The sequence below is a fragment of the Gossypium hirsutum genome, chromosome D05, assembly GCF_007990345.1.
Source record: "Gossypium hirsutum isolate 1008001.06 chromosome D05, Gossypium_hirsutum_v2.1, whole genome shotgun sequence".
NCBI lineage: Eukaryota > Viridiplantae > Streptophyta > Magnoliopsida > Malvales > Malvaceae > Gossypium > Gossypium hirsutum.
The window spans coordinates 34592470-34664558 of NC_053441.1; the positions used below are offsets into that span (position 1 = coordinate 34592470).

Below are 72089 nucleotides of genomic sequence, written 5' to 3' on the forward strand. Positions count from 1 at the left end.
CAAATGGGGTTGCAATTGATAGTGGTTATGCGAGCACAACAACCTGTTTTTCCTTGTCAGAGGAGGATGCTTTATAAAACCCAAACAGGTGTACAAGGAAGAAAAACGTATTGGCCTTTTAGTATAATCAAGTATTTTGTTTTATCCATGTCCACCAAAGGCGGTGATCCCGTTATTATAACTTGTGACATAATTGAGGTGTATTAGGTTTTACTAATAAGGTCACTGCCTTTGGTAGACATGGACAACACGAATTTAGCTTAGTTAAATATACTAGGGTTTGTCATCCCTAGTATTAGCATGAGGGGCTTTTGGGCCTCTCTCTTATCATATCTAATTATAAGTACTTCCTAAACTTTTAACCCAGTACTTTATAATTCAATCCAATTCAATACATGTTTTTCTATTTTCCAAAATAAACATCATAAATTAATTTTCTAATTAAATAATTTTCTCAATCCGATTCTAATTCCGTTAAAATTATTGAAACCTTATCGTAAAAGAATCTTTGAGAAATTTTAATATTTCTACATTCAACAAATTCACTATTTAATTCCATTTTCAAACTTCAATTATTTAATTAAATAATAATTAGAAAACCCATAAATTAATTTTTTCGGTCATTTCCATTTAGTGAAAACCACATTCATTTCTGAATGTTTCTAATTTCTCTAACTTTACCATTTCTATCTATTTATGTTCATTTGATTCAAAATGCAATTAATTTATGGTTTCAACGAACTAGCAGAGGGACCGATTGGATATGTATGATTAGGGCTCAAATGATTTATGATTAAGTTCCAGCTTTTCGCCTATTGAACTCTCCTTTATTATATATAATTACAAAAGCAATTAATGGTTATTGTATGAGCCCATTTTGCCCGGACCCAGTGCAAAACAAAAACAAAATAAAAATAATAAACCCAAAAGTAACAGCCCATTTACAAACCCAAACTCTGACCCAAAATTCAAACCCAAACAAATCAAAATCCTAAAGCCCAAATGGCCCAAAATCTAAAACATTTTTCAGCAAAATTCAGCAGCAAACCCTAGCTGGCCGCCGCATGCCTCGCGTGGCCTCCTCGTCTGCCACGCCCAGCTCTCCATGCCACCATGTCGGCCACCTGCTCCTCCACTACCAGCACCTCCATACCCTGCAAGATCAAGACAAAAAACAGGATAGAATAATAGAAAAAGGATGTAAAATGGGTTATAAAACCCGAAATGAAAAACGGAAACAGGGGTTTTTTTTTTTCTTTGGGGTTCTTCTTCTTTTTTTTTGTTTGTTTTTTTCGGCATTTGAATACAAAAAAACAGAAGTTAGAGTTTTAAAAAAAATACATAGATCTCAGTACTGAGATAGCAAGCATTCGGAAAAAAGGAAAGGCAAACGGAAAAGGTTACTTTTTTTTCGATTTCTATATACATATCTATACATTTTTAAAGTTAATATAAACCTAAAATCTATATATTCTAAGACCAAGAACAAATAACAAAAAAAATAAAAAAAATATTTTTTTTACCTTTTCCGGCCACCGCGTGCGGTGGCCGGCGCCGGCGCCGGCGAGCCTCCGGTGGCCGTCCGGTGACCGGCCCCTGGCCGGATTCCCCTCCCTTCTCTCTTCCCTCTCTCTTTTTTTTTTTTCTTTCCCTCTCCCCAAATGATTTTTTTGGTTAGTTTAGGCCTTATATAGCCCTCCAAAACGACGTCGTTTTGGGGGCTACACTTAAGCCCCAAAACGACGTCGTTTTGGCCATGCCCGACCCATCCGACCCGACCCGCTAGAGGATCCGCGTGTTTTCATTTGAATGGGATATTTATGCGCGCAGTCCTTCCGCTTTTCTGATGCTTCACAATTAAGTTTTTTATGGTTTTCAATTTGGCCCTATAATTTCTCGCGCTTTTCGATTTAGTCCCCGCCAATGTGCTGCGTTTTAAAGGAAAGGAATAATTGTTGTTTCGGTCCCCCAACGTTTCACGCGCGTACAATTAAGTCCCTTTTCTTTGTTTTCATTTCAAATTGGCCCCACAACTTTGTTTTTAATTCAATTTTAGTCCTTTTTGTTGTTGATTTTATATCTGTATTAAATATCCTTGTTATTTTTATATACCATTATTATTATTATGTATTAGTATATATTTTTATTATGTACATGTATACCTATATATATTCTCATATTTAATATTTTTATTTCACTTTATTTTAATATTTTATTAATGTTATGTTTGTTTCTTTTATATTCCAATGTTATCATTATTATTATTCTTATTATTTTTACTAGTTTATGCTTTGTTATATATTTATATATTTATAATACGTATATATACTTGATATATTTGTATATACCTCGGTAATATTATTACTAGTTTTCAATATACGCATATATTACCTAAATATTTTAGTATTATGTAAATATTTTAACATTATATTATATATGTATTTATATATTACGTATGTACATATACCTTTTAATATTATATTTTGTATTACGTAAATATTATTTTAAATACTGTATTGTATATATATATATGTCCTTAGTACCACGTTACATATATATTGTGTATATACTTGTTTTCTTACCCTTATTATATTCATTGTTAATACATTTATTTTTTTTATACATGTATACGTACCCTTTTTTTATAATATTATTTTTTACACATATATGTATATATTTATCTATGTTTTCATATTCTATAATTTATATGCATTTCTTATTTTATGGCTTAAAATTATATATGCATATACATTTTTACATAATTGTATTTATTGTCATCATTGTTATTTGGTGTTTGTTTATTTATTCGTGTACACTTGTGCTTTTTTTTAAATGTTAGTTCTATTTATTTATTTGTATGCTTTGTTTATGTAATCGCCTCGTCATTTCATTTTGCCTATTGCATTGTTGTTACTCACTTTACTTTGCTCACCTTGTCGTATTCGTTATTGTTTTGTCAAGCATTGACACTAAACACCAAAAGGAAAATTTTTCTAAATAAGGCAATATTTCGCGTTTGGAAACTCGAGAAAACGTGCCCTAACGTGCTGGGTTTCGATTTCTCGTTTGACTAAATAGCCAAATATCCTCTTAAAGCTTCAAAGTATGGTTTCATTAAACTATAAGGTGATCTTGGTTTCGATGGTTTAGAGTATCGTGTCCTAACGTGCTGGATGTGATATTCCTTCGGAACAAGAGAATCTTATGTTTCAATTCACGATATCAGATTTTCTTTTAAGGATCGTATTCTTTAAAAAACTCTTCAAATTTTCAATTTTCGACACTAAGACACTAATTAATCAACTAGGTACCAATTTTGGGCGTATCGAGGGTGCTAATCCTTCCTCGTGCGTAACCGGCTCCCGAACTCATTTTTCTGAATTTCGTAGACCAAAATCGTTGTTTTAATAAGATTAAATCATTTATTAAAAACAACCACTTTTTGAGGTGACCCGATCACACCTCGTCAAAAAAAGGATTGGTGGCGACTCCCGTTTTCATTCTTTTTTTAAATCCAAGTCGACCCCGTTTTCATCCAAAAAAATGGTGTCAACAGTTATGTTTGTCCAATGATCTTGTCAAAAGTGTGTCATTGTGTCACCCTCATAAGATATACTTTATCTCATTGGGTTAAATTTGTTCACCTAATATAATCCTATTTTATCTCATGTAACCATTACATCTTTCTTCAAGAAAAATTCTATTACTAACACATGGTAATAAAAATCATTCATCCTAGAGAAACAACTCGTGGTCACGTCGTTTCTTTTTCGTCAACCATAGAATGCTAGTGAGAGGATACTTTTTACCTTTTATTAGGCTATAAATTTCACTATTGTAAAAAAAAATTATGTCATACATAAGACATATACCCAACATATCAACTTTCGACTCTATTACTGATTGAACTCAGACTTTAAATACATCAAGGTATATGAGTTATATACACATGGTCAATTACTTACTCAAGATTGAGGTAAGTCACACTATGAACTTCACAAGTGAATAAATCCATAAACGAATCTAGGATAAATTCAACTTGGGTATTGTCCAATATATTGTTAGTTTAGATAATCAACATATGTTTCTATCTTTCTAGGAGTCATCTGCCCCAATACGCAAGATAAGATATTTCTCCAATTGGACTTAATAGAGAACATAATAGTCCCTTGAATTAATTTGCTCAATTTTGATTCTTTAGACTGTGAGCCATTTAGATTATCTATTAATATAAGTTGTCTTCTCGCATGATCCTACCACAGGATGCAATTTGATATTAGTTAAACGTTAGATAACCAATGAGCTAATATTTGCTCATACATTTTACTTTTCATGCAAAGATCATTGAGAGCAATTATATGAACTTTTCTATATCAAATCAAAATTTTTACAAAAAGAAAAAAATAAATTCAAAAGGCTAAAGGAGAATTTTACAATTTTGGGAGGACATAATATAATATTACCATTAGTTTTTGTAACCCTACAATTAAAATAACAAAAAATTAAAAATATTTATGCCTTATGAATGTATCTAATAAAATAAGAATATTGTATTTTCGGAAGAAAAGAAAAAGTTGAAGTCACAAAGTTCAAAAGAGTGGCACTTGTCCTATTTAAAGTGTAATAAAAAAAGAAAAAGAAAAAAAGTAGCATATGATAATACTTGAATTTTGTTTGCAAAATTAAAATTAAAATTAAAATTAAAATTAAAATTAACAGTGTACCAAAAATCAACTCTTTATTTATTACTAGATTTCATGTCAACCACTTTGTGCCTAAGAAAATAGTCTTTTCTTTTATTAATAATAATATAAAATATTTTTTTATTAAAATTAAAATTAAATTTTAAAATAATTTCTATATTATTAGTTAAGAGTGTGACTCAATAAAAAATATTAAAATAACTTTATATATTTTAAACAAGTTATATTATTACGAGAATATTTTTATCTTTTTCTTATTTAAAAAACCAATAAATAAGTTAAAAGATGTTGAGATTTTAACCCATATAACATTTTTTCTTTACCACTTCAATTAAAGTTTTATTTTAACAATTTTATAAATTTCAATGTTATTACTCAAATTGCTTCATCCATATTGTTTATACATTTATAAGTCTATACTATTATTTAAGTGTGTGATTGAGTTGGTGTCACTAGTCAATTTGATACCAACTAAGTCAAATAAATTACTAAAATGCCTGTGAATATTTTAAATAAGTTATATTATTACGAAGATTTGTATTTTTAAAACCAATAAAAATTATAAATGTTGAGATTTAAACCCATGCCCCAACTTTTTTATAATCTTTTTTCCACTTTAACCAAAGTTTTATTTTAATATTTTCATACATTTCCTTACACTCACAATTTCAACTATTTTTTAACTTTAATTTCGTACATATTACATTTATGTTATTATTATTAGTTTCAAACTTTACGTTGAATATTCTTAATATGATGTATTTACTTATTTAAATTTTCTTTTACTCTCAATGTAAATTATTTTTATTTTAATTCATACAAATTGCATATGTATTATTATTAGTTTCAAATCTTACGTTTCATTATTTGTTATATGTTATTTTTAAACGTACACTTATGTTTTAAATACATGTTTTTCGTACCCATACACGTGTGATTTAAGTAATTTGTTTTTGGATGAGTTAGTTGTTTAAGTATTTGGGTGGGTATTTTTTTTATAATTTAAATGACATTTATTAAAATACCATAACGAAGTTTAGGGTTTTTTAGTAATTTCATTATTTTATTTTTGATATAAATGATGCTTAAAACTACTCGTAGTCCATCATCAACCTTTAAAGAGGACGATAAATATCAATCAAGTTAATACTGAGTCAACTAACAATTTCGTTATTAAATTGGCTTTATTGAGTCAAGCAAAACCAAGACGACTGAGTTTTAGCTTGGTTGGTATCAACGTTGTTTGAATAGCAAATAAAAAGTTGCATTTGAATTTGGACAAATTCAAGTCCAATTTCTTAAGAGCTAAATTTTGATTTTCAAAATCCATTTTAAAATTTAGAATTTTCAAAATCCAAGATTGATTAAAAAAACGTGCGAACATTTTTTGTTTACTCTTCTTTCACACTTCCTTCAAAATTCAAACAATAAATAATTAATTTTATTTATAATAATTAACTTTTAGACTACCAGTTTTCAGTTCAACCAATCTGATTGGTTTGATTGTATAAATTATTTAAAATAAACATATTTAAAAACAGATAAAACTGATTCAATCGGTAGTTCGATCTACCCGATCGGTTCAACCAGTTTATGAGTCAATCAATCTGGCCCCTTATTTCGGACTAATACTTCGATCAATTTTTATCCGATTTATCTGACCGACTGATCCAATCCAATTCTGAAAACAATAACGAAGCTTCATGTATTTAATTTAAGTTTAGAATTCTTTTTAAATATTTTAACCCAAAAAACTTATAAAAATATAAAAATAGAAAAATACATTTTATTTGCCAATGCATAATTGAAAAAAAAAATCTCTTTGAAATAATATATAGAAACAATCAATCTTATTTTAAATTGTTCATAACAAAGTCGGAAAGCCATTTTTCATTCAAAATAAAAGTTTTCGGAATCGAATTGGTGGTCTTGCTGGTCCAATCAGTTCGATTGATACAATTGGTTCGATCGTTCTATCCAGTTCTATTAAATAAATTATTAAAATTCATAAAAATAAAATATTAAAAAATAAAAAAAGAACTAGTTCCATCACCCAGTTAACTGATTCGTACTGATTCCCAAGTCAACATGTCTAATGCCTTTTTCCAAACGATACCCTAGTCGGTTCTCGGTCTGATCGATTGGTCCAGTCTAGTTCGAATAATAATGTTCAAAATCCTACTAAATAATTAAAATTTTTAAAAATATATATATTTAAGGCTTAGAATGAGTTGAAATCCAAATCTAAATTTGAATGATTCAAATAATAAATTTGAATTAATTCAAAATCTTGAATTTAAATATTTTAATTGCGAATTTCGAAAATTTAAATTCAAATTTTAATTTCGAAAATGTTACCTAAAAAAAATTGAAAATTGTTAATTTTTAGGAAAAAACCTATAATATATCTGTGTAGGATTTCACCAAACTCATACTAAAAAAGAAGAATATGTTTCTAAATTAATTACAAAATTTGTGGATGACTGAATAAAACCATTTAAGAAAGAAAACAAATTCTAAAAACGTAAAATAAAGCAAAAACCTTAATTTTCATACCATAAATTGGAAAATGACAATCACAAAATCCTAGAAAAACGCTTTACTTGAAAATTTTACTATATAAAATTTCTGAATATAATTTTAGTTAGTGAATATTAGATGCGATAATTTGATTCTTAAATAAATAAATATAAAATTAAAATTGAATCGGTATAAATATGAGATGAATTAAAGCATAATGCAAATGCTTGTGAAAAAAAATTAAATATGATATAAGATTGAGTCTAAATTAAGTGAGTTTAAATGCGCTTGAAGACATAATATTTTTTAGGCTATAAAGGTGGTTATAGGTCAGACTGGGTCAAGTTTAAATATGATATTAAAACATTTTATACTTGTCCAAACCCGATCCACTCCGAAATAGAAGTCTGGGATTTTACCAAAACTCAATCTATTCTAGGTTCATCCATATAATTTTTAAATTTTTTTGAAAAATAATTATATTAATAAATCTAATATTTTATATATATTTTCATTTATTAAAACTTTTTAATAAACAAATTAACATTACATTATAGTATAGTATTATATATTATTATAGATTTAATTTTTATGTGTTATAATATAATATAAAATATATATATATTACAAAATTAGAAATGAATCAAGTCAGACCTTGAATGTTCTAGCTCGCAGCCTAGCTTATATCTTAAACAAATTTAATTTTTTTACCCAAATCTATTTTTTGAATTTAATATTTTTGTCTAAATTCTCTTAACTTTTAGACAAGCCTTTCGGTTTAAGTGGGTAGCCTAACCCTGAACAATCTGAACTAAGAGTTATGAGTAATTTAGATATGAGAAAAATATTATAATTATAATTATTTGAATGTATATTATTTGTTATTGTAATTATCTAATATTACAATGTCCCATATCATTTCTTAATTTTTATAAATTTAATATACTTTTGATAAATTTTACTAACTATTTCAACTAAACTAATCATATTTATTTTTGTATATTTGTGAGTTAAGAAAATGATAATATTATTTTAATCTGTGTAAATTATTTAGAAAAAGAAATGGTAACGCAAACAATCTTTTTCCTTGGAAAAAAGAAGCGTGTTGCTTACAGTGAATTTGGGGGTCAAATCCCTATCTTAACATGAGATGGAGGGGGGACACTTTTTCTTTTTTCAAATTAATTATATATAGGTTGTGACTTGTGAGAAGTGTGTGAAATGAGTGAAACGGCTGCTCAGGGCTCTCCACAACTCCTCTTTATTTATTTCACTAATTGTTAGAATAGTGCTAATCAACAGAATGCAGGCATCCATGTCGGTTACCTCGACGAACTCCACATTACCAATGCCAGTGCAAAGCAGCCTTGGATTCTCTCACCGCTTCCTTCCTTCATCTCATCGGTTTTCTCAACTTCCGATCACCCGCTTTTCTCCCGCTCCTACTTCACTCAAATGCAGGGGCTCTCTTTCAAGCTTTCCACTTGGTAAACTTTTTTTTTTTAAGTGAAAGAATCAACTCTTTTTTTTCCTTTTGCTGTTTGGCGTTTGAGAAAATGCGGGAAATTTGAAGAAAATTTTCAGTCTTCTTCTTTTTAATTATAGAATGAAAGAAATGATTGAAGTGAAATGATGAATGTGAACTGCTTTAATAGAGAAAACTTAATGCGAAAACGAATCTGGTTTGTATTTATTTTCTTAATCATTTATTAATAGAAATGCTAAATAGTAATCTTTTTCTTTTTTTTTCTTGGGCTTTAGTTTGAACTGTTCTGAAATGTGAACAAATTCCCCATCCATTTGTTTACTGAGAAAATGCGGGAAAGAAGGATTTAAATTCTCTAAATAATTAAAAAAAATGAAAATAAGGAACGATTTAAGGAGTAGAGTTAAGCAAGAACAGTAGATTTCTTTTGGGGTTTACTTTCCATATGTATAATTATATTTTAGATTCTAATCAAAGTGAGTGCAAATTGACTCCATTTATTTTTGTTTATTTTTTTCAGTTAATGATGAAAAGAAGTTTGTGGAGGCGGCCAAAAAAGCAAATTTAGTCCCCCTTTATCGTTGCATTTTCTCTGATCAACTGACTCCAGTGCTTGCATACCGGTGTTTGGTTAAAGAAGATGATAGAGAGGCTCCAAGTTTTCTCTTTGAGTCAGTGGAGCCTGGTTCTCGGGTTTCTAGTGTTGTACGAACTTTAACATATGCTTATTTGTTTGGTTCGTTTTCCTCCTATATGCAGGGTTATATTTACTTTTATAAGTTGGATTTTGATTGTATAGGGTCGATATAGCGTGGTTGGAGCTCAACCGACAATGGAAATTGTGGCAAAAGAAAACAAAGTTATGATTATGGATCATGAGGCAGGGAATTTGACTGAGGAGGTCGTTGAGGATCCGATGTGTATTCCCAAGAGAATCTCAGAGACTTGGAAACCCCGACTTGTTGAAGATCTTCCTGATGCGTTTTGTGGTGAGAATGATTCCTCTTGTGCATGTCTAATTGCCACAAATATATAGTTGATATGTTTTATAACTTTGGCTTTGGCTTTGGCTTTGGCATTTCTCTTCTTGATTGGTTGTTTTTATCTGCAATGTTCAGATTAAGGAAAGTTGATTAATAATTAGTTGACTGTTGTTGGCTTGTTCATAATTTAACGGCTCCTTTATTGTTGAATGACACTTGAAAATCGAGGGATCGATATAGCAATGCAGTAAATTCTGGTTTTGGAGTTATTTGTGCTACCTCTCATATTTGGAATGCTGATTTGTTCAAAACACGTGCTCGTATTTAGTTGGAAACAAAGTGACTAAAAGTCAATATTACATAGTACCGACAAAACATGATCATAGAGTTAATATTCATAGTGCGGAAAAAACATGATCATTTGTCGTAAAGCAATTAAGACAATTGAAAGATTTTCGACACGTAGAGCTGTCTTGAATTTGTGTAATTATTGTGACGGTTACAATATGACCGGTTAGGTATGTGGGCTTTTAGGACTACAGCTTGACATATAGCACGACAGAATTCCGTAGTTCTCATGATTTGCTAGCAGGTTTTATGGCTGTAATACGTTTTATGCCACATGTAGAATGCTGTGTGTTTGTCAGACTTAGTGAGTTATGTGTGAATTAAGAAAGTTCAGGGGTTTGAGTGGTTCAAAAGTGCATGATGGGGTTAGCATAAAGTATCTGTTATATTATGGGGGATCTAAAAACTGATTAGTGATTGAAGAAATTGTAAAATTTTAGCACTACAAGTATGTGATGTGTGCATCGTGTATTCACACGAAAGATGGTTAGATTTGTTGATTAAATAGGGTGCAAACCCACTCTTAAGTTCTGTATTTGGCTATAAATGATAGAGAACTTGAATGAAGGTACCCTATTTGGCAAATATATAGATTTATACATGCAGTAGTAATCAAGTATTTTGAAATTAAGCTACTTTATTGTATTCAACCAGCAACATTTTGGGTGCCTTAATTCTTAACCTGTTAGGTGCAGGATTTTATTAAGATTTTCCCATTGTAAGTAGTTGGTTTTCATGACGGTGTAGGAAAACTCTGATGTCATTTTATTGTGGATCCATACGGTTTCTTTATAAGTCTTTATGCTCACATTTTCTAGTAATTCCTGTAATGCGTAGGTGGATGGGTTGGTTATTTCTCCTATGATACAGTTCGTTATGTGGAGAAGAAAAAGCTTCCGTTCACTAAGGCACCACGTGATGACAGAAACCTGCCAGATATACATCTAGGACTCTACAACGACGTGATTGTATTTGATCATGTGGAAAAGGTATTCCATTTTCTCCATCAACAATGCACTTTTTCTTTCTAGCAGTACTAAAGTTCAGGATTTTAGTTCTGATTATCAATCAAGTCTGCTAGAAATGACAGTGAGATGGAGTAATATTAACAGTTGCTTTTATTTGCAGAAAGCATATATAATTCACTGGGTGAGGCTAGATAAACACTCGTCTGTTGAGAAAGCTTATAATGAAGGAGTTGAACACCTAGAGAAATTGGTAGCTAGAGTACAAGATGTTGAGCTGTGAGCACATTTATACTGTTCTACTGGTTTGATTAAGTTTAGATGCCTTTTAATTTCTCTGACATATAATTTTTTTTCTGATTTCATTCTTAGACCAAAGCTATCTCCAGGCTCTGTAGCATTACAAACCCATCACTTTGGCCCTTCTTTAAAGAACTCAAATATGGAAAAGGAAGAGTTCAAGAAAGCTGTACTGAAAGCGAAAGAGCATATTCTGGCAGGGGATATTTTCCAGATTGTATTAAGCCAACGTTTTGAACGGAGAACATTTGCTGACCCCTTTGAAATATATAGAGCTTTGCGAGTTGTGAATCCAAGTCCATATATGGCCTACTTGCAAGTAAGTTTGTTCTTTAATTACCTTTTAGTTGTGAACTGTTTCATTTTTATTTCACATGCCCCTTTCAGGCTAGAGGAAGTATTCTAGTTGCTTCAAGTCCCGAAATTCTTACCAGGGTAAAGAAGGTAATCTTTTACACTTTTTTTCTTACTGTTTTCTTTTTCCTGATTTTAAATTGTCTTTGGGATCTGAGGCTCTCAATTTCGTTTTTGTGATTGGCATGAGCAGAATAAGATTGTGAATAGGCCATTGGCTGGAACAACAAGGAGAGGAAAGACTCAGGCTGAAGATGAGCTGGCAGAAAAGCTATTGCTAAGTAATGAAAAGGAATGTGCAGAACACATCATGCTTGTTGATTTGGGTCGCAATGATGTTGGAAAGGTTTTTCCTTCAGCAATTGCAACTGTCTTTTTCTGCTCTATCTTTGTATTTGGTAGTGCATGACAGACTTTTAAACTTCACCGTCTGTCTTTTTTTTAGCGCAGAAAGGTGTGTAGCCAATCGTTTTTACTGCATGTTATTGATGTAGGTCTCCAAATATGGTTCTGTAAAGGTGGAGAAGCTGATGAATATTGAACGATATTCCCATGTGATGCACATAAGCTCCACGGTATGAAACAATGCTTTTATCATCTAAACATTTGTTGACTTATTTATGTGAAAGGGAACATATATGGTTCCTATTGATTCCAACTTTATTATTTACTTTGTTGCCTCTATGCATAACCAGTTGAAACAATACTAAACTCTTTAGATCCTTTATGGTATCTCCAAATTGCCCTTCGGCTCGAACTTGTTAATATTATGTTAATCGAGTGCAATACTTTGTTTATAAATTGCTGTAAATTATGCAGGTTACTGGTGAGTTGCAGGATCATCTCACTAGTTGGGATGTCCTCCGTGCTGCACTTCCCGTTGGAACTGTTAGTGGAGCACCAAAGGTACCATACCTGTTGCCCTTTTACCCTTTTACATGTTTTGCACAAATCCTGTTTTCTCAAATGATGATTGAATGCTTTCAAGTCTTTCCTTTGATTCTGGCATTACGGTCCAGCCCGGACAGCTTACGAGTCAAAGCAGCATTGCATATCACTGACAGTCTACTTAATCTAGGAAGTAATTCCCCTCTCCCCTCTAGGTTTTGATGAAGTTGAGATATTGGTATAGGTGAAGGCGATGGAGCTAATCGATGAGTTAGAGGTGTCAAGACGAGGTCCTTATAGCGGAGGATTTGGGGGCATTTCCTTCACTGGGGATATGGATATTGCGTTGGCTCTCAGGACCATGGTATTCCCTACAGGTAGCCGCTATGACACAATGTACTCATACAAAGGTTCCAGCAGACGCCAAGAATGGGTAGCTTATCTTCAAGCCGGCGCTGGTGTAGTTGCAGACAGTGATCCTGATGCCGAGCACCTCGAATGTCAAAACAAAGCTGCTGGCCTTGCTCGTTCCATTGACCTAGCGGAGGCTGCATTCGTTCATAAATGACATGCAAACTTTTATTCACCACAGCAGTTGTTAGCTAAACATGATCAGCTCAAGTTTTCTTTCGGTTATTTGGAACAACAGTATGAAAATATACTTCAGCCTCATCTGGGAAGCTAGGGAAAAAGAAGAAATACCAAAGGTAGATAATCTAAATTTTATGTCGGTTATGTAAGAAAATTATCTTCCATAAGAATTACGGATAAATTTCCGAAATTTGTCTAAACTAAAATTATCAAAATCAATCATCCTGTCTAAACTAAAATCAAACAAGCAAATATTTTGAATTTTAATATATATACATATAAAAGAATAAGCAAACAATTACCAATCTGATCATTGCCAAAAAAAGTAAAATATACAAACAACAGAATTATGATAGATCTGAGTGACTGTGGATGATCAACGCATGTTATCATAATAAACTATCTCGGAATCCGTAACGGACCTGGAGTGCTGAACTATGGAGCGTCCGATGGAGTTGATCCAATCCTCCTTTTCTTTCTCCGCATCGGCAATTAAGTACATGGTCTCCTCCCTCGTCGAAAGCTCAAAAGCGTACTGCTTGTTCAAGATATCTTCGGCTCCCTTCACGGTTAAACAGGTAGCAACTGGGATCACACCACGCGGGCGAGAGGCGCGTGTGATTGATGATTCCTTGAACCAGAACAGCCTCCCTTGTTTCAACACGAACCAGCGGCGACGCCAGGTTTTTATGTACTCACCTTGTTTAGCTAACCAGCCGGTTCGTTCGGGATTCGACCAGAATTGAACACCGTCGTAGTCGTTCGGTTTCTCCGTCAGCGCCGTCGCTGCTCGCCATAGGCTTGCCATAGCTGTGATTCGAGACGTCGAAGGAATGGAAGAGTGTTGAGAGAGAGAGAGAGCAAGAAGAGTGTATCAATCTCATTTGATTTATTTATTGAGGAGTAGTTCATTTATTCCTTCTCTCTGGATTTGGTTTAACTAAAATTTTGCTATTACAAATTCTACTTAGTGGTTGTATTTTAGTTATATTTTTTAAATCCATTAGTTTCTAATAGAAATTTTTTAATTAATAATCAAAGCATTTTAAATCATAATTAACGACAATTAATATGTTTAGAATTTTGGACAATTTATACAAAAAAGCCCTTTTTTTTAATTACTGAAATGGGCCCGGTATTTAATTATTTACCGGAATGGGCTATTTTCCGGCAAATCGCGTCCACGTCAGCGCGATGTCAAGGGACGCGCCAGCAAGTCGCGGCCACGTCAGCGCGCTTTGCTGACATTGCAACAAATCGAGCCCTCCAGGACACGATTTGCTGCCACGCCAGCAAAGCGCGCTGACGTGGCCGCGACTTGCCCCGCGCGTGAACAGTGCAACGGTCAAAAATTTGACCGTTGTCCCCCCCAACGGTAAAAAAAAAACACTATAAATACCCCCACCTTTTTTTTTTCACAAACTAATCCTCTCTCAAATTTCCTCTCAATTTGCTCTCAAATTCCTTCCAAATTTCTCTCAAATCCATATTTAATCTCAATTTGCTCTCAAGTTCTTCTTAAATTTCTCTTAACTCCTTTTTTTAAATAATTTTAATTTTTTTTAAAATTTTTTTGAACCGTAAAAATTTCTAAATTTCTCTTAAATTTTTTTAAATAATTTTAAAAATTTTGTTTTAAATGACCAGAGAATTGACTCGTCTTGATAAGCATCACATACCGGTGGAACAAATGAAAATGGTAAGTGTTAAATTTAATTTCTAAATATTATTTAAGAATTTTTTATTTATGCATTTTTAGATAATTATTAATTTATTATTTGTTATAAAAGTCTGTAGATCGGGTCTTAGAATGCAATATCCGGAATATACATGGTCCTTCATCACCGTTGGTAGAGAACTACCTGCGGGAAGCGGATTTTTGGCACGTGGCGACGATAGGCCGAGGATGCAAGGTGGACTCGAAACTAATCAGTGCGTTGATCGAGAGGTGGAGACCCGAGAAGCACACATTCCATCTTCCATGTGGAGAGTGCACTATCACTCTAGAAGATGTCAGTCTGCAATTGGGATTGCCGGTGGATGGGTACCCAGTCACCGGGTCTGCCCAATCTAGCGATTGGGGGGGTGTGCTACGAGCTTTTGGGCGCTATTCCGGAGAAAATGGAGGGAGGTAAGATCGAGATGGGCTAGTTACGTGACACATTCCTTGATCCGGATGAAGATTCAACCGAAATTGAAAGAATCCGATATGCTCGGGCATACATTCTTCAATTAATTGGAGGTTATCTGATGCCCGACACGTCACGGAGCCACGTACATCTAAGATGGCTGCTGAACTCATTGATTTTAGAGGAGCTGGTGAATTGAGTTGAGGGTCTGCCGTCTTGGCAACGTTATATCGAGAGATGTGCGGGGCAACGCGACTGAGAGAACAAATCAGAGGTTGCTTGTCACTACTGCAGTCATGGGCACGGTTTCGCTTTCCATTTTTACGTCCTAGAGTGGACCACCCATATACATTCCCACTCATAACGAGGTAAATTTTATATTAGATTTTACAATTATTATGTAAATTTTTAAAAATAAAAGTATGCTAAAAATTTATTTAATTAGGTGGAACCATCCGGCAAGTCATGCTCGATTACCTACCTCTCTTGAAGATATACGGCTTCTATTGGACCAACGGTCGGAAGCACAAGTAAGTATTAAATAAAATAGATAATTTCCGTACATTAGCTAGTCGATTGGTATTTAGTATTTAGTATTATGTATATAACTAATATTTCTATCATGTTCATATAGTTTCAATGGACACCATACGAGGATCCGGCAATTCGGGCAGTAATTCCGGAAGAGTTTTTACAAAATCCACAAACTTGACACGTGAAAGTCGTGTTGATCAACTACGCAACCTTGGAGCCGCACCAGTCAGATAGAGTGCTGCGACAGTTTGGATGTAGACAACCGATTCCCGTAGATCCTGAGGTGTTTGATTTTTAACACAAAGTCGACATTCGGCAATTGAATACGGATTGGACGAGATACTGGTCTGAGTACATGGAAATGTGGGAAGACCGGTATGAATATATACCTACTCGGGAACCAATCATCGTTCCGAAGTTAGCGTGCGTTCAAGAATAGCGTGCGTTCTAGAATACATGCCATGGTTTAGGATCCATGGCAAGCCGTATTTACTGACGCCAGAGGAGAGGCAGCGACAAATACGTGTCAAAAGGGAAAGGCGCGGGCCTCTAAATCCAAGACGACAAGAAGACGAAGGCAGCCCCTCAACGAGACCCAGACATTCACCCGGCTCATCATCAGCGGCCATGCAATCACCATGCCCAACGAGAGCACCGAAACAGTCACCCGACGCAGCAGTTCAACCGATGATACCCACGCAACCGCCTTTTCAGATGATGCTAGGTGCGTTTCCTAGCCCTTATATGTATCTTAACCCTTATATGTATCCTTTTCCGAGTCCTATGGCAGGTTGGAGCCAAATGCCCGGTTCAGCTCCATTTCCTGTTACACCGAGTGGATCGCCGATGTATAGGCCAGCGGCACACAAGGGATCGCATGAGGGGCTGTCAGGGAGCTCTCCTTTTTACCAATCCCCACCAACGTATGAGTTTCAAACACCGTCGCTGTTCGTGATGCAAACACCTCCACATACACTATTCTTTGAAGGTGGATCATCATCCCAAGTCCAACAACCAGATGCCGTACCGGAAGAACCAGAATCCCTGCCGGAGGAACAACAACCGTCGCCGAAAGCTAGAGAAAGGAGGAATCCAGCGCGTAACCGTCGACGGCCACCATGTGGCACTGAATCCCCCGGACATAGACATTGATTGCCGTATTTAAATTTATTTGTACAAATATTTTGAATATTTTGATATTATTTTATGTAATAAAATAGAAATTTTTTTGAGTTATTTTGATATTATTTGATGTAATAAAATAGAAGTTTATTTGATGTAATAAAATAGAAATTTTTTTGAGTTATTTTGATATTATTTGATGTAATAAAATAGAAATTTTTTTGAGTTATTTTGATATTATTTGATGTAATAAAATAGAAGTTTATTTGATGTAATAAAATATAAATTTTTTGAGTTATTTTGATATTATTCGATGTAATAAAATAGAAGTTTATCTGATATAATAAAATATAAATTTTTTTGAGTTATTTTGATATTATTTGATGTAATAAAATAGAAGTTTATTTGATGTAATAAAATAATTTTTTTGAGTTATTTTGATATTATTTGATGTATTAAAATAGAAGTTTATTTGATGTAATAAAATATAAATTTTTTGAGTTATTTTGATATTATTTGATGTAATAAAATAGAAGTTTATTTGATGTAATAAAATATAAATTTTTTGAGTTATTTTGATATTATTTGATGTAATAACATGTGATTAATTAGTTTGTACAAATATTTTGAATATTTTGATATTATGTGAGGATTCTACTAACCATTAACACAATTATCAGTTAATATTTTTACATTCACATAATGTTAGATTTGAAAAACTGTTTTGATTGTTACTAAAAATTAATACAATTATCAATAAATAATTGAAAAATATAATTTATTTACAATTACATTCAACTATTCCGATTAGGGCATGATCGGCTTGTATGGTCTGGATTCCTACACCATCCGCACAACTTCTGTTGACTGGCTGTTTCTCGAATATTCATATTACTACGTATTCTAGTCGAGCAAGGTCGACCCTTTGGTTTACGACGCAATTCTCTATCCGGTAACAGCTTAAAAGGAGCAAGAGATACGGGCGGCCACTTACGTTCATCTGGGACCGGTGGGAAAACGTGTCTCCAGACGCTGTACATGTTTTCTAATTTGTACACTTCGTCCACATAGCTCATCGGATCCAGACGGAGATTTTGACAAGCTACAATAACATGAGCGCATGGATAACGAAGTGCATTAAACATCCCAAAGTCCCAAGTCCTATTTCGCAAGTGTACACGATATTGCCCGCCAACAACACCTTAGTGCAGTCTGTCAAACTCTGTCACGCAAAACCATAAATTGTCTCGATCGTGACACACTGTGTGCATGGTGTTTGCCCTCGCCTTGGCCTTGTTAATTTCTTGAACTACCTTACTGCACCATACATGACCTCCCTGCATCTGGCCTACATAACTTGCTGCTCGCTTTGGAAATAGCGCCGCCAAACGAAAATATGTCTCTCGCACAACCGATGTTATCGGTAGATGGTGCGTTCCTTTAAGAACAAAATTTATGCATTCAGCCAGGTTCGACGTCATATGGCCATATCGTAGGCCGCCGTCGTATGCTTGTCCCACTGTTCGAAACGTATGTTACAAAGGTAGTCCGCCCTTTCTCCGTCGGTGTTATTGCAAATGCAATTGGAAGAATTCTCCCACCGCCATCCTGTGCCACTGCAAGCAATAGCCGATGAGTATACCTACCGAACATAAAGGTACCATCAATTTGTACCAATGGCTTGCAGTATAGAAATGCGTCTCGGTATTGCTTAAAGGTCTAAAACAGGCGTTTGAACACTTGGCATCCACGTAGCAATCGGCCGTTGTAGTACGCATGTTCTATTTCAAGGTCTGTGATGGCACCTGGGACGTATCTATATAGCACCTGACACCACTACCGTATTTCATTATATGAGGCGTCCCACCCACTATGCATCTTCTCCAACGCCTTTTGCTTAGCTATCCAAGCCTTGCGGTAAGAGGGCGTGTACCCTATTTGGCTACGAATATTGGTAATTAACACCGGCATTGATGTCCTAGGATCTACTTTAACCGTGGGCAGTATCAAGCTAGCTAACATAGCTGAATCCATATTGGGATGATCTTGTGAAACACCTATAAACCGAGTACATTAAATAATGCAACATTGCATAATAAAAGTATTATTCAGAAACTGTCAATACTGTACCTACAACACATGTATGTGGACCTTTGTACTTTTTAATCTCCCACAACCCTGTCATTTTCCTTAACGAGGCGTAGATTTTCCATAAAAATGTGCCATCTTGGACCGCACACTTCGTCTCAAACTTATCAAATTTGGATTTAACGACGTGGTAGTTAACACCGTTTTTGATGCTATGTTGTTTCAAAGCACCAATAAAACTATCCTTGTTGGTAAACTGATTACCAACTTCAAATTCACCGAAATCTACCCCTGAACTTGTACGATCACACAACCGGTGTGGTAGATCTGGAAACTCTAACGCATCATCTGCAGACAGATCAACATTATGCATGTGGGCTGGAGGTGAGTATGCTCTGAATCGTGGATTTTCTTCTTTATTTGAACTCCTTTCAGCATCTTCAGGTTCTATTGGAATAGGCTCCGGTTCAGAAAATAAGCCAACTTCTGCACCATCCGGCCTGGGCTCTCGAGGTGGATCCACATCGGAGTCATTTTCTAACCCATAATCATCTCTAGCGTACGAGGTTCCCTCACCGGTTGACGTCGTAGGGAGTACATCATCCCTTATTCTGGGCATTTGATAACATCCCCAATTAGATGTAGATTGCCACCCACTAGAACTTGATGCCGTTCCCCAGTACGTATTTCTAGCATCAAACATCGAGTCACCGATGTACATGTCCCATCCACCGACAGAGTGTCTTGCAGGGGATGTGTATTCGACACCACTACCAAACATGGGCTGCTCCATATTTTGTAACCCACTAACCGAGTGTCAGCCAGGGGTCGTGTATACATCTCGAACACCGGTCGCAAGTACATCATTTGGCGATGTAAATTATACATATAACTCAATATAAGGTGCTTCACTAGCAAGATGAGTCTGCACCATTGCCTCCAAGCTACGAGCACCTTTTATGTCGAACGAGTCATATGTCACCGGATCAACAGAAGAACAAAATCAATACGTGATTGACAGAACTTTCATTGGCGTCGTTCCGAAAATTTTACGCCTAATTCTTTTACAAAGTTCTGTCAAATCTATGTTCTGGTTAAAAACCAGTAGCACCGTATTCTCCGACAAAAAAACAACACCATTCTCGGTGTGGCAAACCTCACCATCGTAGTAAATAACAGCACTAATACGTTCACTCATATTTGAAACTCTAACCTTCTTAGCTTCTCTAAATTGTTTCTGCTGTGACTTATGCATTTTGAGAACATTTTTTGCCTCATTTATAGCCTCAGCCCAAACATGCTACTGTAGCAAAAGCGTGTCCATGTGAGCGCGATTTCACAAATTCTTCTCATAAAGCATCCTGGTAGAAGCGATTTTATACTATTTGCTTAGAAACGTCAACTCGAAATTATTTCTTCCAGGACCAACTGTAGCAAAAGCGCGTCCACGAGGGCGCGATTTCAGAAATTCTTCTCAAATAGCATCCTGCTTGAAGCGTTTTTTATACTATTTGCTCAGAAATGTCAACTCGAAATAATTTTTTCAGGACCTACTGTAGCAAAAGTGCGTCCACGTGGGCGCGATTTAACAAATTCTTCTCATAAAGCATCCTGGTAAAAGCGATTTTATATTATTTGCTCAGAAATGTCAACTCGAAATTATTTCTTCCAGGCCCTAAAAACCCTAAAAAGCCTGAACCCTAAACCCTAAAAGCCAAAAAAACCTAACGTGGGAAAAACGGCAAAATCGCGTCCCCCGAAACGCGCTACGTGGCATGAAGTCGCGGCCACGACAGCGCGCTGACGTGGACGCGATTTGCCAGAAAATGGCCCATTCCGGTAAATAATTAAATACCGGGCCCATTTCGGTAATTTAAAAAAAAGGGTTTTTTTGTGTAAATTGCCCTAAAATTTTATTCAAATAATAACTTTAAAATATTAGCACAAATTTCTTTAAATAAATTATAATTATAATTATCACAACTTCTTCCCTATATTTTAACTAACACTTCTATTAAATTATAATAATTATTTCAAAATTTTATTTTATTTTTACTTTTTTAACTAATAATTTTAAATTAAATAATATAATTATTTTTAAATGTGAATTTAATAGTACGATGAAAAATAAAGAGTATCCTCATCAGTTCAAAATTTTTTTCAAACTTGTGCTTTTATATATACTAGTTTCTGATATTCAGTGCAACTATTTTTAATATCTAATGAAATATTTTTATTTCATATAATTGGAGATGGATTACTTCAACCCTTATTATGAATTTGAATAAAGGTAAAAGAACAACTTTATCTTAAAATTTTATGTAATTTCTTAAAGATTGAATTCTAATAAATAAAAATTATTTAGAGAATTAAGATTAAAGTGTGATTTACAATAATAATACATAAAATTAACTATGCTTTTAATTTATTAAAATGATTAAATTAACCATTAATTTTTAAATTTAATGTCAATTTAGTTTTAATATTAAAAATTATTTTTAACATTTTATATTTTAAATATATTTTATTTTAAAACCAAATAATAATATTATCAGTTAAAAAGTGAATCTTGTTCAAATTTAACTTGTCTAATTGGAATAAGATTATTTAATATATTTTTAATTTTCTAATAATTTATTTTTGTAAGTAAAATAAGAATCGACATTAAATCATCCAGTATTATAAAAAAATATGAAACAAATTAAAGAAAAAAACTTAAATTTATTAAAAATAATTAAAATAAATGTAAAAAATCCAACTTTCTAAAAAAATTAAAAAATTTATTTTAATACTCCATTATTTAATTTTTTTTGAAGCCTATAAAAGTGACGGTGCAAAGTATAACTTTATCATTAGAATCTTACATTGTTGGTCTTTTTTATATTGCAACTGTTCCATCTTCAATATTTAAATTTCCTTTTATATATGTGGAGTTGCATGAATCATGCTGATATTTTTTAAGCGATAAATTTTAATTTTAATTTATATATAATTATAATATTAATTAAATGATAATTATTTAAAAAATATATAGTAATTAATTGATATACTCAATTGTGCAGTTCATATAAATAATAAAAAAAATATTATTGATATGATATTATTGAATGTTATTTATAAGGGTAAATCTTAATTTTAATTTATATATGAATGTAGCACTATTAAATGATAATTAATTTAAAATAATATATAACAATTAATTGGTATACAAATAAAAATATCTATATTAATGTTAAATAAGTAATATAATGAACAATAAATGATATTCTCGTTGGTTCAAAAGTTTTTTCAAACTCGCGTTTTTATATATATTATAGATCAATTTTAGTCCTTATATTAGTCTTGTATCATGCGTAAAGTTATAAATTTAGTCTATGCTCTCCAAATGGATCATTCTTAATCATTATATGTGAAAATAGTAAGTTGGTATGGCATTACACATGCGTTAATATGTTTGCCACTTTAGATTTTGAAAATAACAAAATTTAACTTAATAAATTTAATAACTACCATTTGGTCAAGACTAAAATTTTAAAACTATAAAAGTATAAAAATTAAAAATGGGCAAATTAAAGTACAAGAAGTAAATCCACAATTCATACATAGGACAAGGACTAATAGCAGAATTTAACCTTTGGTTTATTAGTTTCTATTTTCTTTAAGAGTAACTTATGTATTATTAAATTATGTATTGATCACCGAATTTTAATTTGTTATAAAACAGTTACTAATGTTATCGATTTATAACAGTTTGGTCACTGAATCATTAACTACCAGTAATATATAATTGTAAGCTGCCATAATACGTTAAAATATTATTTTAGACGATAAATTTAGGTTAAATTATATAATTAATTCCTATACTTTTCTTTTTGGACAATAAATCCCTATACTTTTTGTTTTTTTGAGCGATTTAAATTTTTTATTTTCTTTTTTACTTTAATATAATTTTCTTCTTCCTTTCTTTTTATCTCTTCTCCCTTTCTTTGAAGTTAGATAAAAAACTAAGGTGATTAATAATTGCAATGGTCTAAAACACAAATTAGCAAGCTAAACAAGTCAAAACAAATTTGAAAGATCCTTCAATGGTGGAATTTATGAATGATTCAAACATGGGTAAAGAGGAAAATCCCATTAAAAAAACGCCATTTAAAAGTTGCATCAAACTAAAGGAAATAAGTTAAAATGTTTTTTTAATATAAAAAAGAGAGTAAAAACTTGAAATCTGTAGGTGAACAAACTTGCAAGGTGCATCAATGGCGAAATTTATGAAATACTCAAACATGGGTAAAGAGGAAAATCCTAGAAAGAAAATTAAAAAAAAGTCCATTAAAGCTTACATCAAACTAAAGCTAATAAGTTAAAAAAAAGAAGAAAGAAAAAAAAAAAAGAATGAAATCTTGAAACCTGTAAGTGAAGATTGTAGGCAAAGGGCATTCTTTGATTAAAACTTTGAGGTCTTCAAAAGGGTTAAAATTCTTTAGACCATCCAATCTAATTTCTACAATATCAGTTGTAAAAGGCTTTAGCTTTAGCCGTGTCAGCTACCATCTTATCAGAGGAATCCACAGTTATTGGAGCACAAACCAGCGTGGGATTCTTCCTCATTTCAACTATAAAATAAAGAAAGAACATATTAAAAGAAAATAAAAGAAAAAGAATTAAATTGCTAAAAAAGAAAAATATAGGGATTGATTGTTCAATTTGACCTAAAGTTTCCGTTTAAAATGATAATTTAACGTGTATGTTGAATAATGTGATGTCATTCAATAAATGTGCTTAGAATGGATGGATTTAGGAAATTTAGATGCGTGAATGTATTTATCTAAGAAACATGAAATAGTAGATCAAGAGTCAAATTAAGATGCATGTATAGAAATTAATAGTCACTTGCAACAATTATATAAAGGGTTTAAGTGAACTAGAAGAATGTAGGAGAGTGTAAGAGAATATGATGCAAGTAAAAAAAAAAAGAATTCATTCTACATTGAGTGTCTCTTCCCTTGACCATCTCTAGATTCTCTCTAATAAAGTAGTATCAAAGTTATAGATCTTTACAAAGTGAGAGAGTGTTGAAAATAAAATTGGCTGTGGCTTTCATAAGCACACTCTATAACAATGTTCAAGTTCCTGTCTTCGAAAGTAAAAATTATGATTTTTGGGAAATTAAAATTGAGACACTATTCACTTCATTGAATGTCTTGGAGTTAGTCAAGGAAGGCTAAGAAAATTCAGAAGATGCTACATAAGAACAACTTGAAGAATTAAAGAATAAGAAGATCATGGATGCTAGAGTTCTTGGGATGATCCAAAGAGGAGTCTCGAATGTCATATTTCCTAGAATCATAAGAGCAAAGAAATCAAATGAAGCATGAGACATTCCGCAACAAGAATTCGAAGGAGACACAAGGTGAGAATTGTTAAACTTAGAGAATTTGAGAATGAAAAAAAAAAAACTGAAAGAGCTTAATAGCATAAATGAGTATCATAATAAATTATCTAAGTTGGTGAATCAAATGAAGGCACATGGAGACACAATAAATGATTGTGGACTAGTTGATAAAATTCTAATCGGTCTAATGGAAAATTTTGATCCCATGGTGGCTGTTATTGAAGAAACTATGGATTTGTCAACCATGATTGTTCAAGGGTTGGTGGGTTCACTAAGATCCTATGAGCAAAAATTATTACGTTGCTCAGAAAAATTTGTTAAGAGCGCGTTTCAATCTAATCTTACCATTGTTTCCATGAATGGTGAGAAATCTTCAATACAAAATAAAGGTGAGCCTTTTAGAGGCGACAGATTTAAAAGAGGCTGAAGTAGAAGAAACGACAATGGTGGATGAGGTAATGCCAATGAATTTAATAAGTGGTGTGGAATTTGTAAAAAGAATAGTTATGAAGAGGATTGTTGGAACAAAAGTAAGCTATAATAGTACAATTGCAAGAAGTTTGGAAGATAAAGAATGATGAGAACCTATTCTTTTCTTGCCATAAGGCTTTTAAGAAACAAAAGAATGTGTGGTATTTGGATAGTGGTTGAAGTAATCACATGATGAGAGATAAAGAAAAATTTCTTGATATAGACTCCACATTTCGCTCAAAGGTGAAAATGGAAAATGGTAAATATGTCGAAGTTCAAGACAAAGGCAATATTAGAGTTGAAACAAAGTAAGGAAGCAAAAGATCATCCATGATACTCTTTATGTGCCAACATTAGATGAAAATTTGTTGAGTATTGGACATGTTTTGGGGCATGATTATTCTCTATCCTTTGAGAATTAAGAGTTCAAAATCCTTAATTTGAAATGAAAAATTATTACTACAATCAAAATAACCAACAATAGAAGCTTTCTACAATTTTTTCAATACAAGAAGAGTCTTAGATTGATGGTTAGAGGAGAAAATGGCTTTTGTTTGTGGCACAGGAGACTTAGGCACTTAAACTACAAAGATCTCAAGTTGCTTGCTCAAAGAAATATGGTATATAGGTTGCCAATAATTGAAGAAAAATCTAGTGTGTGCGAAGGTTGTATGCTTGGCAAACAACACTGCCAACCATTTCCAAAGGAACGGCCATGGAGGGCTAAGTTCACACCGATGTGTGTGATTCTATGAAAACTTTGTCTCATGCTCAAAATAGGTACTTTATTTTATTCATTGATGATTTAACTCGTATGACATGAGTGTATTCAGTGTGATCCTATGAAAACTTCGTCTCATGCTCAAAATAGGTACTTTATTTTATTCATTGATGATTTAACTTGTATGACATGAGTGTATTTTATGAGATAAAAATATGAGTAGTATCAATATTTACGAGGGTTAAAGTTCTCGTTGAGAAGTGATATAGGAAAGGAATACACCTCTAATGAGTTCTATAAGTTCTATGAAAATGAAGGCATGGAACGCCAGTTGATTGTTGGGCATTCACCACAACAAAACGACGTGTTTAAAAGGAAGAATCAAACAGTGATGGAGATGATCAAATCCATATTGTTCAAGAAAGGGATATTTAAATAATTTTGGTCTAAAGCTATTAATACAACTATGTATTTTCTAGATAGATGTCCAACTAAAGTCGGATGAAATAGGACTCCATTTTAAGCATGGAGTGAAAGAAAACCGTCCGTAACCTGCCTGTAACCTACCTTAAAGTTTTTTGGTATGTTTGTTATGCTCAAATCCCCTAAGAAAAGGACTAAGTTCGAATAAACAAGTGAGAAGTGTGTGCCATTGGCTATAATTCTATGTCAAAGGGTTATAAACTTTACAGCTTGAAAACCAAGAAGGTGATACATGGTGTTTAATGAAAATATTACATGGAATTGGCAATAATAAAAGGTTGAGAAAACCGTTCTCGTGATGATTATGCATCTAGTAATGTTGATGAGCAACTGACTCATTCTACACCAAATTCTTCATCCTCGTCAAGTTCTCTAAGTTCTAGTTTTCATCACCAACTCCACTCCAAGAAAAATGAGGAGTTTAATTTATGTTTATGCTAGATGCAATTATTTTGTAGTTAAACCAAAAAGCTTTAAAGAAGTAATCAAAGAGGATTTTGGAAGACAACTATGTAAGAAGAAATTGATGCAATTGAAAAGAACAAGACATGATAGTTGGTTAAAAAGCCAAATAACAAATAAGCTATTGACATAAAATGGGTATACAAGATGAAGCACAATCCAAATGGTTTGGTCCAAAGAAACAAATCCATTCGTGGTGAAAGGTTATGCAAAGTAGCTTGATATTAGCTATCATGAGATCTTTGCTCCAGTTGCTCATCTGATCACAGTCAAAGAACATCATATTAAGGGAGAATATGTTGAATAATGTGACGTCATTCAGTAAATGTACTTAGAATGAATGAATTAGGAAATCTAGATGCATGAATGTGCTTTCCTAGTGCATATAGTAGATCAAGAGTCCAATTAAGATGCATGTATAGAGATTAATAGTCACTTGCAACAACTATATAAAGGGTTGTAAGTGATGAAGTCATTATAGAAAAATGAAGTAAAAGAATGTAGAAGAGTGTAAGAGAATAAGATGTAAATAAACAAAAAAAAAAAAGAATTCATTCCATATTGAATGTCTATTCCCTTTATCATCTTTAGATTCTCTCCAACAGTACCACATTAGCTTGTCATTATACTATTAATAGTTAGTGACCAAAATGTTATAAATTGATAATGTTAGTGACCATTTTGTGACAAATTAAAATTCGGTGATCAAAACGTAATATACAATATACATAAGTGACTATTTTTGTAATTTACCCTTTCTTTAAAATATAATATCAGCCTTCTCATAACATACACCCTCTATAACAATATTTCATTATAACAATCGAGTTTGTTATAAAATCGATATTTTTATGATATATTTCATAAGATTTTCATGTGTAATAGTAACAATTATATTGTAAATAAACTATCCACAAACTCTTGTAATAAATTTCAGTAATTAGTTTTATTCCTAAGTGAAATAAAAATAATAAATTTTAATTAATATAATATTTTAATAAAATGTTTAAATTTTATATAAAAATGTATTAGTAATATTTAATTAAATAAAAATAAATTTTAATAAATGAAATTATATTTGTAAATTTTATTAAAGATACCATCTAAATATCACTAAATCTAAAAAAAAAAATTCCAATATAACTTAAATCTCAAATACTATTATTTTGATAAACAAATAGGATTAATATGGAGAGGAATAATTGTATAACGATCTTAATAATGATTTAAATATAGATTGTGATAAAAATATTTGTGTTTTCCACTTTGATATTAAAGTTTTCTAAATCATTTATTAATATATGTTTCAAAATACGTTTTTTAATTTACTTCAACATCGATCAACATTATCGAGTTCAAGGTATACATAGCAAACCTAGATTTCCGTAACAAAGATTACTTTTTCAAGCTATTCTGACCTAAGAACCAGCTGGCTATGATCATAGAGAACATCTACAGTTACTGAATCTTACCACATTATTCAAATTCCCCTACAAAACCCTTTGGCCTGAATCGTATGTGAGAGTGAAAATCCATGCTTTGCGATAACATTGTCTTCTCATGACCCACTGAGTTTAGGCTCCACAAATGTAAGAATATACGGCCTATGTTCCAAACAACTCTAGATCTCCAGCTCAACAATCTCAGCCATTTCCTCATACCCATATTATCGTCTTGTTGAGTTCCATGGTGATCACATGCCTCCTTATCTGGTATCGCATTACCCCCCCCCGCCGCCACTCCTCTCCTTGAATATCCCTCCATTTAACTATGTTAATAGTCGGTGAAACTGAAGGTTGCTACATCTCAGGCATGTCTGACATCTCCATGACTCTATCAACTCCAAAACCTATGTAATTCTCCATATTTAGAGTTCTCATCAACAGAGATAACCTTATGGTGGCCAGGGTCTAATTTGGAAATGACCTAGGGTTAAAAACCACATCAATATCTTGGACTTTGCAATGGTCACCAACATCTTCCATTGGAATATCAATATCTTGAAAGAAAAAGTTACTCCCAAACACCTCAACTCTTTTATATATTTTTATCACTAAAAAGGTAAATTTTGACACATATTTTTACCGCTAAAAATCAAACGAGTAATACTGGTAACGGGTCAAAAGAATTTTTAACCAAGGCTGTGTTAGTCAAAGTTAACTTTAAAAACAATTATACACTCGTAAACACCATCATTATAAAAGAATCATTATTTCGGAGGATAAACTGTGAAGTGAATGGCAACAACTGTATTGAAAACACTTTGGGTTAAAATGTCCCTATACTTCTCCAATTCTTAAACTTGATTTTGAAATAAAAAATTGAACAACATGAACAACACCTGATTTTTATAATAAAAATTATTGTAATTAACCTGTTTAAACAATTCAACCTGACTTCACAGAATTAAATTCCTAATTTAAAGTTTTTTCTTGATTAAATTCCTTGAAAAATACAAGCACTATAAATTAAATTTCCTACTTTGAAATTTTCGAAAAATACAATCACTATAGACATATTTTAACCAACACTATGTAATCCTAAAGTGTTAACCCCCCACGCCATGATAAACACCAAATCATTCTTTTCAACTCAGATTAATTACTTTGAATCATTGGTACATCAACAAAACACACCATACCAGCACTGGTGTATACATTTATTTAAAAAAGAAAGTAAGAAAAACAGCATCTTTGTGTTATTACATGTAGGAGCATACGTGTGTGTATATATCTATTACATCTTACTATATAAGACATGTAAAAGGAGATAGCAGTAGGTTGGTAGGTAGGGAAGGGTAGCTAAATGAAGCAAGGTAGGCCTAGGCTGTGCCAGTAACGCCCAAGTCTTGGTTGTCATCGTTGTTGGGAGAGGGAAAGCCAAAGATAGGGCCACCTTCGCCAGTAGGATCTTTCACCTTGTCCTCCAGCCTATCAACCTGAATGCCACCCTCATCCTCCTTGGACCTCAGCTCCGTTTTGCTCTTATTCTCTCCTCCTTGTACTGATTCATATATCGTTGCCGTCTTCGACTCCTTGGGCAATGCTCCTTGTGCCCCTGACATTGTTTATTTACCTTTTACTTTCTCTTCTTCTTCTTCCACGACTACTACATATTAGCCACCCACAGAAGTAGTGTGTATATATATGGGTCAAGTCCACAAATCGCAGCCAGGCCAAGTGGCTTTAGACCCCACGGACATGCCAGACAAGAGTCTGCCAAATAATGCTTCTACGTGTTGGTCATGCAATACTGTTACTTGGCAGCTTCTATGATAAACCACCAAATCCACTATTCCTAAATCATTACAAGCTTATGCCACTACTTATATATTATTTCTACTTCTAATACTCCACAATCTAACCTTATTGCTTATATTTGGTTGAAGAGATTTGGGTGTAAAGATACGGTTTAGAAGAATTAAGTCCCAAAGGTTTGATAAAAGGCAGCAGCCTAGGGCAACTGCCAACTACATTAATTCTTTATGGAGTTTGTCATTGTTATATTTTCCTCATTTTACTGATATAATTTTAAAACAAGACAGAAATAATAAATAAGGTATTAGTGAAATTTTTAGAATTTATAAGAAGAATTAAGAAAGTAATAAGCGTCTTATAGAAAATATATTGTAATGTAGAAAATATTAATCCATACTAAGTTGCCAAATAAAATATAGCCTACTAAATAAATTGTGAAATAAAATGCAGTGCTATCATGTTATGCTGGAACGTAGGTCTATTTTAATGAACTCCATAGTTCTGGCATACTTAAAAAGGTTCTCAATTTTGTTAATGTAAATCAGTTAAAGCAAATCCAAGTGTCGAGGATCAAATTCAATTTTATTTTTGGTAGGCAATTGGATCTGTTTGCATGTTGATGGTATAGTTAGAATTGAAGTTGGTTTTGTTGTAGTCGGGAATAGTGCGTGACTGGAATGGAGGGTGGATTTATTGCTACAACAAATATTTGGGGAGTTGTTTCGTATTTGATTCTAAATTATGGAGAATCTTAGATGGTTTGACATTTTTACTAGATCGAAATTACGATAATGTGATAATTCAAACTGATCGTCTCGAGGCAATTAAGGTCAATTAGGATAGTTCCTCAAGTGACTCCAATTCTATTTTGGTGAGGAGAATTCATCAGCTTTTGACAAAAGTAGGCATTAGAGCCTATGACATATCTTCAATGAGGATAATGATGATGCTGCCGGTCTAACTAAAATGATCCAAAATAGGAGGAAAGGACTATTGTTTGAGGACTGAATTAATTTTATATAATTAAATTGTTTTATTTTCTTTCAAAAAAAATCATACTATTTAATTTAATTGAGTTGAGTGAATCCCTGTTCCCAACCCTTTTCCAGTTTAGAGGAAGAAAAAATGACATTAATATATAAATAAATTTCTTTTAGAATATAAATATAATCACCATTATAAATAAAATAGGTTTTAGTAACTATAATTAAAATCAATCACTACAAAATATATATAACAGATTGATAACCTGAAATTGATATTCGAAACATAGATCAATGCAGGTGAAACTCGAAACTACACTCTCAAAGTTTATCAAGATCTCCACAGAAATAGATTATCACTAGCTTTAGCAAGAAATAGATAGCAAGTGTGATTTATTTCATGATGCTTTTAGCTTTTGGGTTTTGGGTTTTCATTTGTAAGTAAAAGAATGATTTGGAGTCGATTCTTGATGGTTGATTTGCATGCAATGGGTGATGTTGATCATGAATTGTCATGAACTTGGCTATGGGCGACAAGGTCACAAAGTAGGCTCACTATCCATTAAACCTGGCAATTGTCAATAGCCCAACAACAAAAAAAATCCCCATTTCAATTTTCAACCACTACCATTTTTCTCTCCTATTTCAATTTCATTCTAAACGTGCAATTATGATCGTAGGGATAGAGTTCAATTCTTTATGCGGAAAGTTATAAAAAATAAAAAATATTAAAATTATACATTAACTTGGTTATAATTTGTAATTTTATATAGCGACTTTAGTTTGGTGTATTTGTATTCATCAAATTTTAATTTTGATTCAATTTTCATATTTCATTAACTCGTTCTCTACTTGATGTAATTTTCCGTTAAATCAAATTTAAATCATTAACATAACATTTTATTACATTAAAAATCAAATAAATAAATTTAAATTATTTTCACCTAGATTTTAAAAAATAAACACATTTGGAAAGACAATTTCTTATTTCCCAAAAAGATTTGTCTTCATTAATATAGAGGGAGATAATTTAAATTTATTTGTTTTTTAACCTAATAAAATATTATATCAATAATTTACACACGACTTAATTGAAAAATAGAGCCATAACGAGATTAATGAAATGTAAAAATTAAATTAAAATTAAAATTAATGTATAATATTACAAATTTTATAAAAATTCATGTATAATTTTAATATTTATCCCTATACTATAAATAAATGTTCTAATAATTAAGTTGCAAAACATGTTATTTAGAATTTGGTGATCATGTATATTATTTAAAATTTTGTTGATAATACATTTTTCTTCAACCCTATTATTATATGGTGACTATGGATTTAATACATGCCTTCTTTTATTTGTCATAATATTAGCTCTTCCAACATAATATTTTTTTATCTCTCGTATTTACTTTAAAGTTTATAATTTTTCCTTAAGGTTTGAATCATTATTATTATTTATTAAAAGTGTAATATGACTTACCACTATACATAACACTTATCAATTTTTTAATATAATCTTTAATAAAATTCAATTATGCCTTACATCCAAAGAAACGGTCTATAATCCATCTTTTCGGCAATCTTCTACACAAATTATTCACTTCAAAACTATAAATTTAAGGCCTAATTAGGTTCATATATCTAAAATTTCTGGTATGAGTATGAGATGAACCTCCAAATAGCCATTCTTGTTCCATATATATACAATGTATTTGAACTTCCCTACATAATTTTGCAGTTTACTTTGAAATCCAAACGCAACATCAAAGTCCACTCTCACGCAAAAGAAAAAAAAATCCATTGTGAGTTATTGAATTAGAAAAAAGAAAAAGTAGAATTATCAAAATGTTGATCAACCATTAATTTAAGTTAAAAATTTAACATTCCTCCAATATATCATATAGTAAAAAAGATTTAAAAAAAAAACACATTTGATTTGATTATAATGTAAATAGCTAGTTGACTTCCTATTTGTAATGATAGTGTTAAAATATTATAAATTAAAATGAGAATAAAAAAAATTGTGAAATGATGAAAAGTGGTAAAGGGCAAATGGAAAGGGAGAAGTGAACAGGGGACAGGGCTCCATTCCCCCACAGCACAAAAAAGACACAACTTCCTATTTAGGGTAAAATCCAAGGCACACACAATTACATATCGTACAAGTTGCCCACTTCTTCCCTCCCCCCACCACCACCCACACTTGTCATTCCTTTTATTTTGTTTTTCTTTTTTAATTATAATTATGGAAATTATCTGGTATTTTAGACTCTATAAAGGGAATCAAAATATTTATAAATGTTTTATAAAAGTATAGTAAAATATTAAAAAAATTATACTAACCCTTATAATTAATATAGATTATTATTTTATATATTAAAAATTATCTCATATTTTTAAACTACATTTACAAAAATAAAAGAAAATTGACAAATAAGATATATATAATAATTTTTAACTTATTTACAAAACTAAGAATCTCCACTATTAATAGATTCGATAATAATCCTCATACTTTCATTTTCTTCTTTTCTAATCTTTATAATTGCTTCTTTACGTGGACAAGAAAAACTTTTCCCACAGTTGATGGAAGGTGGGATGGAATCATTGATCATCACCCTCACTCTCCCTCACCTTGGAGACAAAAACCCCACGTATCTTCCACTACTAAATAGAAATCTCCGAGCACTTAATTATTGTTTTTCATTAATATTCTCTTTTTTATACTTTTTATGTCCATTTTATTGTTTGTGTTGAAAGTGTATGATTATCCTTTTAAGAATATAATTCCTAATATTTAAACTTATATTTTCTTTTTGAGAATGTAATATATTTTATTACTGCATATAAACACTTACAAAGTAAGAATAAAAGTTTGTAACTTGTAAAAGTTATATTTATGAGTGAACAATATTCAAGTTTATTAAACTATTAGTAAGTTTACGTTTGGGTTAATATATATTTTGCTTGCTGAACTTGTCCAAAAGTACCTAGTTGGTATCTAAATTTTTTTTCACCTAGTTGATACAAGAACTTGTATTCTGTTACCTAGATTGGCACCTCTGCACTAACATCATTAGTTTGTGCTGACGTGACACTCATGGACAATCTGATGATGACATGTGGAAACCTCAAAGCATGGCACGTGGCAGGCATAAAATTAAAAATCTTAAATATATATATAAATTAAGAAAACTATAAATTCTTTCACATCAAGAATGAACCTGGACAAATGGTTTTTCAGATACACATGAATCTGGACATATATATCAAGATTCATTCTAGATGTATTTTTTAGTAAGTTTGTATATTTTTAACTGTCGAAACCATTTTTATTTTGAAAAACGGGGTCGACTTTTAAAGCGAAAATGGAGTCGCCACCAAGCTTTTTTCGAGGTGTGATCGGGTCACCTTGAGATTAATCATTTTAATAAAACATTTTGATTTATTAAAATAATAATTTTAGTCTACAAAATTTGAGAGAACGGGCTCGGGAGTCGGTTAAGCACGAGGAAGGATTAACACCCTCATAACGCCCAAATATTGGTACCTAATTGATTAATTAACGTCCTAATATCGAAAATTTGAAAAGATTTTAAAATACGATCCTCTTTAAAAACCTGAATAAATCGAATTTGATGTTAAGACCTCCTTGTCCCGAAGTAATAAGATGTCACATCCAGTAAGTTAGGATACGGTATTTTAACCCTCGAAACTAAGCTTGTCTCATGCATTAAAGTTTAAAAAGGATATCCGGTTATTTGGATAAAAAAAATTGAAACCCAGTAAGTTAGGGAACGATTTTCTCAAAGCTCCAAAGTATCGAATATTGCCTTATTTTAAAAGTTTTCTTTTTTAAAATTAGGGAAAATTGACGCAATATTAAAACGATGCGTAAAAACTTTCATAAAAAAAAGGCAATATGAAAATACAAATGAAAAATTTATAAAACACATAATGACAATTATTTAAATACTAGCATCAATAATCAAAGACCAATAAATTTAAAACAAAGAGTATAAAAAAAATATAAGGCAAAATAAAATGTAAACAAATTTAAAAATAATGAATTTGAAAATGAATAATAAGGGAAAAAGAAATTTGAAATCAACAATATACAAATCAATAAATAAATTATATATATAAAAAGGTAGGTAATATATGTATAAGTTTGGAATAAATAATATATAAAAAATGAAAATAGGTAATATATAAAGTAATAATATATAAATGAGTTTAAAAATAAATATTGTGTAATAAGGAATTTAGAACAAGTTATACACAAAACATCTTAAAAATAAATGGTATATAAAATAGATAGTATAAAAAAAATTGCAATTGATAATATATGGAAAAAAATTAAAGCAAATAATCAAACAATTTAAAATGAGTGATTTATAACACGAGTTTAAAAAAAAAACAACATGCGTGACATAATATTAAAAACAAATAAAGTATATAATTAATGGAAGAAAATAAAAGAATGACAAGAATGGTTAAATGAATGAACAATATGTAAATAAGAAAGTTGATGGATAAATAAACGAATAAAAGTAAAAGAATAATTAATGACTAAACAATTAAATGGATAAATAAAAAAGGTTAAAAAAACGCTTAAGTCAGCCTAACTCTCACAATATGAAGATTTAACGAAGTTCCTCCATCAAAATCCAACTCAAATGAAAGCAACTTAAAAAGAAACGAAGATGAACGAAGAACAAAATAAGAACAAGCCACAGGAAATAAGAATGCAAAAGAGGGAGAAATTTGAGTGAATGTTCTTAAGAATTATTATTGCTCCAAACTCAAGTGTTTTACAATGAAGGGAAAGGCCTCTATTTATAGTTGAGCCTCCCCAAATCCAACGGTACAGATCAATTACATCAACGGCTAAGATTAAAGGGTATCTACAAATTAAATCTCTAAGATTACAAAATCATATCTTCTAAGATTGCATATATTTGAAGATTATGTTTCCATATGCATCAAGCTTGTAGATGGACCTTCAACCTTTTCAAGTAATGGGCCATTCCAATCGGGCCAAATGATACAATTTTGGACTGGACTTGGACTTTGTTTTATTATTTGGGGTTTTTTTTTGTGAGCCCGGGCTAAATTAGCCTATCACAGCTGCCCCTCTTTGCTCATTGTCGTGTAACGAGAATGGAGCAAAGACTATAAAAGGGTCAATTTTGCTTGGTCTTGCCGGGTTCTGACTTCTTTGAGTTCTCGTCTTATTCAAGTAGTCTTATCCCATCCCACTACATCTTCAAGGGCATAGGAATTAGTGCTTCTATATGCTCCAATGTGATTTCAGGGGTAAGAGATTTCTAGCTTTGATCTTCTCCGCTAGAACTTCAAGGAGGTAGGAATTGGTAATTTCAACCTGCTCCACTACAACTTCAGAGAGATAAGGCTGGTGGCTTAAATCTGCTTCCTTACTACCTTAGAAAGACAAGACTCGCCGTCTTTGATCTGCTCCACTACTGCTTAGGGAGACAGGATATACAATATTCAACCTACTTCACTACTGCTCAGGGAGATAGGACTGGTGGCTTAAATCCGCTTCCTATTATCTCGGGAATATAAGATTCACCGTCTTCGATCTGCTCCACTACTGCTTAGGGAGACAGGATCTACAATCTTCAACCTACTCTACTGCTGCTCAGGGAGATAGGACTGTGACTTAAATCTGCTTCCCTACTACCTTGGGAAGATAAGATTCGCTATCTTTGATTTTCTTCAGTACTGCTTAGGGAGACAAGATCTACAATTTTCAACCTACTCCACTGCAAACTCAGGGAGGCAGGGCTGGTGTTTTTGACCTGCTTCACTACTAGTACAGGAAGACAAGATCTGTTGTTTTCAGTCTGCTCCGCTGCAAACTCAGGGAGGCAAGGTTGGTGTCTTCGATCTACTTTGCTGCCAATATAGGAAGACAAGATCTGCTATCTTCAGCTTGCTCCACTACAAACTCAGGGAGGCAAGGCTGGTGTTTTCAATCTGCTTCGCTGCCAATACAAGAAGACAAGATCTGCTATCGTTAGTCTGCCCGCTGCAACTTTAGGGAGATAAGACTTGTCATGGAGATTTAATCTGACCTACTTTAACTTCAGAGGTATAGGATTCATCATTTTAATTCGCTCCACTGCAACTTCAGGGTAGAGGTGCTCATGGGTCGGGCCGGGCTCGGAAAAAAAATTTCGGCCCGAGTCCCGGGCCCGGGCTGGGAAAAAATTCATAAACCCGGGCTCGGCCCGGCCCGTTTTTTAAATAAATACCAAAAATTTATTTTAAAAATTAAAACAAAAACAAAAAAATTTTATTTTAAAAATATTTTAAAATTAAAAGTATTTTTAAAATATTTTTAAAATATTTTTAAAATTAAAAAAATTTAAAAAAAGTATTTTAAAAGTATTTTAAAATTTAAAAAAATAAAAAAATAAAAAAATTATTGTATTCGGGCCGGGCCGGGCCGGGCCGGGCCCGGGCCAAAAAAGTGGTGCCCGAGGCCCAGTCCGTTTTTTAATCGGGCCTCATTTTTTTGCCCAAGCCCATATTTCGGGCATATATTTTTACCCAAACCCTCCAATATTTCGGGCGGGCCGTCGGGCCGGGCCGGGCCGCCCGGCCCATGAGTACCTCTACTTCAGGGAGATAGGATTAGTAGCTTCAATCTGCTCCACTGTAACTTCAGGGAGATAAGATTGGTATTTTCAACCTACTCCATTAAAACTTCAGGGAGATAAGGTTTGATGTGATCTGCTCTACTGCAACTTCAGAGAGATAAGATATTATGATTTATAGCTTTGATCTATTCCACTGCAATATTCAAGGAAACGAGATTTACTATCTTCAGTCTGTTCCACTGTAACTTCAGAGAGATAAGACTTCACTTCAATCCGCTCCACTGCAACTTCAGGGAGATAGAATTATTGGCTTTAATCTGTTCCACTGCAACTTCAGGGAGATAAGATTCGCCATCTTTAGTTTGCCTCACTGTAACTTCAGGGGGATAAGACTTGCTTTCTTCAGTTTGCTTCACTGCAACTTCAGGAAGATAAGACTTGTAACTTTAATCCGCTCCACTGCAACTTTAGGGAGATAGGATTATTGGCTTTAATCTGTTCCACTGCAACTTCAAGGAGATAAGATTTGCCATTTTTAGCTTGCCCCACTGCAACTTCAGGGGAATAAGACTTGCTTTCTTCAGTCTGCTCCACTGCAATTTTAGGGAGATAAGACTTGTAACTTTAATCTGCTCCACTGTAACCTAAGAGAGATAGGATTTGTGGTTTCATCGATTTGTTCTTTGGGGAACACGACCTGTAGAATCCATTTCATGGGCCTATTTATGCCTATTGATTAGGATGTTATGGTCGGAATGAATCAAAATTTCCTAACTAGATGTGTATGCATAAATGCAAAATGTCATGAAAATGATATCTTAATGTTTGAGTTGTTATTGCTCGTTGTTCATTAAGGCACTATCACCGACACCTCAGAACGCCATCTTGTTTGGCGGGTATTTCCACAGAAACACTCTTATTTTACTTAATTAGATTGTCCCTACTGTAATCTCCAAGGTTCAATCCACTGTAATCTTCAAGGTTCAATCCACTGTAATCTTCAAGGTTTAGTCCACTGTATTTTTGGGACATAAAATTTGTACCATTTTTCTCCCACTGTAGCTCAGGAGTATAAGATCTGGTTCTTTCTTTATCCTCTCCTACTACAATTTAAGGATACAGGATGTGAATCTCCTACACCATTCCCAGGGTGTCATACCAAATGTTTACGCACAATTGTAGAATTTCCTTCTCCAAGAAAAAACATCTTCCTATTACTTGGTGATCATTGCTTACTTGTTCATTGAAGCTTTATCACCAACACGATATCTTGTTGTTTTGTTCAATCAATACTTTTGACAACAAAATCCAAAGAGATAGTCTTAATTTAGACTTTTCATTCTCAGATATTTCAACCTTTAAACTTGGTGAGTTCTAAACAATAGTCCTGTTTCAAGTTCCTGTATTATTTAGAAACTTCTAGAGTAATATGCAAAACTTCATTTGAGAAAGTATTATTAGTCCATTAATCATTATTTCAATATAAAATGCTTAAAAAAGATCATAACAATGGACAAGAAGGAAATTAATTAGGAGCATAGCTCGGAACAATTAAATTAATCAAAGATAGCCAAGGCAATAAAAAGAAATTGATTGGGGCGTATCTTGAAAAGAATAAGGTAATCAAAGATAGCAAATTAAAAAATGGGTAAGATGGAAAACTAGGTGCCCCAGATATCGCAGCCTGAGCTTCTCTGTACGAATTTCTTGACGATCATTTGGAGCTTAATATGTGTTTAGGGGATCTGGAGTACTTTGTCAATGCCTTAAGATGTAGCATACTTCCTCATTGTTAATTCAGGCATAACAAGACTACCACATGCCCCACTTTCAATCAAAATTTGAGTTGCCTTTTTCAGGTTTTCAACTCAAAACCCTTTTGGTCTCAAAACACCCTTTGCGAGTTTTCGCCTTGGCCTCTCCTATTTTTTTTAATTTTTTAAATTTTTGATTTTTTTCTTATTTTTTCTCAAGGCGCCCTTTGCGGGTTTTCACCTTGGCCTTTCCCCTTTCAGGTAAAATACTTACTGACTGAATCTGAATTCACCGGATTGGGCAAGTCTTTGGCATCCATCTCGGTCAATATTAATGCTCTCCAGAACATGCATTCTTTACAACATAAGGTCCTTCCTAATCTGGCATCCACTTTCCTTTAAAATCTTTCCTTTTTAAACATCAAGTCCCCATCGTGGAATTCTCTAGGATGAACCTCTTTATCGTAAGCTCGCATCATCTGACCGTGACGGATAACTGTTAACCATTTTTTCTTTGATTGGGTTCAACATTCCATAAACCAATGGGCTAGGTGTTGCCCCGGTAAAGATCCTGAACGACGTTTGATGAGCATAGAGGGTAAATGGTAACTTCTTTATGCCAATTTTTACAAGTCCCAGTCATCTTTCCCACGATCCTTGTTTTATTTTTTCTTTTTTGGCTGCCTATGGCGTTTGATCTTTGAACAAACTAAAAACTTTTGACATTGTTCTTTTTGGCATTCTTTATCGGTGCATGATCTTTTTTTTTTGAAATTGGAATTTAATGACTTCGACCTTGTAACATTGGAATATGAAGCTATTTTCACCCTCTTAGTGAAGTAATCGAAGACCATAAAGATGAATCGATATTGGCTAAAAGCTTTTGACGAGATTGGCCCCATCACATCCATGCCCCACATATGGAAAATTTGTGAAGAAATGGAGGAGGAACATAGGTTTTATCTTTCTCAAATTGGTATTTACGACATAACTGATGTAATCCCCTTCCATGGTGGATCAGTAGTACTGAAACCTCGTGATTAACTTGGCTATCGTAAAACCACTTATGGACCTTTTAGCCTTAACAACATCCATAGGTCTTAGTAAGCCAGACATATCTTGAATATGATCGTGTGAAAACATCTTTCAATTCTTGGCATAATTTAATGACGTTTCACTTTGTTTCGATGGTAGGACAAGCTCCAATCTCTTTCTCTTCTCCTAGGCTCACTGTCCACTGACTTTTGTAAGGTAGGATTTATTTTTTCATCTTGTTCTACCATCCTTAACAAATAAAGAGATAGGTTACAATCTCAGTCATATTCAAAGTCCTGAGATCCCCCTAGACACATATCTTACTCAAAAGGAGATTCTGAGTCAGTAGCAACATCGCTCATGTCGTTGAGATCTGAAGACCTATAGTAGGTACAAAGGCGGATTCCAAAGAATAAATAAATCTAAGGACAATTATTTGTATGAATGATGAGTAAAATAATATTTAAAAGAGAGTCCAAAGAACAAAAGAGTTTATAAATGAAAAGAATGAAAGAATGTTTGCTCAAAAAGATGCATTTTATTGAAATAAAGATTTTGGACACAAGTCTATTTCACAAAAAGATTCTTATTGCCTCTAGGCTTTAAAGTAACAAGTGTGTTTTGAATATTACTCTAGATTATCTCTAAAAATACAGGGATCTCTTCTACAGTCCTATTGTTCAAAAAACTCCAAAGTATGCAAGGGCTTAGAATCTTTATTCCCCGGTTCCCTCTTCAGATACATTGTTAATGTTCAGATTCTCTGATATTCCCTCTGGGCTTTTGACTTCTTCAAGGAGTCGCAACTTTCTTGCTTCCGACTTCAATTATCGCATTTACTGCCTCATCAAAGTGATTACGTTCTGATGAAACGTCAAACTTTGCAATTCCCATTTTAATGAACCTTTCGACCAACTTTTTAAACGTAGTGCAGTTTTCGATTGAGTGACCCGTTATTCCCACGTGGTACTCGCATTGGGCATTATCATTATACCATTTTGGGAACGGAGGTTGCACGGGTTCTGAGTAGGACGGAGACACCACTTGCATATCAAAAAGATTCTGATACAACTTATATGTCATCGGGATCGGTGTAAACTAGAGCCTTTCTATATTTTGCCTCGAGTTGGATTCCTGCATTGAAGAGCCTTGATAGCTTGTGGTTACGGTCCTGGGCTGACGTACAGTGACTGATTTGGAATGCCTAGTGCTCAGGTTATTCACTTCATTTTCCCTGTTTCTCGGGGTTGATCTTTTGGTGCTTTCTCCTGCGTCTATCTTCCCACTTCTTATCGTGTTTTTTATTATCTCGCCAGGCATTACCATATCTAAAAAGCTCATAGTAGCGCTTCCCAACATGTGATTGATGAATGAGGCTTTCAGAGTATTGATGAAAAGCATCGTCATTTCTTTCTCCAAAAGTGGTGGCTAGACTTGTGTTGCTACCTTTCTCCATCTTTGGGCATATTACCTGAAGCTCTCACTTTGCTTCTTTTCCATATTCTGTAAAGTAATTTTATCGGGTGTCATGTTTGTTACATGATTATACTGTTTCATAAAAGCTTGTGCTAAGTCTTTCTATGAATTGATTTTAGTACGACTCAATTGGTTGTACCATTTTGCTGTTGACCCGATCAAACTGTCTTGGAAGCAATGTATTAATACCTGGTCATTATTAACATATCCTGTTATCCTTCGACAGAATATCGTGATGTGAGCTTCAGGACAACTAGTCCCGTTGTACTTTTCAAACTCTGGAGTTTTGAACTTTGGGGGCAGTACTAGATCTAGGACTAGGCTCAAGTCCTTAGCGCCAACCCCGCAATGGTAGTCAGCATTTTCCATTGCTTTAAATTTCTCTTCCAGCCATCTACATCGGTTCTTAAGTTGTTTCGGTAGATCTACGTTTGCCTTTTCTATTTTTGCCACCTCATTGAGATCAGGGACAACATGATTAGTTGGATTATTCCCCGAATTAGAAACTGAGCGTCTCAGGTAGTTTATTGGTACAGAGGTACAAGCCTGATATTGTTGAGGCCTGATCGTAACAAATGGTTCTCGTGGGTACACCTTGGGTTGTGTCTAAGCATTTATGGGGGTGAAACCTAGAGGTTCGTCATTTTCATCTCCAAAATTGACCATAGGGCTTTTCCCTTTTTCTAGCCCCCCGGTTAACAATTGGGTCAATTGATCCATCATATTCTTTTGGGACTTTAACATCTGGTCTCTCATATCTTGCTGAATTTTGGTCAATTGCTCCTGCATTTGCATTTGCAACTAGTCTTGCATTTCTCTTTGAATATGTTCTAACCTTTCCAATCTTTGATGCTTAATCGATAAACTTTTTTTCAGTTCCTAGGTTAACTGAAATAATTTTACCTAATTAGGGTCATTTTGTGAAAATCTAATGCATATGATGCAATGTAATGCAAATGCATGGAATGAATGCAAAAAGAAATAGACGAATTGATTCTGAATTTAATTCCGTTATAACAACTTTTCTAGAAAAAATTTTCTTTACATAAAACGGATTACATATGCGGCTCTGCCCTCATATTCTAGGCGAAGACATCGATCTTTTTCTTCATATCCAGATGCTAGGATCAAATCTTGCGAATTTTCCAAAATCTGTCTCTTCTATCTCCTTTTGTTTGATCTGAGCCACGACCCATTGCTCACCCCGCGATACTCTTTAGTTTCTTTGAGACGTGACAGCTCTTGAATAATCTTTGTCGCTTTGAATCCTCAGGTAGCGAAGCATAGTCGTATATTCCTCCACGAATTCCAGCCTTCTCTCATTGTGTTTAATCATACCATATTTGGGCAGTCGCATTATATTCCACTTATCAAGAAATTCATTTTCCATGACAAGCTTTTCTATTTAAGAATCAAATTTGAATCAACACCTCTTTTCTATGATGAAAATGCAAAGCAATTATAAACAAAACAAAATACGTCAGTATAGCAGAAATAAACAACATAATAGAACACCTATCTGGGTGACCACTAGGGTTTCGCGCAGTTTTACCTAGGGTAGGTTCTTAGGGCTCTCTATATGCGGTTCGATTCTAAGGCAAGGGTACTTGAACCAGAAGATTCCTCGATCCTCACCCATTATAGGCTCATATGGATCGAGTTCAATTCAGGGGAATACATTTCCCTATGGCTGCACGGAGATGAAAATCTCACGAAGACATAGGTACAAATGTATCCCGGAAGCGGTCCACTATCCTGCACGGAGGTGAAAACCTCACGAAGGAGTAGCTTCTCATTCCCACTTAAAAGGGTGTGACCAACGGTCAAGCAATGTGTGGAGATACAAAAATTTAAAATACAAAACATGATGAAAGCTATAACTCAAAACAGATGAAATGCAATGAGAGGATCATATGTTAAAAACCAAAATTTCAACTTTCGACAAAAAAGACAAAAATTAATCAATTTACGGCTTGACTCTCTTATGGTCCCCAGTGGAGTCGCCAAGCTGTCAAAACCATTTTTATTTTGAAAAACGGGGTCGACTTTTAAAACGAAAATGGAGTCGCCACCAATCTTTTTTCGAGGTGTGATCGGGTCACCTTGAGATTAATCATTTTAATAAAACATTTTGATTTATTAAAAAAATAATTTTGGTCTACAAAATTTGAGAGAACGGGCTCGAGAGTTGGTTACGCACAAGGTGTGATTGGTTACGCACTCTCGTAACGCCCAAAAATTGGTACCTAATTGATCAATTAACGTCCTAATGTCGAAAATTTGAAAAGATTTTAAAATATGATCCTCTTTAAAAACCTGAATAAATCGAATTTGATGTTAAGACCTCCTTGTGCCGAAGTAATAAGATGTCACATTCAGTAAGTTAGGATATGACATTTTAACCCTCGAAACTAAGCTTGTCTCATGCATTAAAGTGTAAAAAGAATATTCGGTTATTTGGATCAAAAAAATCGAAACCCAGTAAGTTAGGGCACGATTTTCTCAAAGCTCCAAAGTACCAAATATTGCCTTATTTTTAAAAGTTTTCTTTTTTAAAATTAGGGAAAATTGACGCAATATTAAAATGATTCGTAAAAACTTTGATAAAAAACGGCAATATGAAAATACAAATAAACAATTTATAAAACACATAATGGCAATTATTTAAATACTAGCATCAATAATCAAAGAACAATGAATTTAAAACAAAGAGTATAAAAAAATATAAGGCAAAATAAAATGTAAACAAATTTAAAAATAATAAATTTGAAAATGAATAATAAGGGGAAAAGAAATTTGAAATCAACAATATACAAATCAATAAATAAATTATATATATAAAAAGGTAGGTAATATATGTATAAGTTTGGAATAAATAATATATAAAAAATGAAAATAGGTAATATATAAAGTAATAATATATAAATGAGTTTAAAGATAAATATTGTGTAATAAGGAATTTAGAACAAGTTATACACAAAACATCTTAAAAATAAATGGTATATAAAATAGATAGTATAAAAAAATTGCAATTGATAATATATGGAAAAAAAATTAAAGCAAATAATCAAATAATTTAAAATGGATGATTTATAACATGAGTTTTTAAAAAATAAACAACATGCGTGACATAATATTAAAAACAAATAAAATATATAATTAATGGAAAAAAATAAAAGAATGATAAGAATGGTTAAATGAATGAACAATATGTAAATAAGAAAGTTGATGGATAAATAAACGAATAAAAGTAAAAGAATAATTAATGATTAAACAATTAAATGGATAAATAAAAAAGGTTAAAAAAACGCTTAAGTCAGCCTAACTCTCACAATATGAAGATTTAACTAAGTTCCTCCATCAAAATCCAACTCAAATAAAAGCAACTTAAAAAGAAATGAAGATGAACGAAGAACAAAATAAGAACAAGCCACAGAAAATAAGAATGCAAAAGAGGGAGAAATTTGAGTGAATGCTCTTAAGAATTATTATTGCTCCAAACTCAAGTGTTTTACAATGAAGGGAAAGGCTTCTATTTATAGTTGAGTCTCCCCAAATCCAACGGTACAGATCAATTACATCAACGGCTAAGATTAAAGGGTATCTACAAATTAAATCTCTAAGATTACAAAATCATATCTTCTAAGATTGCATGTCATATCTAAGATTTATAAAATATTAAATTTTTATAAAATATTATTTTTTAAGTTATTATTATTTGAAAAATATATAAAATATATAATTATAAATTTATAAAATATAAAATATAAAATATATATAATTAAAATATATAAAAAAAGCCTACAATATTTTGAAACATATATAAAATTTTACAATATATAATATATATAAATAAAAAATTATAAATTTATACAAATATATAAAAGAACTAAAAAGCACATTTGCAATGAATCTAGACAAACTATTGTCTAAATGCATTTGAATTTGGACAACCTTCTGTCTAGGTTCATTTTTATGTAAAAGTTTTTTATATTTTTATTAATTTATATATTTTAAAATTTTATATATTTTAAATTTAAAAATAATATCATGATATTTTAAAAAAAATTTAAAAACATATAAACTTACTAAAAATGCATCTGGAATGAAACTAAACAAATGAGTTTCTAGATTCTAATGTATTTGGACAATTATTTGTCTAGATTCATTCTTAATGTGAAAAATAAACTATACTTTTTTTTATTAATTTATATATTTTTAATGTAATGCCCCAAAATTTTTGTTTTTGAATTGTTAAATTATGTAAAAGTGAGTTAATTTGGTTCAGTGGTAAGACTTCAGCTTACCTAGAGGTCCCGTGTTTGAATCCTGTGCATGCAAAGCGAAAATATTTTTGCTAACTCCTTGTGCCACCTAGTTGGTCAAAGTTGGGTTGAATTTCAATTCTGGGGAAAATCTGATAAGGATAACTAACTAGATTTAGTGGGGGATATGAGTAGTTTTTTCTAAAAATAATTTTTTGAAAATTATTTCCAACAAAATCTCTCAATTGTCGTCCAACTTTTCCACTACAACTATACTCTCAATTTTCTGTTTTTTTTCCTTTTTGACGTTTTCCCCCTCATATATTTCTGTTTTTTTTCCCCATTTTTTTCATTCTTTGTTCCACCTTCCTCTGTTGCCGTTTCTTTATTTTTTGTTGCTGAACGTGTATGATTAAGGTGCTTCGGTTAGTATGGTACTCTTTTTGTCAGTAGTTTTTGTTTGCTCTTAAATGACATTGTTTGTTCTCTTTTTATGTGGAAGTTATGGGAACTGTGTGTGGATTTGAGAGTTTTGATCTAATTGATTGTTTTTGATATTCTATTAGGTGAAGATTGTGAGATATGTGGTTTACCTCTGGTGAATTAAGGGTTTTTAAGACTATTGTTTTGTTAGGTAAATGATCAAATACTTTTATTAATGGGTGATTCATTTTGTTAAGGCCTAACATTTAGTGGTTTCGGTCGAATTGGTGACTTGGAATTAGTATAACCTTGATAATTAGTTCATTCTGAATGTCGTTTTTAGGTGCCAGGATTACTGCTATTATGTCGGCATAAAAAAACGACTAGGTGTATGTGACTTGAATTCGTAAAAATAGTGAATGACGCGAAGTCGAAAAACCCACTATCGACGCCACACGGTTGTATGTCAGGCCGTCTGGGCCCATTTTCAGTAAAACTTAGCTAGGGCCGTGTTTGATGTGCGATTTGAGGTTAGCCACTTTGTAGAGTTTGTTATGTGATATGTATGATATAAATATATATGAAATCTGATATTCTATTTCTATATGTGTAACTTCTGAAAGCATGTTTGCATGTTTTAATATGTAAAGCATATATGATCTGTGTGTATTTGGATATCTAGTTAGTGATTGCATGTGCATTGGGTTGGGATTATGACGTGACGGAGGAAGTGATGGTAGTTTAATGATCTGCCTTGTCTGGTGGTTTTAACCACATATCTGTTCTGGTGGCTTGACCACACTTATCTGATTCTAACGGATTACCGTACTATTTCTGGCAATTTAACTACGCTATTTTGAAAAGTGACATACGCTCACTTATAGGTGTGTGGGGTTGGATGGGTATTTATTACCCTAATTGGTGTGTAGGGATGGATGAAGATGGTGTGTAGAGGATGAGTGTAGGATCTATATCTGTTCTGTATTAAGTATTGTATTGCATGATATGCCATGCTATCCGTATTTGATTTGATAATTCTGTTGCATTGCGTCATATGTCATACTGTGTATTCTGTTCAGTATCTGACTTCTGTGTGAATTGTACTATCTGTTATGCTTTTATAGGCTGAGTTACACACTGAGCTTTGCAATCTCACCCAAATTTTTTGATCTCTCAAGTAATCAGTAAACTTAGGAGTGGGCGGTGCACGCGAGCTCGAATTGTCCTTCTGGTTAATCAACAAGATGATTTATGTTTTTAAACGATTCTGTACTTTTTGGACTATGTAACTATTTGGGACTTTGCTTTTCGTTTTTAGGTTGTTTTTGCTGGATTTAGTAATTATTATTTTAAAACTGCAAAGTTAAATGTTTACTACAAATTAAGTCACGATTTTCAAAACTTAATAACTTAGAACTTTTCACTACAAAATAAACTAATCACTTAAGTGTTTTTCTGTAATGAAATAAATAGTTTTAACAAGTATTTTCCTAAAAATTGGAAAGTGATTTACCAAAGTTAACATTTTCAAAACATACGTTTTTTTAATTCAAAATCTGGGTTTAAAACAAGTTTATGTAATTCCTCAATATTCGACCATAACGTTTAGGTCTGGTGTGGGGTGTTACATTGAAAGATTTTTTTATTTTTAATATATATCCACCACATGTCATACTAATAGGCTTCCACATGCCACAATCGATTTGACCATCGGTGCCACATCAGCACAAACTAAAGCTATTAGTGAGGAGGTACCAACCTAGGTGACGGGATACAAGTTCAAGTATCAACTAGGTCCAAAACTCCTTCCCTTTCTCTTCTACAATTCAAATTGTTTTTTGTAAAACAACTTTTAACGTCACAAATTTGCGAACCAAAATCCAAACAACTTTCTTCTTCAATCTCCGACACTGACTGTTAGATCAACTTGGATAAAAAAAGTATGTTGCTCTACTTGTTTATGGGTACTGATCCACCATACCGATCGTTGAATCATTGCTTAAAGCTCACTAGCCAGATTAAAAAAAACTTAACAACTCAATGATTTAAATAAAACTTTTGAATATTTCAATGACTTAAATGAAAACTTTTGAATAGTTCATTGACCATTTTGTAACTTTTTTGAAGTTGAGTGACCAAAATGTAAACTTACTAATAGTCTAACGACCATGGGTGTAGTTTACATTTAAAAGTAAGGACAAAAGTTATATTAAAGGGTAAACTACCTAGTTGGTCACCCAACCTTTAAGGTGCTTCCATTTTGGTCACCCAAAATGAAATCCTTACAATTTTGTCACCCATCATTTAGGGAACTATCATTTAGTCACCCAAGCGTTAAATCTCTAACAACAATTAACTATACATGCTACATCGTATTTTCTTCATTTTGGTCATTCAACTTTTAGGTTGCTTTCATTTTGGTCACCCAAAAAAAATCCTTTTTTTCAAGTATTAATCAGGGTAAAAAAAATCTTTTTTTTCAAGAATAGTTATTTCCTCTTCATATGCAAAACAATCAAAAAATCTTATTCCTAGCACACAATATCTTTATTTCGAATAGAATAATTGATATTGCACCGTTAAATCGTTTAGAATGAATGTAAAGAAAACAAAATATTTTCTAGTAGTATGTTTTCACTCAAAATTTTGATTAATTCTAACTCTAACATAAGCCTTCTATATATAGTGCTCCAATAGGGGTTTAAGTGCTTCATTGGAATGGTCATAACCCTTCATATTAGAAGGTTTTCGAATCAAAAAATTTATTCGGCTTTGAATCCACCAAATGGACATAACTATTAGACTTTAAAAGAAACTATTTGAATAACCATCTATTGAAGGCTAGAGAACACAACTATTTCTTGAATCAACAAGTCTATTTACATTCATCTTTTTCTCGTCATATCATATATATTATAAAATAAGGAATAGAAACATAAATGAAAACATTGAGTTCTAGGTTAGTTTATTGAGTTTCAAAATATTTTTTTAGTTATATTTATAGTAAACTTATATTTAAAATTTTAAATATGATTTTTCCTTTTTTTTGGGTGAGAAAAAAAATGCAAAAGAAAACTAAATTAGACCATTATATGCTAAAAAAAAGCATTAACTCTGTCAGCACATAAACCTGCTCCAAGCTGCTTAGGTACGTCTTCAAATAATTGCACTTTAGTTATCATATCTGAAGCCATCTTAACAATGCAATCAACCACTTGATTTCTCTCCTTTAGGATGTGTCTGATGTTTCATTGATTTATATTCTCTAATATCTAATAAATCATTCTCATCAAAGCTAAGGTTGAATCTGTCAATTGTTTATCTTGGATAATGTTAGCCACATTTTGATTATCTATATAAATCAAAACCTTATTAAACCCCCGTCTTTGAAGAAGAATCAGTCCATCGAGAACACTCCAAAACTCTACATAAAAAATTGAACAATCCTCTAAATAATGATTGAACCCTAAGATCCAATCTCCATTATGATTCCGCACTACACCCCCAACAACAGCAAAACCTACAACAGTCTTAACAAAACCATCAATGTGTAATATAATCCAATCACCTAATAGAGGAAGGTTAGAAGCAGTAACAAGCTATCTAGGTGAACCTTTGTTATGAGCTAAATCAAACTACTTGGCCCAACTAACGAATGTCCTAATAGTTTCAAAAAGGCTCCAAGATATTCCTTAAAACACAAAAAGGTTTTTGTTCCTCCATATACACCAAACAACTAAACCAAAAAGGCTAGACCAAGTGATCCCCATATTCAGCATCCTCAAAGGATTACATAAATTGGACTCCATCCAATTAAGCAAGTTACTGGAGAAAAAATCAATATGATTATTGGCTGGCTCAATACATAACCAAACTTCCTTGGTAGCAGGACAATCCCTGAGCACATGCAAAATGTCTTTAGACTCATGATTACACAGTGAACAAACGCCTTCATTGCCAAAGCCCTTCCTCGTCCTCTCCATATTGGTCAGAAGACTTTGTTTAAACACAAGCCATAAGAATAACCCAACACGATGAGGACCTTTAAATTTCCAAACGATTTCCACCACATATCCTTCGAATTCCATGTGGTTTCTCTAAGAGACCAATACATACTATTAACCGAGAAGTATCCAATGGAGGTACAAAGCCAATTAATTATGTCTGCTCTTACTGAAGGATAGGGAGGGGGAATGCTCACAATTTTTTTAACAGTATTTTTGGCGGCCAAACTCTGAAAAAATTAGGATTCCACATTCCCCTATCTGTTCGCATGTCACTAAGAGTACAATCAGAAATAAAATCATTCTGAGCAGGCATATGATTTAACAACAAGCCTATGTGTAACGCCCTAAAATATAAGGGGTTAGATGAAATGAATAACCAAGAAATAACTTGGTCTCAATAGTAGGTGCTTAGTATACTCTCTAGAGATCTTAGGTTCAAACCCCATCTCTCTCATTTATTTTCTTGTTAATTTTAGTAACCTAGGATAAAAACCACACTATAATAAATATTAAATGAAATATAAAATAAACAAGTGTGAGAAACAACTCAATTGGTTAAGCATTCTTCCTTTCCAATTGGATTCCCAAGTTCAAGTCATGCCAACTTCACCCTATTTTCCTTTTATTTTTAGCAAAAAAAAAAAGAGTAAATTACCTTACACCCCGTTAAAAGTTTGAAAGCTTAGATATTTGGTCTCATTCCTAATTACATTAGGATTTTGATTTATTCCTTTCATTCCAATCAGAATTTCAATTTGCCTTTTTCAAATCCCTTTAGAATTTTACTTTCATCTTTTCTATTTAACCCCTCTTTCATTTCTTTTCTCCCCTCCACATCATAATTTTATTCCATTATTGAAAATTATTTTTCCTTCCTGAATCAAAATCTGTTCCCAATTAAAGTTATTTTTCAACTGGATTCACAATTACCACTAGAACTTGATAAACATGTTAAGTGTTAGTGATGAATTGAGTACATGTTACATGTCTACTACTAGTGTTGATTTGTTACATAGCATGACATAATTCATTGCATGGGGCGAGACATTGTACGAAGGAAGAGTGACAATTTATTAAATCTGCAAACAAGTGGTGGCTCATCCACAAAACCTAGTGATAGTTTTTTTTTTCAATCTATGAATATGTTGTGCACTCATAACAAGTGGCAGTAACTGTAAATACGTGGCTCGACCACAAACCCAGTGGTAGTTTGTTTAATCTACAACCATGTTTTGCACTCACAACAAATGGTAGTAACTGCAAATGTTTTTATCTAAAATACTAGTGGTTTACCCACGTTTTTCTTTACAAAATGACAGTTAATCTGAGGTGTCTTATGGTTGTGTTTAATCTCAGAAGTGCTAATCCAAGTGTTTTTTTTGTTCTGGTTTTCTTGTGACCGAACTCACACTAAGCTTCATAGCTCACCCCCTTTTTATTTCCATCTTTACAGATAACCCGCCAAATTAGGAAGCGAAATCAGCATTTAAAGGGGTTCGGCTCAGATATGTTTTTTTTCTATATAAATAATTTAGATTTATTATTTCATAAATTATTATTCAGAGATTGTATGGATTTATTTTTGAACTGTGGCATCAGACTTAGGTTTTGCTTTTATTTAACATGCATGACATTTAGCTTATTTGAGATATGGTTTTTAAATAGTTAAGCATGAAATATAGTTTTAAAAAAACTAATTTAAAAACCACTTTTCCGCTGCTAATTTATAAATAAGTATTGAGTAGTAAGTAAAATAGAAACTAACTAAGTTTCCAAAAATAGTCACTGTTACAAGAAAAATGTTAAAATTAAAAGGTTTTTGTTAACTATTGGGTTTTTCTAAAAATAGACTAAGTTTTCTTATAAAATAAACAAATGTTTTAAATTGTCTATTTTATAAACCTCAATTGCTACTAGGCCATTTCGGTGGCCGATGTAATCTCTCGAATTTGTGTCTAACATCTAAGCGAGTAGGGGAGGTTACACTATGTGCAGAATCCAGTGGTCCTTCCAACACCAAATAGAATTTCTATTCCCCACCAACCAAATTAAGCTCTCACACAATAGAGACCATATCTTGGTACGCGCTCTCTGAACGAAAGAACAATTTCCATGCACTATGCTCACAGGTAGTCTCTCATTCATCCCATACTTTGACCGGAAAAGACGAACCCAAAGAGCATCCTCTTTTGAAACAAGGTTAAACCCCAACTTTAACAAAAAAAGAAGTTTTTTGGTCTTTGAAATGTCTGAATCCTAAACCACCACGACTACATGGTTGACAAATAGAATCTCAATCAACCAACAACATCTTCTTCCTACCATTGATAGCTCCCCATAAAAATTTCTTGACAATATGTTCAATATTTTTGCAAACTCTTTTTAGACTCCTCATAAACTACATAAAGTAATTTGGAATGGATAGAAGAGTTGATTGTGCTAGAGTAACTCTACCTGCAAAGGAAAGTTGCCTGACATCCTATTTATTCATCTTACTCAGCACCTTTTCCACAATAAACCCTAATGTGTCACAAGTTATTCTATCATGGAAAAGAGGAACCCCCAGTTATGTTTCAATGTTCTAAACCTTTTGGAAGCCAAGAAGAGAGTTTATCCTGTCACTATGATTCCCATCCACTCCTCTAGAGAAAATAAAATGTTGGTTTTACAAGCATTAATTCGATGCCCAAAGAAAGAACAAAATTGGTCTAAAGTTTCCTTAAGAATCTTAGTATGATCTAAATCAGCCTTGGAAAAAATATCGAGGTCATCATCATAAAACAAGTATGATAATTCAGGCCCCGAACGAGACAATTTAATAGGACTTCACTTACCTCTTAAGATAGACGAGTGAATACCATGTCCTAACCATTCCATACATAACATAAACAAGTATGGAGACAGCAGACGCCCTTGATGAACCCCTATCGCAGGCTTAAACTTTTGAGTTGGCACCTTGTTACACAAAATTTGCATAGTGAAATTTGAAACAAAAGACATGATAACATTCCTGAGAAAATTTGGAATTACAGCTGCTTGCAAAGAACCATCAATAAAGTCCCAACGTATCCTGTCATAAGCTTTCTCCAAATTGGCATTGATTGTCATCTACCTATTCTTTTTACCATTCATAGAATGTATGACCTCTTGTGCCATATGGATATTATCAGAAATGTTCCTTCTCGCAATGAAACCTGCTTGCTTAGGCGTAATGATTTTGGGGGAAAACCACCTTGAACTGATTGACAATAATATTTATAATTAACTTATAAAGAACAGAGCAGAGGCTGATAGGCCAAAATTTAGATATGCTTTCAAGATTAAAAACCTTAAGAATGATGACAATAAGCGTATTATTCAACTCCTGATCAATCAATTCACCATCAAACACATGCTTCACCTATACAAAAATATCACCACCAATACTCTCCCATTGGTTTTGGAAAAAGAGCGCATGAAAGCCGTCATTTCCCAATGCTTTCAAAGGTGCCATGTCAAAAAGAGCTCTTTTAATTTTCTAATTCGAAATCTCCTTCCCCAAAAAATCTCTATCACAATGATCAAGTTGCAGAAAGGGACTAGAGGGTAAATCCCCACACGAAGTTAGAAACTCTCCATATAATTTTTGAAAAAAATTGTCTACCACAAGTTGGATATCATCCGGGTCGAAAATCCAATCCCCAACATGATTTCTCTAAGCATTGATGCAATTAATCTTCCTTATTTGAAGTGTGTGACTATGAAAGAATCTAGTATTTCGATCTCCCAGGTTAAGCCAATCACACCGAGACTTTGCTTCCATAATAACTCTTCATGATGGAGAACTAATTCTAGCTCCTGAACCTCCAATTATCTCTAAGCCAAACGAACTGAGTTTGAATGTTCCATCACCCTTTGTAATCCAATTGAATCGTTGACGAACTTCTTTTTACGAGTTCCAATATGACCATAAATAGACTAATTCCAATCCCTGATGTTAGACATAAACTTAGAGAGAGAATCAAACATGTTATCGTCAAAACTCTATTTTTCCCCAACAAAGTTTGAAAACTCCGAATGTTCGGTCCATCCAGCCAAAAGCCAAAAAGGTCGTCCCACAGGAATATTGAGCTCTGGTTTACAAATGAGACAAATGGGCCTATGATCTAATTTAATCCTCATTAAATGGGAAACCATGCAATTTGGAAATTTTTGTATCCATGCAGCATTACCTAAAGCTCGACCAAGTCTTTCAAAGGTTCTCACTCTTTGCTAGGTAAACAAAGGACCACTAAAACCCAAATCATATAGCTCATTTGATTTCAAAAACTCTCCAAAAGAAAGGCACCTTTTCCCACGATATCTACCTTCAGACTTATCATTCAAAGAGAGAATTGCATTGAAATCTCTAATAGCCATCCATGGAATCAGTTCAGAAGGAATGTAAGGCCTCAAATCCTCCCAAAGCATTCTCCTTTTCTTCCTACTCGAACTCCCAAAGACAAAAGCAACTAAAATAAATTGAGATGGAATATTGCTAAAGACTCATGCCACGATAAACTGGGGATGATTATGCACCACTTCCAACCTAATCGAATATTTTCACTCGAGCCAAATACCTCAAAAAACCTGATAGCTTCAACTTGATGAGAATGCTAAAATCTCAACCCAGTAATAATTTCATCCGCTTTACCTCCACTAACCCTCGGCTCCAACAAACTAACAATATTCGATTTATGTGATAAGTGATACTCCTAGAATATACGAGGGAACCTCGCACTCACACACCCTTGACAATTCCATGAAAAAACAGACAAGTTTAAGCCCATAAATAATAGATAGTGAATATATTTTCTACTTACAATGTCAACAATTCAGTTCATATTAAAAGTATTCGCTACTTACCTTTTTCTTTAAAAGTAATCATATATTCATTTTTTTAAGCAAGTTAATGTCATATGCAACAATGAATACATTAAAGAAAACGTATCTACTTCGTGTCAATGTAAAAGGTAATAGAAAATTCATTAATATTGATTACAAAATAAAGGTGGAAATTACAAAAAATAAAACCATCACAATTAAGAAATAATTTATATTAAATAAAATAAGTATTCAAGGTCTACCCTTCTTCCTTCCATATTATGCTTATAAATAAAATTGCTACAAAAATGATGAAACACAACAAAAAATTATAAATTAAATCACTAACAATTTAAGGTTTTTTAATCTTATTTTTTATTTTACTTTATATAATTTTATTTAATTTTTAATCATTTGTTTTAATATAATCTAACCTCCCCAACCCAACCTAGACGTTAAACTCAAATTTGAGAGATTACATCAGCCACCAAAATGGCCTAGTATGATTGGAGTTTTATAAAATAGTAAATTTAAAACATTTATTTTAGAAGAAAATTTAGTCTATTTTCAAAAAAGCTAGCTAGTTATAAAAAATGTGTTACTTTAACTTACCCAAGTAACGATGACTTCTTTAAGAAAAACTTAGTTAATTTTCTATTTATTTATTACTCATAATTTTTATTTTAATCTGGAAACGGAAAAGTTATTTTTAGTTGGTGTTAATAAAACTATATATCACGCCTTAATTAAATAAAAATCATATTTTAAAATTAAGTTAAATGTTATGCATGCTAATAAACCTTAACTATGAATGCCATGACACAACATAAATAAAACAATACAGTTCCAAAAAAAAATGAAATTATAAAAATAAGCCTACTAAAACTTTCGTAGAAATGAAACGTTCCAAGCTCTCTGTATGTTACGTCCATGTCCTAACCTAATGAGTTATTTCTAAGGATGAAAGTTAAAGTGGAGTGAGCTATGAAGCTCAATGTGAGTTCAACCACAAGAAAATTAGTGCAAACAATAGACAAAACATACAAAACATCAATTCATAGAATACATCACAATTAATTAGCAATACAGAATATCGATAAATCAGATCAATTCATCAACATAGTATCTTAGTGTTCAAAGCCATGTATATGTCTTATGAATGCAATTTCAATTAATCAGAATAGGTCTTACCCAACTCTGTAACACCCCATACCCAACCTATACGACAAGGCCAAGCATGAAGAGCTACATTGAATGTTTCTCAATACATAATTTCCAAATCGTAGTTTTTAAAACCAACCAGAAGCAAAGAGATTAACAGACGTAATGTTTAACCCGAATTTTATCATTTTAGAAAGTCAAATTAAGGAAAATATACTAGAAGTACTGATATATTAAAAGTTAATTAGCAGAACGACCGAGCTCCCGATGCGCCGACCCGATCAATTTTGTGAATTACCTATAGTCAATCAGCAGACAAAGTGAGTAACTCACTCAATGAATAGATCCTATACAATCAACAAGATTATGGTTATAAGAGTAACTTCCAACCATATGTGTAATCAGAAACAGAGAACATATGGTTCGATTAACAGAACATATATTTAGCAAAATCATCAATTACAAACACAGAACAGATAAAAAATAGATACAGTTTCCTACCTCATTTGCTACACACCATCTCCGACCAACCTAACACACCATAATAGGTATTTAATACCTGTCCATCCCTACACACCACTTTGTGTCAATATGACAAGTTTCAGAAGAGTTGCAGCCTAGCTGCTATACCAAATTGTGTTAAAACACTAAATTCAATCATAATTTCCATGACTTAGCCACTGAATTAGAACATATCACTTCCTCCAACATGTAATTCCCAGCCTAAATGCAAATATAGAATTCAAGTGACGGTCAATACGAAAGTTTATGCACCCATTCAGATGCAAATCATGCTCATATTGGATATATTAATATCACTAAAAAGTTTCACACGCACTACGCATATAGATATTCAGTACTCAATCTTGGATCACAGAATAACAATTTACACAATTCTATGCAGTTCATACGAACCGAACGAAAGACTAGCATTCGTTTCGAACAACCCATACAACCCAAGAGGAAAAATCTAATTTCTAGTCCACACGCCCGTGTGGTTTTACATAGCTTGAATAGCTTGCCCTTATGGCTCAACACAGCCTGGCACACGTCCGTGTACCTTTCTATGTGCCTTACAAGGCCTGACACACGGCCGTGTCGTCTGTCCGTGTGAATTTTGCACTAAAAATTCCCACATACGATCTAGACACACGCCTGTGTGTCTCTAATTCGTGAACAGTGAATTACATGGTCTACCACACGGCCTGGTACACAGCCGTGTGGCGTCGACAACCATGTTTTCCAATGTCTGAAATTCACAGAAAGTCGGGTTTTCTATAAGCACCCGAAGTAGTTTTAAAGTAAAAATAGCGTAGAAGACTCCCAAGATATAAAACAACCATTCAATAACTTAATTAACCAACTTAATCAACAACATTACGCAATTACACACATAAATAATTATGTCGAAAGTTTCAACACGAAACCTTCAAACAAAACCAACACTTACCGAAGAATCAACAATAATTACTCAAATTAGTGCGTTGAGGTTTGCTACCTTCGATATCTACGCCTAATAGAGAAGCCAAACAATCATTTATTAGATAGTTTACACGATACACACGAAAACCAAATTCTACACATACAATGAAAAACAAAAGGGATCCAACGAAAATAAAAAGAATAACAACAACACTTACTCAGCAACCTTCCATCCGACACAAGAAACAATGTAACCCTCAATTAAACTTAAGATCATGAGTATCAAAGTAATCAAAAGAAAAACAAAGAAAAATAAAAACACAAAAATAAATGGGAAGAGAACAAGAAGAAAATAAATATAATAAAAAGAAAATATCAGAAAAGATGGACGAACATTAGTAAATATTTAATTAAAACAACCACCAAATTTATGACAATTAGAAAAAATAATTCTTAATGTATATATTAAGACTTGAACACAGGACTAAGAAGAGTACGAAAGCTTAACCATTGATACACTAGGCTCATCGTAGACACAGATTCACACTGAATTAAACCTAAGTCAAAAGTTCAAGGATAGAGGTTAGTTTAGAATAAAATAGCAAAATTTTCAAATATGCAACTCGAACACATAAGCAGGGCACATAACCGTAGATATAGAGACTCAGTTATGACAGAATTCTCTAGTTAAACATTCAAATTTTTGGGGCATTACAAACTTTGTTACACTCTACAGTAGGAGTTCCCCGAAACTCTTTTGCTTTTACACCACAGTATGAATGAACCACTAACATTCCAAATGAATTGCGAATACGGTGTGGATAAACCAATAATAACAAAAATGGTGGACGAACCACCAGAGTTTTTTTTATAAAAAGTTTTTTTTTGCAGACAAGTTTTCCATAGGTTGTGGATGCACAACACATTTGCAGATTAAAGCTGCTAATACGGTTTGTGTAAACCACTAGTCGGTGAAGATAAAAGCTTCTAATATGATGTGGGTAAACCACTAAATGGTGCAAATAAAAGCTGCTAATACAGTGTGGATAAACCACTAAATGGTGCAGACAAGCTGCTAACACTTCCTCCATACATATAGTCCCACCCCATACAATGCAGTATAGCAAGCTCAAACAGATCAATACAGTAGCAATCAATATGCTTATAACAAGTCAATACAGTAGCAAATAATATGCTTATAATATATCAAATCAGTAGCAAAAGTCATGCTTATTAAGTGTTCGGTTTAACGGTAACATAAGTCATGTTATACGTATAATAAAAAATACAGATGAAATAGACATGTGTATTATTCACAATTCATGCAAATATTTATATAGCATTAACTTATTCAATTAGATCATGGATTCTAGTATTATTCATATTATTAGGGACTCAATTGAATAAAATAAAACACTAACAATAGTTTGGGAACCATTCAGGGACTAAATTGAACAAAACATAAAATTCTGGGCAAAACTATAAAATATGAAAATAGGGGCAAAATTGTAAAATTTAAAAATAGAAAAAAATATAAAATCTAAAAAAATAGGGAAAATTTGTAAAATCTGAAAAACAAAGGATGCACAGTTGTGCGATCGGACCGTGTAGAAAGCCTTGGATCGTGTGGAAGGGGTACACAGTCGTGTGGTTGGGCTGTGTAACAGACTGAGGCCGTGCGAAAATTGAAAAACCTAGGGTTTCAAGGGAACATGGTTGTGTGAAGGGTCATGTGGCCCACACGCCCATGTGACTGGCCATGTGGCCCTATTTCGAGGCACGATTTTGTCTCGATTCACTTGTAAAAGAACACACACCTTTCATCAAGATTTTGAGCGACATCCCTCACGTTCAAATCCGGTCCGATGCACCTGTAACGAGTCCTTCAAATGATATTTGTACCCAGGTTAGGGTTTGTTTTCTAAAATTTATCAAGATTCGACGATATCAACGAAAGTTTGTCAAAAACTGTAAAAGATCGACTAATTGATTTGTAAGATCAATAACGGATAGAAATTCTACGAAATTTGGGGTCTACATTTTAGAATGAGATGCACTTATTGAACTTGATGGAATTACGGAGGCTATCAATGATGAATTCAATAATCGGTACATAACTGATTTATCGAGGATTGATTTGATATCAAAAGCAACAATAATTATCAACAATTAGGATGAAATTATGGTGTAAAGAAAAGAGAAAGAAAATAAAAAAAGAATAAATAGAAGGATGGAGAGCAAATTCTATTAGGATTTTCAAGGGGGCAAATTGAAATTCTAATTAGGGAAAAAAGATAAAAAGATGGTAGAATTGTAATTCTATTGGAATTTTTAAAAAAATGGTAAGATATGAATTCTAATTAGAAAATAATTGGGTCAATTTCCTAGGGCCGTCACCTGCAATTTTCCCAAGATTTTGCCAAAATTTGAAATTGAAATTAAAGGGGAGGAGGAGGCTTAAACCTTGGTCACTTAAGGGGGTTAACACCTTAGCGATTAGGCCATTGTCCATTTCTTATTTATTTTTTACGCTTAATCATATTGATAAGTTTTGGGGCCATTTTTGATGAAATTGTGAAATAAAAAGGGAAGGGATTCAAACCTAGGTCAATTGGGAAGGGAACTAACATACTAACCATTAGGCCTAACCCTATTTTTTATTCAACTTTTATCTCAAATACTATTTGTTTTAGTGTGACTTTTATCCTAGGTTGCTGAAAATTAAAAGGAAAAAAAATGGGAGGAATGAGATTTGAGCCTACGACTTCTAAAAAAGAGGCACTAACACCTAACCACTTAGTCTATGTCTTATTTTTATTTATTTTAGTCACTTAATTGTATATATTTATTTTGAGCATACTCTTTATTAGCTTACACATTTACTTAATTTGTTATTATTAACTTATTTAACTTTATAGTTTCTAACACATTCCTGTTTTAGTTTATATACAATAATTAATACTCATAGTCAAGCCTCATTATTAATATTTTAATTCATTTTACCATTTTCCAATTAGATCCCAACTCAATTAAAACACACTATTTTCAAATTAAACCTCATAAACAAGTTTCATTTTAGATTAATTAATTTATATACCTAATTATATTATTTTAATACTTTAATTAATCATTTATGTCCCTAACTTCGGTATCCATTTCAAACCCGAGATTTATAGATGCTCAAAGATAACCTTACAAAATGGGGTGTGATCACTTTCAATTTTTACAAATCCGATTCTTCTAACTCGGTTTTTAAGGTGTGACACATAATTTATTCTCTAATTTTTGAAATTAATATTATGAAAGGGAATTATCCGCTAATGATTTAAAGAACAAATTTGATGAGAGAATGATCGGGCAACAACAACGTGAGGCTGAGATGTACAAAAAATTGTGCAACGAGTAGCTTAAAATTAATAAAAAAATTGAAGAGTTTGAAATGAACAAGAACATGATTAATATTCACAATTAACTTGTGTATTGTGTGAGATAAAAAACTAGTATTATATAACGAAGAGATTATGATTATTTGATAAATATATAAATATATATACACAAAATCTTATACTAATTTATTTGAAAAGGCCTAATATATATTATTAAGATATTATATGTACAATAGAAACAATATATTAAATGTAATTTAAACAAGTGTAAATTTTATCATCAAGTTTGAATTTTATATTAACAAATATTTCATCCCAACGAAGCTTTGGTTCAATAATATAAGTTAAATTAATTGTTGAATTAGTTAATTAATTGAGTGCTTATAAATATTGAAATTGTTATAATTTAGAAAAAAGTCAAACACATACTTTATCTCTACACAAGGCCAACATAGAATATGAAAGAAAATTTTGTTGAGGCATGATCATGTAAAACCAGTACCACTATAAAAGTTAGTCCAAATTAATCCCAAAAATTGACCCTTGGGATCATACCTATGTGAAAAAAGACCGATGCATATCAAAATATATTTTAATAGGAGTAAAAACAGGTGAAATTAGGCCTACGACATTTTCTTTAAAGAAGAAGACGAAAAAAAAAAAGGACAAAATTACACCACAAAAAAATTGTAATCCTTGACGATTTTTATGAGCCGACTTAGCTAATATATCAACCTCTTTTTTAAGGATATGATAAGTACTTCAATGCTGAAATCGAGAATATACCATTGAGGAACCCTTCGAATCAGACTCAATTTCTTTTTAATTATATTTTGTAAAATATTTAAACGGATAATCCGGAAGAAATAGAGATTAAGCACGCATTTTAGCATTTGTAAAAAGGAAACAAGAATATATATAGCAATAAAAATAATGGCAGTGTATGATTGGAGATTGGTGCTTTTTGGTTTTGGTGGGGGCGAAACAAACACTATAAGACAGGTGTGTACCAAATAAGGAAAAGAAGAATGGGCATAGCCTCATAGGTAGGTTTTTAGGGATGAATCATCTTTGGACTACTTGATTTGATTTGGAGGGGCTTTGTCTCGTATCATTTTTGGCATTCCACCGATTTCATCATTATTTATATTTTATATATTTGGTGTCTTGTCTTGGTTCCAATGTATTCATCTATTAGCATTATTGCAATTATAATAGATTCATAAGTTTTTTAATTTCTTCTAACTACTATAAAAATTTTACATTATAAACTTTAAAATACCTACATTCAGCTTTAACTACTTATTCATTTAAATTATCGAAAAAACTTTATTTAGTTTTTATATTTATGTATAAATCCAAGTGACGCGATATGCTTGAATTGTAGTGGTAATGAAACTGTAAAATGCATTCATATATAAATTGGACACTTACGCGACTAAGCTAGCATCACACATTAGACTCTTCTAATTTATATTCTATTAAAATACTTGTTTTCATGACGTGTTATGCATCAAATTATAACATGGAAAATCAATTTAATATTTTTATAAATATATATAATTACAATAATTTTCATTATATTTATTGACATGTACAATTGATAAGGAGTAAATAGTGGAAATGATGGTGGTTCATCTTAATTAGATTGAGAAGTTGTTGTAAACGGCGATGTGAAGGGAAGTCGAGATACATAGTGAGGGAGAGAGAGGCTAAGGGAGGAAGAAGGTTCTTAATGTTTTGTTGTGTGTTCAATGATCTATTTGGTGTTGTGAGTCGATTTATATATAGGAAATAAAGGGTACCATTTGTCTTGAGATTATTGTCGTCAGAATCATATTATCTTCTCACAATGGCAATGATGTGATTTTCTAAGTTGGTGATGCAACATCTTAGTACGGTTCAGTAATCAATGAACCCAAAGTTTCATGTGCTTCTAAAGAATGTGGCTTGCTAAGAGTTCTTAGTGGTATTGCTTGTGTCTAAAACCTACCTGGGGTGGCGTTTGTCTAATGAGAACACGCATACGTTTTAAAATTTAAATATAAATAAATATAATAAACATTTTAAAGCATAATATCAATAGAAATTGAATATAACATCTTTCTCTATTTTAAATTTTTATTTGCATATAGATATGAATTATTTAAAATATGAATATCATAATATTTTATAATAAATTTTAATTATTTATTTAATAATTTTAAAAAAATATAATTGATAATTTATTTGTAAGTTAATTTTTTAAAATTATAATTTTTAATATAAAAATATATTTCCAATTAGGTATTATAAAAATGAAATATTTAGAAAATTATATAATTTTTTGATTAATTAATAAGTTATAGTTTTTACAATTTTAATAAATATAATGTTATTTATTATCAATAACTAATTTAATTTTTAAAATTATAAGTATTAAATTTGATTATTATGTCGCTAATCATTTAACATTATTTTATAGATTATTTTTATTAATAATTTTATTTTAAAAAGAATTTTAATTCTAAAATTTGCTTTGCAGGCTTAATGATAAGTAACTGTTCTAAGTTATTATAATTTCAAAATTACCTGTTTAGTAATAGTTGTATATTGTATTCTTAAAAATGTAAAATTTTCTTCTCATTTATATTAATAGTGTCCTTCATGAAAAGTCTTCAAAGTATCATCTTTTTGAAGTCAGTGAACCTTTTAATATGTTAAGTATTGTCCCTGTAGAGATTTTGTCTCTCAATCTAGTAACAATGAGTTTAATAAAGTGAAACTACCTCGTCAAGACGGACCTTGTATAGTGCATGAACACCTATCAAGGAAATGTAAGCATTTGCGCTTAGTAGGGTTTGAGTCCATGCCTTATAGCATATAAGGCACCTGTGGGCAACTACACTACCTCTTGAGCCCATCCCAATAAAGCATTTCCCTTTTGTTGAACTTGACATCCCTTCAAGTAGTCTCATGCACTTGATCTCTCCATAGAATTAGGAGACAAAACCACGATAAAAGATAATACCAAATGTGTTGAGGGATACATTAGCTCCAGATGGATAACAATTTAAAATTTTCTCTTAAAGAAGTTAATCTCCCTTCAACAAATAACTTATGTACAATTTTAAAACTATATATAATTATTCTATTATGCATTTATATATTATAATGTTTTTAATAAATTATTAAATGTTAGAAAACTTTATTGTAAGATGAAAAAATTTAATTTAAAAGTTTAGAATTTAATCACTTAATGCTAAGTCAACCTAATATATTTTAATTAAAGTAATGGATTTAAATAAATGACTTAAGGGTGTAAAAAGTTATTAATTTTTTTTAAAAAGTAATTAAGTTCCTCTTTTATTTTATTTTTTGCACTCAATTGATCACTTGAATTTTCAAAATGTATAAAAAAGGCCCTCAAACTTCAAAAAAAAAAAAAAAAAAAACCCTTACTTTTTTTTTCACTCAATTGGGTACTTGAACTTTCAAAATGCATCAAAAAGACCTCACAACTTTTCAAAAAAGCAATTAAGCCCCTGCTCTTATTAAAAATTAGAATTTTTTTTATAAAAAATAATAAATTTTAGAAAAATTATTAAATTTTAATAAAAAATTAAAATTTTAAAATTTATTAAAAATTAGATTTTTTATAAAAATTTAAAAAATTATAAAAATCATAAATAATTAACAACCCCTAGTTTTTTTTAATTAAGGTCATTATGTGTCACAACACAGCGTGACATGTGACGAAAAATGATAAAAAAAAATAAAACTCAATAAAAGTTATAAAAAAATTATAAAAGGCTTCTTCTGGTACGATAATTTTTATAAAATTTTAAATTTCAATACATTAATAAAACTGAATAGTTAAATTTCATTAATTTTAAAATAGGTTAATATCATGTTAATTATATTTTTAATATTTAATATTTTATGTTTAATTGCATTTAAAAAAGTACATATTAAATAGGATTGCTTTATTAATTTGAAAAGTTTAAAGAGTATTTTTAAGTCATATTTTCTTTTGGTATTATTTTCAAATATTTATTAATTTATGCTTAAATAAAGTCCCATATTTAAATAGAATAATTTTGTTATTTTTGAAAGGTATTTACTTTTTGTTACTTTTGAAGTTCACACTTTTAAATATAAGATGATTTATATATTTTGGCTTTAGTAATCTCAATTTGGTACTTTAAGAATTTTTTTTCTCAATTTAGGCTCTATATGTTTCATTGAAAATAGCTTCCTAAAAATAATTTTTGGAAAATGACTTACTTTTTTGGAAAAGCTAATATTTTCTGGTGTTTGGATAAATTTGTGTAAAATATTTTCTGTTGTTTGACAGATTTCTTGAAAATATTTCATAAGAGTTGTTTTCAATGAAATAAACATGCATTTGAGATTTATGATAAGTAGTGAATTGATTACAAAGTAATGTTAAGGTGAAATTATAGTAAATAATGAACCTTCATGATGTTAAGGATTAAATTGTAAACTTTGTGAAATTTATAATTGAAACAAGAGAAGTGATATACATGAAATTTTTTTATGTGAAATAAGATTTTATAATGAATTATTTGATTAAAGTGCTTATATGGTGAAAAATAAATTACATGGCAATAGGGACTAAATTGAAAATTTTATAAAAGTTTAAGTGTGAAACAATTTAATATGTGAATGAGGAAATTATGATAAAAGTTTAATGAAAGTGTTATGAGATGATGAAACATGCATAGAGTATTGTAAAAGTGAAATTGTGGAAAAATATTGAATTTTTATGATGACAAAGACTAAATTGTTAAACTTGAGAAAATATGTGGATGAAATAATAGAAGTGAAATGCATAGAAATTTTATATGTGAAACAAGATATTGAGATAAATTATGTGATTAAAGTGTAACAAGAAAGAAAATTAATTTAATATGATTAATTAGGGAATATTGAACTTTTATGACAAAAAAGGGACTAAATTGAAAGGTTATAAAAGTTTATAAAAAAATTATTTGATAAGTGAAGAATGTAGTAGAGAATGTAATATCCCAGTGCTTTACTTGATGTTCAAGTCGAGTATGGAGGTGTTATAGTGAATAGAGTCTTATCAGTTTGGAAAATATTTTACGAAAAAAAAATTTGGTAAGATATTTTAAGGGAATAAGAGGGTACTTTTACGTTGACTGGAAAATATTTTACGTTGACCATCCTATTTTACATGAAACAAGCATCGGAAAAGGCTGAAAATGTTTTCCGTAAAAGCCTTTACGTTGAAACAAATGAAGCCTTAATCTTTGTATTTGTAACCTCCCAAACTTGGTTTAGACGTTACAACCAAATTCTATAGATTACATTAGCCACCAAAATAACTTAGAAAATGATCAAAGTTTATCAAACAGTCCAACAGTACAAAAATAGTGGAGATGTTTAACATGTATTCAGTCCAATAGTAGAAATTTACATGCTTAACATGTATTCAGTTCAACAGTAGCAATAGACATGCTTAACATGCAATTAGTTTAATAGTAGCAGTAGGCATGCTGAACATGCAATCAGTAATACAAAAGCGATAGCAATCGTAACAAATCATCAAATATACAGTGACGGTAGACATGTAATATTCATATATCATACATTATAACAATAACAATTTAGTCATTAAATCACAGATTTCATCATATTCATAATATCAGGGACTCAATCGAGCAAATAAAATCTTTAAAAAAATTAGGGACTAAACTAAACAATTCACAAAATTCTAGGTAAAACTGTAAAATAGGGTCACACGCCCGTGTGGCCAGGCTGTGTAACAACTTGATGCCGTGTGAAAATCGATATATTACCCTACAAGAGAGACATGACTGTATGGCAGACCGTGTAATAGGTTGAGGCCGTGTGGTTCACGAAGTCTCTAAAATCTATAGGTGCACATGGCCGTGTGGGAGACTGTATGGCCCTAAACTTACACATGGTTTGCGCCGATTCACTTGGTAAAGAAAACACACCTTTCACCATAGGTCTGTTTGACGTTCTTTACACTCGATTTTGGTCCGATTCACCTAGATTTGGTCATTCAAATGACATTTACACACGAATTAATAATTGGTGTCAAGATTTCGACAAGATTATGAAGGATTTGGCAAGAACCCTAAAAGATTGATTAATCAAACAAAAGATTAGCGTTAGATAGTAATATAATGGAAATACGAGATCTAATCAATGGAACGAGGTGCATTTACCGTTTCTTGGCAGTGATACAAATATGATTGATAAAAATTACAAATCTGATAGGAAAACAATTGAACGAGGGATGATTTGATTCAGGAAAGCAAAATGATCAACAGCAATTAGGATAATGTTGAAAAGAAAAGAAAAAAGAGAAGAAATAGAAAGGAGAAGCAAAATTCTACTAGGAATTGAAAGTGAAGGTGCAAAGTCTAATTAGAAAAAAATGGGTTAAATACCTAGGGTTTTCGCATCATAGCAAATTACCCACTGTTGTCGAATTTAAAAGGAAAATGAATGGAGAAGGGAGGACCTAAACTTAAGACCACTAGGAGGAGAAACAAACTCTTAACCATCAAGCGTAATACTTATTTTTCATTTAATCATTTCTTCTAACATTATTTATTTCGGGGCATGACAATATTTTTCATTTAACCATCAAGCGTAGTACGTATTAAGCAATATTTTTAAATTAGAAGAATGCAAAATGATTTACAAACTCCTTATAAAAAAATTAAAATATCAATTGCCACCTTAGAGAAAAAGGTACCTATATGAGCATTTAGTGATAAAAAATTTAATTAGATTTTTTTCATTAACGAAAATCATTGTTGACCAATTTAACTGTTAATAGATGTTGATGTAGTTAACATAAACAATGATAAGCTAACACGACACCACGAAAATAAATATATTGACATGGCATGCCCTATTAACATATATTTATAAAAAAGTTAAAAATCCTTAAAAGATTATTAATTTTTTTAAAAAAATTTACATATAAAATGAATCTAGACATACGATCATCCAAGTTCGACTCAATGTGGATGTTTGTATGTATAAAGTTTCTTCTATATATGATTCAGAATATTATAAATATATATTTAAAATTGTAAACATTATAAAAATATAAAAAAAGTAAAAATAGTTAGTAACACATATAATAAAACCAAAATATCACACGAGTAAAATGAAATTTGACACAAATATATATATATATATTACACATGTATATTACGTAATACAAAATATCAACACAATATACATATGTGCATGTATAATAAAAGTGACAGGTATTTAAAAAAAAGTGATATAAAATAAGAAAACTAATTTGAATATATGTGTAATACATATACATATATTTGTATAAAATTTCATATTAGTGTTTAATAATGTATTTGAATAGACTTTTTGTTTTAATAAATTATTATAATTTTTTTTATGATTTAGAGTTTAATATTGTGGTGGACATCTTTTGCAATGCTCCACATGAGAAATAAAGATTCTTGCTGACCACTGAGAAAAAGTTAAATATTTTAATACAAGTTTTGAATAGACAATAATGCTTTAAAACCCAATTGATGAGATTAATAGAAGGTAGTTTGACCTTTCATTTATATGGCAAACATGAAGAGAGGTTTGAAAATTGCAAATTGCACCCAAAACTCCATCCCACATCACCCAACTCATACACTAGGGTTTTACAAAGCTTTAAATATTTATGTTGAAATCTAATTTTTAAATTTTGAGATATTAAATTTCTATTTTTTCATTTAAAATTTAAACCATCCATCTAATTTTGTTGTTAAAGTTATTAGTGTGGCAATTATAAAAAGTAAACATAATTTTTTCACATTCATTATTTATAATTTTTATCAATTTCATCCTTACTCTTTAAAATACATGGGAAATAATAAAAAATTAAAACTCAAAAGTTTTTTTTTTGTATTTTCAATAATAAAAGAGAAAATAAAATAAAATAAACCTTAAAAAATCTAAAATAAATTCCGAACTTCTTATTCTTACTTCCAAAGTTTAAATAAGTAATTCAATTTGAGATTATTCTTAGAAAAATAAAAAAAAATTAGTGTAAATATTCATATTTTGAATCTATTCATTTGTTAAATTATTAACATTTTTTTTTCTCTCAAACATTTTCTTTTTCTTTATTTTACCATGAAACCTTTTTTTTTTGTCATTAGCCGTATAATCTCCAAATCCCAACTGAAGAAAATAATCAAAGCTTTCACACCAAAAAGTTCCCATTCAACACTTATCACTACAATATATCCTTCAACAATATAAATCTAAAAAATAAAAAAATTTATGGTATTTTTTAGTGGAAGAGTCAAAGGTTCATGTAAAGGTCGAAATAGTGAAGCTTTGAATTCTCTTTTTAGTTTTATTTTCTTTGAAGCTTTTGCTTCTAATTTTTTCGTTTCTTTGAAACTGTTTATTGTTTAGGTTCAATAAAATCACAAATTATTTACAAAATTATATAAATTTTAAAAAACTTAAAAATTAATTGTTTTTATGAGCTTTTATTTTTTTTAAAGATTATATACTCTTTTTTTTATATTTTTAAAGAGTAATGATCCAATTAACAAAAACGGTAAACGAAAAATTATTTTTCTTTCTTTCTTTTTTTTTTTAATAATTTCTATGTCAATAACTCTAACAACAAACTTGGATGGAAGGACCAAAATTTTTAAATAAAAAGTAAATGGATCCAATGTCTTAAAATTAATGTACATAGGCGAAATTTTAAGTTTTAAAAGAATACAATGACCTCTGGTATGTTTAAATCTTTTGCAAACAAACTTATAAAGGTGAAAGATACTATAGTCTCCCCAACCTGGCCTAGACATTAGACCCGAATCTAGGAGATTACATCGGCTACCAGAACGGCCTAGTAGCGATCAAGGTTTATTAAACAATCATTTTAAAACATTTGTCTATTTTGGTAGAAAACTTTAGTCTATTTTTAGAAAAGTTTACAAGTTTATCAAAAACTGATTTAGCTTAACTTTCCTACATAATGGTGACTACTTTTGAAAACTTAATTAATTTCATGTTTATTTAATATTTAAAATTTTGTGATCTATCAGCGGATAAATTGATACTTGACTTACTTCTAATGGAAGTTGTATTCCATGCATAAATAATTAAATTCCCTAATTTTAATAACCTAATCAAACTTAAAGGTCATGTATGTTGAATAATCCATAACAAAAACTTAAGTCCCATGCCATAGTTTAAATAAACCATTACAATTTCTGAATAACGAAAAATTTAAAATAATAAATCTAAAATATTTTAATAGACAAAATTAAGCTAAGATCATCCGGATGCCGTGTCTGCATCCTAATCTGGTGGGTTATGTGTAAAGATGGAGAATAAAAGGGAGTGAATTATGAAGCTCAGTATGAGTTAAATCACAAGAAGATCAGTGCAAACAATTGATAAGTCACATTAAATAATAACGCATAGTATAATTGCAATCAAATAGAAACTTAGAGAATCGTTTTTTTTTCAATGTAACCATCAATAGTATCACATAATTCACAATAATAATATTAGTTATCGATTTTTTAGTTCATCTCATTGTCACAATATCTAAATGTTCACCACTATGCATATGCTTATGAATGCAATACAATTTCAATTATTAGAAAAGGGCCCTAATCCGCCACAACACACCACAATAGGAGTTCCCCAAAACTCCTCTACCTTTACACCATGTTGCGGATAAACCACTCATCGTTGTGGATGAACCACTTGTTGTGGATAAACCATTAGTGATAAAAAGGGTAGATAAACCACCGAGGTTTTTGATAATTTTGTTTTGCAGACAAGCTATTAGTAGGTTGTGAATGCTCAACATGTTTGCAGATAAAAGTTGCTCAAACAGTGTGGATAAACCACTCAATGGTGCAGATAAACTGCTCAACTTCCTTCGTTCATATCGTCTCACCCTATGCAATGCAATATGACATGCTCGAAACATATCAATACAATAACATTTAATATGATTTTAACAGAACATTAAGATAGCAATCATTACGCTTATAATAGTTTGGTCTAGTGGCAAATATTATGCCTATAACAGATCGATTCAGTAGCCAAAAACATGTTTGTCATGTGTTTGGTTTAGCAGTAACATAAGGTAGGATGTACGTACAATCACAATTATAGATACAATAGACATATATATCATTCTCAGTTCATGCAATTATATATATAACATTAATTCAACCAATCTGATCATGAATTCTAACATTTATTCATATTATCAAGGACTTAATTGGAAAAAATAAAACACTAAAATAATTCAGAAATCATTCAGGGCTAAACTGATCAAATCATAAAATTTATGGGACAAAACTGTAAAATAAGGGCACATGGCCATATGGCCAGGCCATGTGCAATGCCTTAAGTCGTGTGGGGGGTTACACGGCCGTGTAATAGACTAAGGCCATGTGGAAATTAAAAAAATCAAGGTATAGGAGAGACACGATCGTGTGGCAGGTTGTATGGAGAGTCCTAGGTCATGTGAGAATCGAATATCCTAGGGTTCCAGGGGGATAGGGCCGTGTGGGGCCGTATCCTGAAGCTCGATTTACCCCGATTCGGTTGTAAAAAACACACACCTATCACCGGGATCTCAAACGATGTTCCTTGCGCTGAAATCTAGTCCGATGCATCTAAAACGGGTCCTTCAAACGATAATTTCACATGGGTTAACGTTTGTGTTCTAAGATTTATCAATATTCAATGATATTAATGCAAGATTTGTAAAGAACTATGAAAGGTTGACTAATTGATTTGAAAGTTCAATATCAGATAGATATGTTTTGGAGTGTCTTTGGTGAAATTATGAAATAAAAAAGGAAGGAGGAGGCTCATACCTAGTTCA

The 72089-nt window shown here is 31.8% G+C and overlaps 3 protein-coding genes across 4 annotated transcripts; 1 reads left to right on the forward strand and 2 right to left on the reverse strand.

Annotated features, from left to right (window-relative positions):
- Positions 1-8287: 8287 nt before the first annotated feature.
- On the forward strand, positions 8288-13357 carry LOC107904146 (anthranilate synthase alpha subunit 1, chloroplastic). Its single transcript, XM_016830419.2, has 11 exons — positions 8288-8710; positions 9230-9414; positions 9509-9698; positions 10878-11029; positions 11169-11284; positions 11378-11624; positions 11693-11749; positions 11853-12005; positions 12154-12234; positions 12479-12565; positions 12792-13357. Exons 1-11 carry the CDS (start codon positions 8527-8529, stop codon positions 13113-13115), a joined length of 1776 nt encoding a protein of 591 aa, XP_016685908.1. The 5' UTR covers positions 8288-8526; the 3' UTR covers positions 13116-13357.
- On the reverse strand, positions 12892-14091 carry LOC107904147 (pleckstrin homology domain-containing protein 1). Of its 2 annotated transcripts, XM_041092900.1 has the most exons (2): positions 13561-14091; positions 12892-13095 (listed from the first exon to the last, which is right to left on the reverse strand). In XM_041092900.1, the coding sequence occupies exons 1-2, from the start codon at positions 13944-13946 to the stop codon at positions 13086-13088; spliced, it is 396 nt and encodes a 131-aa protein (XP_040948834.1). In that variant the 5' UTR covers positions 13947-14091; the 3' UTR covers positions 12892-13085. The 2 variants fall into 2 exon arrangements, with proteins under 2 accessions (XP_040948834.1, XP_016685909.1); XM_016830420.2 differs by lacking the exon at positions 12892-13095 and having other exon boundaries at positions 13391-13946.
- Positions 14092-29121: 15030 nt separating this feature from the next.
- Positions 29122-29666, reverse strand: LOC121217370 (uncharacterized). Its single transcript, XM_041092901.1, has one exon. The coding sequence runs from the start codon at positions 29602-29604 to the stop codon at positions 29362-29364; it is 243 nt and encodes an 80-aa protein (XP_040948835.1). The 5' UTR covers positions 29605-29666; the 3' UTR covers positions 29122-29361.
- Positions 29667-72089: the final 42423 nt, after the last annotated feature.

Bases quoted from the DNA above. Each gene is read 5' to 3' on its own strand.
- LOC107904146 (XM_016830419.2), top strand. From the start codon at position 8,527: ATGCAGGCATCCATGTCGGTTACCTCGACGAACTCCACATTACCAATG. The intron at 12,235-12,478 runs GTATGAAACAAT...TAAATTATGCAG, and splicing joins TGATGCACATAAGCTCCACG to GTTACTGGTGAGTTGCAGGA. The intron at 12,566-12,791 runs GTACCATACCTG...ATATTGGTATAG, and splicing joins CTGTTAGTGGAGCACCAAAG to GTGAAGGCGATGGAGCTAAT.
- LOC107904147 (XM_016830420.2), bottom strand. From the start codon at position 13,946: ATGGCAAGCCTATGGCGAGCAGCGACGGCGCTGACGGAGAAACCGAAC.
- LOC121217370 (XM_041092901.1), bottom strand. From the start codon at position 29,604: ATGTCAGGGGCACAAGGAGCATTGCCCAAGGAGTCGAAGACGGCAACG.